This window comes from Polypterus senegalus, chromosome 6, assembly GCF_016835505.1.
Source record: "Polypterus senegalus isolate Bchr_013 chromosome 6, ASM1683550v1, whole genome shotgun sequence".
In the NCBI taxonomy this organism is placed as follows: domain Eukaryota; kingdom Metazoa; phylum Chordata; class Cladistia; order Polypteriformes; family Polypteridae; genus Polypterus; species Polypterus senegalus.
Genome location: NC_053159.1, coordinates 132416721 through 132488809, shown reverse-complemented (window position 1 = coordinate 132488809; position 72089 = coordinate 132416721). Strand labels below are relative to the sequence as shown.

General features: G+C 41.6%; 3 protein-coding genes across 4 annotated transcripts in view; all 3 read left to right on the top strand.

Annotated features, from left to right (window-relative positions):
- Positions 1–1175, top strand: part of wdr81 (WD repeat domain 81) — a 46578-nt gene extending 45403 nt beyond the window's left edge. The window contains exon 12 of the mRNA XM_039757220.1: positions 1–1175. This exon is cut by the window's left edge and continues 1374 nt beyond it. The gene's annotated coding sequence lies outside the window, so the exon portion shown is untranslated.
- A 12980-nt stretch (positions 1176–14155) lies between these two features.
- Positions 14156–44619, top strand: LOC120531631 (alpha-2-antiplasmin-like). The gene is made up of 8 exons (XM_039757219.1): positions 14156–14284; positions 16640–16711; positions 29074–29530; positions 29615–29758; positions 30072–30260; positions 30438–30580; positions 38219–38423; positions 43084–44619. Exons 2-8 carry the CDS (start codon positions 16655–16657, stop codon positions 43422–43424), a joined length of 1536 nt encoding a protein of 511 aa, XP_039613153.1. The 5' UTR covers positions 14156–14284; positions 16640–16654; the 3' UTR covers positions 43425–44619.
- Positions 44620–51469: 6850 nt separating this feature from the next.
- Positions 51470–72089, top strand: part of serpinf1 (serpin peptidase inhibitor, clade F (alpha-2 antiplasmin, pigment epithelium derived factor), member 1) — a 39756-nt gene continuing 19136 nt past the window's right edge. Inside the window, exons 1-3 of one of the 2 annotated variants that reach the window (XM_039757217.1) lie at positions 51470–51614; positions 70845–70914; positions 71524–71722. In XM_039757217.1, the coding sequence (XP_039613151.1) occupies positions 70852–70914; positions 71524–71722 (262 nt within the window). In that variant the 5' untranslated portion in view covers positions 51470–51614; positions 70845–70851. Of the gene's footprint in view, positions 51615–58790; positions 58914–70844; positions 70915–71523; positions 71723–72089 lie in introns of those variants that run through there. The other variant, XM_039757218.1, reaches the window with a different exon arrangement.

Sequence of the window (72089 nt, the reverse complement as noted above, 5' to 3'; positions counted from 1 at the left end):
TCTTGTTCAATCATCAGCTCATTGGAGAAGCTGTCACAAATCACTGTCTCTGTCCCTCTCCAGTAAAATCTGCATGTGTGTAAAATCCTTCGAAACACACGGTCTCTCTTAGTGACTTGGTTGAACAGTGTTATTAGTTTCAGTTTTTCTAATCACAAGCTCAGGGAGCTGCTGTTCATCACCTATGATTAAAGCTTTGCATATACTTCAAGATTCAGGGTGGCGTTGGTCTAATACATGTGACGAGAAGCAGGTGCCATTTGTTTTTTTTTGGTTTTTTTTTTTTAGAAAGGCCAATGCAAGACCACCATTCAGTGAAGGCCAGTACTGGTCATTCACAAAGACATTAATTTCTTAAGACCACATGGACAGAGTAAGTTCAGCTTGCATTTGGTAAACACCTGGCACTTATGAACTTGGAGACGTTTGCCTTAAAGTTTAAAATATTACCAGCTAAAACCTCATAGAAAGCAGTAACGGAGCCCAGACAGTTGTGAATCTTTGGTACAAAGTTTTTTTTGATTAAAGAACGAGGCACATGTCTCCTGTAAAAGCCTGCCATGCATCTCAAGTATTGCGCATAGTAGCCAGTTACTGCCTTACTATGATTGTTCTGATTTTTGCTACAATTAAATTTTTGTCTACTGGAAAGTACTTTTCATTAAAACAATTATTTGTATAATTGTCTCATTTTAAAAGATGATATTTGGGAGTCATGTGGAAGTGCATGCGTTGACCAATGTGGCTGGACATTCGGTAAAAGGTACTGTTGACATCATCTTAGTGTGGTAGCACAAGGGAACGAGACAACAGTACAAAGAAATCTGATCTGATGTGATGATAGTGTAATGTCACTCACAGCGTTCCTTTTGCGTTACACATTCATCACTGAAGACCGTTAGGCAGACATTGTCATTAGAGTTTTTACTCTTCACTAAGCTCCTCCATGGCTTAATCCTTATACAAAATGGTTTCCTTCTTTCCTGATTATTCTGTTTTAGGAAGAACTCTGTCCCTTTCACAGTAGCGTTTAGGATCACCTTATCAAATCCCCCCATTTTTTAAGCAGTAAAAGTGTACCCAGTTCATGGAAATGTACATTTGTATGTAACTTGTCGCTGGCTGCTGTTAATACTTTATCTTCGTGTCCTTTGTTACAAGTTACAATCATTCAGTTATTTATTTTATTTTCTGAGTATCTACTGTGTATACCATGATTTGTAGAATTTTTGTAGGCCTCTTGTGATGAAGCTGATTCAACCATACTAGTACCACAGTCCTTAGTGAGACCACAGATGGGAATCTGCTATAGCACCAAACTGTCCAAGTTAAAATTGTGTGTCCGTCAATAACACCTCTAGTGCCTGGATCAGACTACTTCAGATCTGCTTTTTGGAATCAAACAGATCTGGACCTGATTTGTATTTTTTCAATGCGCCTTATGGAAAGCAATCCTCCGTTCTCCTGTAAGCAAAGACATTTTATTTTACTTGCTATTCTTCTCTGGAAAATATATTGCTGTCATCAATAGAACCTGGACTTTACAGCTTTCAAAGATCTTCTGCATCTTCAAGCTTATTCATCACATCTTTCCATTGACTGTTGAATAAAAAAATCTCTCTTCAGTTACAAAGTAGCCAGTAAGGACAATGCTAATATATAAACAGTATATATTCTATTGATCTGTAACTTTGCTATTTATTTTAATAAAATCTTAAGTATGCAATGGTGGTGTCTTTTGATTATGCCTGATGAGTTACCTCAGACCGAGTCTGATGACCAACTGTATTTTGTCATTTTGTAAGTCTTTTTGTGTTTCTTCAGTATGAACTTTCAAATCTATTTTCATTTTGACAGATTGGCATCGACTGCTTGGTCAAGACTGACACCTGATGGCTCTCTAATTTGGAATAAGGTAAATGTCACAATTCTCTCTGTTAAAGTTTTTTTTTTAAAAATCTCAGTTCTCAGCGTTGTCTGGCTCTGCTTTGTTTAACCCAAATTTCTAGAGTTTATTTTTTTATTTTATTTTTATTTTTTCTGTGCTGTGTATCAAATTTGTTGTCACTCAGTTCATTGTTCTTGGTTTTATCAGCTTTGTTGTCTACATCAACAACAACAATTTATTTCTTGTGTGGCCTAAAATCACACAAGGAATGTCTCTATGGGTTTTGACAGCCCCCCAACTTTGACTTCTCAACAAGATGTGAATAAAACTCCCTAAAAAATAATGTTATAGTGAAAAAAATGGAAGAATTCTAGAGAAGAGCAATTCAGGGAGAGAGACTCCTTTCCAGGTAGGTTGAGCATGCAATGTGTGTCAAAAATGGGGTAAATACAACACATAAAACAGAACATAAGTGATCCTCACAGAGTTAATGTAGATGGCCAACCTTGTTTTGAGTTTGTTATCTCTTAATTTAGTGCTAGAACTGCAGTATGTCCCTGTTGTGGTCTATACTCCGTAATGAATGTGTTGCCTTAATTCTCTATGATATTGTTGAATTTTCTGCTGTTTGATGGGTCTGTGCAGCAAAAACGACATCAAACACCGAGGCATACACCAGCACGCTGCTCAAGTAATGCAGCAATCATTTGCTTTTGGAATTTTCCAGGCCACGGTAAAATGCATTTAACTGAATCTGTGGGTATGGGATATTTTGCACTGTTCTATACACTGTATTATGTTTCGCTTGTTTATTTGAATGTTATTTTTTGTACTTGAATTTATTCATTCACAGCAGTAGGAAGTAACAAGTTCATTGAGACTCTAGTTTCTTTTCCTTATCGAGTTCATCGGTCTACGGTTTCTTCAACATTTTATACTATTTTTAAACAAGAAAAGCGGTACACTAAATTGGTTCCAGTAAACACAGTAAAAAATATTGTGTTCTCTGCGTAGAGTTGGATTTCACTCCTTAGACAATATATTATTCAGTAAAATATTTCATGCTACCTTCAGCTGAGAGAAAGTCTGTAATTTGGAATATTCTGGATTTACATGAACAGGTGTAATCTAAAGTTCCTTTTATATAATAATAATACATTTTATTTATTTATAGGCGCATTTCTAAACACTCAAGGACACCGAACAATAGATAAAACACAGATTATAAACAAAAGTTAAATACAAAATTAAAATCAGACAGAGCAATTGTAATCAAAGAGAAAAAGCAGTCTTAAGCAAATGAGTTTTTAGTTTAGATTTGAAAAGTGAACATGATTCAATACTTCTAAGCTCAGATGGTAGTGAGTTCCAGGACTGGGGAGCAGAGCAACTGAATGCTCTGCTCCCCATAGTGGTAAGACGGATGAAGGGGACAGTCAAGTGGATGGAGGAAGAGGATCTAAGAGTACGGGAGGGAATGGCAACATGGAGGAGGTAAGACAGATATGGAGTAGCAAGGTTGTGGATAGCCTTAAAAGTTAACAGAAGAAATTTGAATTGGATACGGAACTTAACTGGAAGCCAATGAAGCTGCTGCAAAATGGGAGTGATATGGTGAATAAAGGGGGTTCTTATAATGATGCGGGCAGCTGAATTCTGGACCAGTTGAAGCTCATCAAGAGATTTGCGAGAAAGACCAAAGAAAAGGGAATCAAAGAAAAGGGAATTGCAATAATCCAGACGAGAAGTGACAAGGCTATGAACAAGGATAGCAGTGGTGTGGGGAATGAGGGAGGGGCGAATACGATTAATGTTACGCAAGTGGAAATATGCAGACCAGGGGATGTTATTGATGTGGGATTGAAAGGATAAAATACTGTCAAGGATGACACCCACACTCTTAACCTGTGGGGAAGGGGAGACAGAGGAATTATCAATAACAAATGAAAAATGATCAGTTTTGGATAATGTTGATTTTGTACCAATGAGGAGAACCTCAGTTTTGTCATTATTTAATTTAAGAAAATTTGCAACCAAGCCCCAGCCTCACTAGGTCAATGTTCTGGGCCTGAAGAAAACCAGGATTTAATTTCTGCTATGGAATCAGTAAGTGAGGAGGGTGGAAAGGAAGCAGTAGGTTTGCTAGTGAGATAGAGCTGGGTGTCATCAGCATAACAGTGGAAGCTAATGTTATATTTACGAAAGATATTACCAAGGGAAAGGAGGTAAATAATGTAAAGGAGGGGGAGGTAAATAATGTAAAGGAGGGGCCCCAGGACAGAGCCCTGGGACACACCTGAAGTAACAGCTGTGGGTTGGGATGTAAGGTAAGGACATTATACAAATACTGTTTATACTCACGTATAAGTCGGGTCTTGAAACCCGAAAAATCGATCATAAAATCAGACTCTGACTTATACGCCTGTTCAAAAATGCGACACTTAAATTTTTTTTTTTTTAATCTTCTTGCTTCCTGAAATCTCACATCAGTTTTTTAGACGCAGCGGATTTTGTTGCAGTAGTACAGTTACCAATTTCTTCCGCTACTTCGTTTATTTTAAAATCAGCTTCATATTTTCTTCTGAACAAACGCTTCATCGCAGATAAGGGACGCACTTATGATAAAGGTGTATGAGGGTGTGAGATATGAAAACACAAAACAGTGCAGACGTCGCTTCGGAATAGTTCAGGTATTACCGTGTGGTCACGTAGGCACATTGCATAGAAAAAAAAAGGGCAGTGTGCTCCGTGGTTACTCTGTCAGTTGGGTGTTAGCATATCATAATCTCTTGGATTAATAGCATGAGCTTTCCGCATTCGATTTATATGAATGACATTATAAAATACCAGAAATTATATGGTAAAATCTAGTCTCGACTTATCTGCAAAAGAACTTATCCGCGAGTATATACAGTAATACACTTTAAATTGAAATAGCACATTGTCATATCTTTACCAAAAAGATATGACCATTAATCATGCAGAAAATTTTAAAAAGTCCAAATACAGTAGTTTACAAACTTAATCTCACAACAGCACATCAGTGCTTTATGTAAATGAAGTTGAAGGGTTAAAACCGTGGCTCTGCTCCACACCCAATGTCATGCTCTGCTTGCCTTCTGTATGTTAGTATCCCCTTTTAAATGGGCCACCAAAGATCACCATTCACATACAGCTATAGATGATCACATTATAGCAAGTCTACTTGCTCCGACTCCAAAGTACCCGAAGATTCCCTGCAAGTTCTGGTCTTATAAACAATCACTTAGTTCTGGGCTTACAGAGATGGCTCTTAAGTATCCTGGTGAGATGTTGGGTAGCTTCCTGTAGGCTTATTGTCTCTGCTGTCGTGTAAGTGTAATTCTCCAAATGCAAGCATATATCCTGTGAAGGACTGGATGCCATCCATCATGGCCTCCTGCCTTGTGTTGCCATGGTTGGCATATGCTGCATTCCATTTGAACTAGGAAGTCGGAATTTCCATCTTCCAAGTAGGCGGTTTCAACTGAAACACCCCTGAAAGTCAGGAGAGCCTCACCAACCCCAACCTCAAAATCCAAGATAGCCGCACTGCTCATTAGGCTGTTTGGTAGAAATTCTGTTTATTTGTATCACATTAAATCAGTCGTACACATGGTACTGCCCAGCTTATGTCTGTGCACATGTTGCTAAGGTGTTTGAATGCCCAAAACAAAATGTAAGGTGGTGTTCAGTAGTTGACCGTTTTCTGAAAGAGCAAGTACAACAGGTTTTCCTGGAGGTGTCTGTGTTGGTTTTCTGAATTTTTTTTTACTGGAATGCAGTCAACTGTGATGTCATTCCCAACTCCAACATCAATAGACTTCAGCACCCTGTAGTCCGGACATGGAGGTTTATAAATGAAATAGTGTCTAGATAGACCGAGTTTATAGTGGTTGACTATATAAAGAATTGTTAAGGATTTATAATACCAGGGCTGACAAACCACTACGTGTCTCTCGTGTTTTTTTTTTTTTAAGCAAAAATGAGCTGGACACATGAATCACAATGTGGACTGTGCTATCTGCAAAAGAGTTGTTGTGAAAGACCACAGGCTGGTGTACTTCAAGCACGTTCACTGGTTGCTCAAGACTCCAGCAGCAGGCCAGCCTTATTTGAGTACAAAGTTTGGTCTTTTTTTTTTTTTTTTTTTTTAGTAAATACTGAAAAGTTTAGACTGAGTGGTTTGCAGTTTTCATTTAGCATACTGTGGTTTTTGAATATTTTCCCTCCTCAGTTGAAAATAAGAAAGAGCAAAGCAGCCAGTGTGGATTTTTAAAGGTGGTTTTAATTGTCATTACTTCTTACTGGTTTTATTTATGTGGTGCTCTCTCCAGGTTCTCTGATTTTTTTTTCCTAAACTGGCCCAGTAGCATTTCCTACTCTTGTCTTGTGCCTGATGTTGCTTGGATATCTCAGATCTCCCATGACCTCTTTAATTGAAAAAAACAGGTTCAGAAAATGATGCTCTGTGTTCTCCTGCAAGCTTTCTACATCTGTGCCTCCTGCCTTCTTGACCAGGGGCCATGGCTTCCTTTACTAGCTATGTCTTGGATGTGGGCAGAATTGCTGGGAATAGTTTTCCTTGGAATGGGATGCGTTCTTCTTTTATAAGGCTAGTAGTTAATGTGAAACAGACAGTGGATAATTAGCGCAAGAGAAAACCACGACTAGCAAAGTCTTCTAATGTGAAACATCCATATTTGTTCTGAGCCTTTCTCATAACACAACAGCGAAGTTATAAAACAGAGCAAAGTTGAGGGGATCATGGGAATGGGTCTGACAACTGGCACGTAGCCTATAGGATTCTGTTTTTATCTGCAGTTAACATGAAACCTTTAATTTGACTTCTTTTTTAGTAAAATGCCATTATGTAAATGCAACTTTTGTGTATTTTCTTTTAAAGGACAAACTGGAACAGCTTATGGTTTAGACTGCACAAGAACTTACTCAAATATTTGTGGCTTTGGAAAAGTTAAGTCTTCAAAGTGAAAAACTGGTTTTCTGCAAACCAAAAATGGTTTGATTTTGTACAAATGGAACATTTAAAATTGAATTTCTTACTTGTGTGTGTGTGTGTTGTTTTTTTTTTTTCCTTCTGGACCTCACATGGTAGACATGGCATGGCACAGTAGTTATTGGTTCTGGCTTAGTCTCATCCCTGTCGATTTGTGTAATTTTGTGTTCTCCCTGTGTATAGGTGAGGTTTTCTCCAGATACTACAATGTTCCTCTCTAATGCCAATGCCAAATACAATGTTAGCTTAACTAGTGACACTGCATGAGCTCTCTGTGGGTAAGTGTGCTCTGCAATGGACTGGCGCCTCATCCACATTTGGCTCCTGTCTTATGCTTCTTGATAAAGGATTATGCTCTGTTCAACAATGGGATTAGGTCTGCACTGTAATGGATGAAATTACTTGAGAGCATATAAACAATAAATGATAAAAACATAATTAGTAAATATAGTTTTCATTAATAAACACTAACATTTAATTACTTGTTCTTTATGGTTTACTTTGTGGATTTTGAGTATGCGGTGATTTTTTTTGTTGTGTGGTGGGGTGGACTATGCTCTATCAGTGCATTCTCCCAACCTCCTCCTCCTGAAACATTCCCCAATATTTTTTCCCATTGAACACCAACCATACTGGAACAAAACATATAAATTGAAGAGGGAGATGGAATGGATTAGGGCCTTAGAGATAATAGAGCCTAATGGCCTTAATGAAAAATTGTAATGTGTTGTAATTATTTTATTATCTTCTTATGCAATTGAATAAAAAGAAATCTAATTAAAATTTAAATTCCTGGATCAGTGGACCTGTGTGCGGCTAGTCATAGATATATCCCCTACCCTAAGCCTAACAGTATAAAAATGGGTTGTGGGAAGGAATCTTCTGTGATGCTTGCTTGTGCTTTCAAGAGCTTAGAAAGCCTGGGTTTGAATCCCGGGTCTTTTCAGTTCCTGTGTTGAATTTGTACATTCTATAAATGTGGCAGTGGATTTTCTCTGTTACTCCAAAGACATTTAAGCCTTATGTGTGCTGGGCGAGTGAATGTGCACTGTCACCCTGGTGTCCCATCCAGGATGTTGTTAGGATGAGATAAAGGTTCTTATGGCCACATATTGGACTAATTGCATTAAGAAAATCGGTGAACATTTGGGAAAATGGACCGATAGATGAACCTTACTAAGCTCCATTAATGTCCTGTAATTCTGCATACAAGAGAACTTTTAATAAGTACTTGTTAAAGGTTCTATGCCCTGATTATGGTAAATGGATGTGAAATGTGCATTTCAATTGTTCTTCTTGCCTTGTCCTGAAACATATTCAGATGAGATCATACTGTGCCGGTCGTGCTGCAGATTCCATTCTCAAGTCAAGAGGCGTTGTCATTCCAGCCATGAACTGAATTGCAGCATACAGTGGCACAAAATAATATTAACTGGGACCACGGTGCAACATACACTTCAACACAGGCCAAGTGGAAAACAAGTAACCAAGTATACTATGCTATAAATAGTTAAACAATAGGTAAATTAATAGAAAGTAATACATTTAAGTAGATAGTAATAAAAAAGTAACAGCTAATAAAAAATAACTAGTAGCAAATGTACTGCATATAAGTATACTACTAGTAGCAGATCTGTTGGGAGGGGGGCAGCTTCTTTTTCATACTTTCATGTAGACTTTTTCATATTTTATACTAATACTAATACTATACTAATAAACATCCCACAGGGATCATTCAGCAGAAGTTTCTCAAGAAACGCTAATTGGGGCTCCATTATACCACCAGAAATACGCCTGCACTGTTGGACTGCCAAGTGTCAAGTTTCTTTCTTTTAATTTTCTTGTTTTTTTAATCATTCTGGTGTGGGTTCAGACCTGTCTGTCTATCTATCTACAGTGCATCTATCTATCTGCAGTGCATCCAGGTAGTATTCACAGCGCATCACTTTTTCCACATTTTGTTATGTTACGGCCCTATTCCAAAATGGATTAAATTCATTTTTTTCCTCAGAATTCTACGCACAACATCCCATAATAACGTGAAAAAAGTTTACTTGAGTTTTTTGCAAATTTATTAAAAATAAATAATAAAAATTGAGAAAGCACATGTTCATAAGTATTCACAGCCTTTGAAAATGAAGCTCAAAATTGAGCTCAGGTGCATCCTGTTTCCCCTGATCATTTTCGAGATGTTTCTGCAGCTTAATTGGAGTCCACCTGTGGTAAATTCAGTTGATTGGACATGATTTGGAACGGCACACACCTGTCTATATAAGGTCCCACAGTTGACAGTTCATGTCAGAGCACAAACCAAGCATGAAGTCAAAGGAAATGTCTGTAGATCTCCGAGACAGGATTGTCTCGAGGCACAAAACTGGGGAAGTTTACAGAAAAATTTCTGCTGCTTTGAAGATCCCAATGAGCACAGTAGCCTCCATCATCTGTAAGAGGAAGAAGTTCGAAACCAGCAGGACTCTTCCTAGAGCTGGCCGGCCATCTAAACTGAGCGATCTGGGGAGAAGGGCCTTAGTCAGGGCGGTGACCAAGAACCCGATGGTCACTCTGTCAGAGCTCCAGAGGTCCTCTGTGGAGAGAGGAGAACCTTCCAGAAGGACAACCATCGCTGCAGAAATCCACCAATCAGGCCTGTATGGTAGAGTGGCCAGACGGAAGCCACTCCTTAGTTAAAGGCACATGGCAGCCCGCCTGGAGTTTGCCAAAAGGCACCTGAAGGACTCTCAGACCATGAGAAACAAAATTCTCTGGTCTGATGAGACAAAGATTGAACTTTTTGGTGTGAATGGCAGTCGTCACGTTTGGAGGAAACCAGGCACTGCTCATCACCAGGCCAATACCATCCCTACAGTGAAGCATGGTGGTGGCAGCATCATGCTGTGGGGATGTTTTTCAGCGGTAGGAACTGGGAGACTAGTCAGGATAAAGGGAAAGATGACTGCAGCAATGTAAAGAGACATCCTGGATGAAAACCTGCTCCAGAGCGCTCTTGACCTCAGACTGGGGCGACGGTTCATCTTTCAGCAGGACAACGACCCTAAGCACACAGCCAAGATATCAAAGGAGTAGCTTCAGGACAACTCTGTGAATGCCCTTGAGTGGCCCAGCCAGAGCCCAGACTTGAATCTGATTGAACATCTCTGGAGAGATCTTAAAATGGCTGTGCACCGACGCTTCCCATCCAACCTGATGGAGCTTGAGAGGTGCTGCAAAGAGAAATGGGCAAAACTGGCCAAGGACAGGTGTGCCAAGCTTGTGACATCATATTCAAAAAGACTTGAGGCTGTAATTGGTGCCAAAGGTGCATCGACAAAGTATTGAGCAAAGGCTGTGAATACTTATGTACATGTGATTTCTCAGTTTTTTTTATTTTTAATAAATTTGCAAAATCCTCAAGTAAACTTTTTTCACATTGTCATTATTGGGTGTTGTGTAGAATTCTGATGAAAAAAATGAATTTAATCCATTTTGGAATAAGGCTGTAACATAACAAAATGTAGGAAAAGTGATGCGCTGTGAATACTTTCCGGACTTGCACTCTGTATGTTTTTCTGACCATATTCTGCAATTCTCCAACAAAAGCACAAATGAGAGGAGATGCTGAAGCCCAGTTTGAACTAGAATGATGTAATGCAGAGGATGTACTGTAGACTCCACTCTTGATTTGTGTGTGCAGGAAGTGAATGGCATGCTGCAGTTATGCCAGGCTTCTTGACCCTTAAAATGCCAGTCACAATATTACCTGGAGTACATTGGCATAAGGTTTCTTCAGGTACTCAAAACACAGATATATACAGCACTGAGAGATTTCCATAGCCATGCTGCAGTTGTTGGAGAGTTAGAGACAAACCAAGATTTGGAGAAACTTTGTTGGTCTCCCTGCTTAGTTATGAATTGGATAGAAGATGAGTAGGAGGTGCTGCTTGTTGATATGCAATAAATCCTGTGAAGCTCTTTATGATCTTCTCTTTTGCTATCCTTCTTTCTATATCACCAACTCTCCGTTCATTCAGCCATCCATTTTTTATACACTTTGTAAAACCACATATCTGGAGCAGGGTCACGGTGATGTCTGTTTTCCCTTTTGCTGTCTCCTTTGATGTCTCTCTTTCTGTTAAACCGCCAGCTGTCACTGGTGACAGTAGTGCAAAATCCAGCACCTACATTCTGCAATGTCACATCATAGCATCTCACGATATAAGCTGTATTGAAGATCAGAGGTGCTAAAACAAATTGTCATCTGTTTTTGAAAGTGCACAAGCCATAACTCTGATTTCCTCCTTCTAGAAAATGTTGGGTTTCTTTTGTTCTCTCAGTATATTTAGATTTTTTTTCATCAGCTCAGTCTGTTGGGTAACTGTTTAAGTGCACTGATTTCATAGGCTGTTTATTTTAAAGCTTTGGTGTTTTAATAAAATCTTAGATCATACAGCTTAATCATTTCACATTAGGTTAATCTGGTCAAGAGTTAGATTGTTTTGTGTAGTTTGGTTACAAAAACACAAACATTTTAGACTTCTGTGTCCAGAGACAGTCTCTTGTATGCGCTTTGTCGGAATTTGTATGTAGCTGACTGAATTACTCTGTGTAAGGCTCACATTGGTGTATTTCTACAGGTCAGTTGTATAGAATTCTGAATTTTTGTGCTATATTTTTGCACTTTCTATTTTTTGGTAGTTTGTTTTCACTTTGGTTTGATTGATTTATATTGCCTTTTCTCTGATAAATTTATATAATATACTAGCTGAAGTACCCAGCATTGCCCGAAAGATATTTGTACAGTGGGTTGAGGAAATAAAAACAAAAGTTTATGTGTTTTTTAAGATTTGACCCTGTTGGTTTTGATAGCTGTCCCATCAGTTATCCACACTGCATCTCTATCAATGTCTCTGCCCTCATGAGTTGAGAATTTGTTCTTTTCAGGTCTGATTGGATTCCAAAATGGTTGCTGACATGGTGGCCAGTTGTAATGCATACATTATGAAGAAAAGCCAACAAAGCGGGAGTTAAACAGCAGCCCTCTGTTTTCCTTTGTGTTTTGCTGCGCTTTCACTCTCGAACAAGATTCAGCCAACAACCGCCCTGCAAAGGCTCATGATACTGCTCTTTAGATTACAGTGGATGGAAGCAGCATGTGGTGTTGCTCAGGTAAGTATTGTTATGGAACGTGATCTGCTCATTTTGTGTTCTAGTCTGGCATCAGTCTGTTCAGATATTTCACTTGTTGATGGCCAGCAGGTGGCACTGGTGTGCAGACTGTAGCACATAGGGGTAAAAAAAGCATTGGGGCCCCCAGGATCCAAAGTAGTCTGTTTTGTCCATATGTTTGTAGAGAGCAACTATGCAAAATTTGGTTCAGATCAATCAAAGGGTGCAGGATTGTATAGGGGACATGCAGATAGACATTCTATTTTTAAATACACTCACTGGCCACTTTGCTAGTACCGCGTTGGACCCTCTTTTGAATTCAGAACTGCTCGTTCGACACACTCAGCAGGATGCTGGGAACATTCCTGAGGGACTTTGTGCCATACTGACATGATAGCATCACGTAGTTGCTGCAGATATGTCAGCTGCACATCTATGATGTGAATATCCCGCTCTACCACATCCCAAAGGTGCTCTATTGGATTGAGATGTGGTGACTGTGGAGACCATTTGAGTGCAGTGAACTCATCGTCATGTTCAAGAGCTTTGTGTCATGGTGTGATGTCCTGCTGGAAGCAGCCATCAGAAGATGAGTATAATGTGGTCATAAAAGGATAGACATGGGCAGCAACAATACTCAATTAGGCTGGGGCATTTAAATGATGCTCAGTTGGTACTAAGGGGCCCAAAGTGTGCCAATAAAATTTCCCCCACACCACCACCAGCCTGAATCTTTGATATAAAGCAGGTTTTTAAATAGGAGTTTTTACAAACATTTCTGCTGCCCCTCCACCTTTCCTTTTGCTTTGCTCTCCAAATGCAGTGATTTAGATGTTCCTAATCGTAATTTTGCTTGATTTGCAGTGTCCTTATTTAAGGCTTTCTTGTTTCCACTGTCTAACACAATGTAGTTTACTTGAACGCTCCTGGATTTTACACTCACCGGGTTTTCTTTGGGCTAGCTGTCCTGATGGGAGGATTTATTAGAATGTCCTGCCATCCCATACACTGCAGGATTTGTATGACTTGGTGTAAAGAAAAAAATAAGCAAAATGAAGTTGTAAAAAAAAAAAAAGCTTTGTAGAATTTACGTGAGTATCCGGGACAAAGGCAGCACCCATTTAGTCCAAATAAAACATCTATGAAAGTGCCTGCTTATTGCTGGCTGGAAGAGAGCATGCACACACCAGTGTAGACAAAGAGACCATAATAGGGGATGGCAGACCATGCCCCCAGCAGTGGTGCTAAAATAGTAAAATCACAAGTGGCATCACAGAGAGAGTGAGTGAGAGGCCACACTAATAGCTGACCTGCCACCCCAGCCAGTGAAAAAGGGACCACACTCTAGGTGATCCCTGTAAGTACAGGCAAGTGACCAGTACTTTTTCACTGAGCCACTAAAGGGTAGCACATGGGATGTGACTGAGATGAATTGGACCTTATTGACCCTTTAAAGTATTCAGCTTGGAGACTCGTCTCTTTTAAAGGTGTACAATGAATGCAAGGGCACAATGTCCTACTGGAGAGAGTGTTAGCTTTTTCAGACAGAGCTATAAGTCTGAGAATCTAGGAGTTACCCTCTAGGAGTTAGAACTTGTTATTTTGGGGATGTGGTAGGGGGGCATTTTATTTTTAGGCTCCTTATATATTCTTTCCATGTGTTTCATAAATGCATAGTTCTTGATATCTCTTGGGTGCACCTTGGCATTATTCAGGACATACAGAGAGACCACGGCAGGCTACACTAAACAGGATGAATAGGACAATATATTAAATTTGCATTCCACTTACTTTGTCTATTTAGTATGCCTACAGGTTTTCTTGTGCTGCTTTAAACATTGCTTTTTGGCTGCCTGTCATCGTCTGTTTATTTCAGTGAGTATTGTTTGTGTTTTTTTTATCCATTTTTTTTAATGCTTCAGGTAATTCTAAAGGTCTAGAAAATACTATACTTTTATTGAACTTATCAGCCCCTTCAGTGTTGTGAATTTTAATCTCCAGCTAATATTTAACGTTATCGTCAATGTTTACTAAAACAATGACAAATAAACAGCAATCAATGGAAGTTGTGCATTAACAGCCTGTGAGTTGAGTAGGCAGCTCAGTACTGTAGGTTGGAAGTTCACAAATAACATCCAGCAGCTTCTGGCTCACGGCGAGTTGCAGGTACACAGAGTGGAGGCTTCGCTGTGCTAAAGGTATTCCTACATTTTTATTTTTCTAAAGTACTGAATATTTCTTGTGTGTGTAATATGCGCAGGTTGCATTGCAAGCACAGCTTGCTGGGTGAACAGATGTTGAAGACGTGTACGTTGGGGTTCATCAAAATGCTGTATGCTGAAACTGTGAAACGGGGTCACGTTGGCAGCCCTGTCTTTGGTTAGTTCCTTGTCATTGTCATTAGAAAGGTTTGAGGCTTTTTCTTTCCTAGACAACAGAAGGATCTGAACACCTCATTTCTTAGTTTACTCGGCAACCCATTCACTTCCTTCATCCACAAGGTGGTGGTGATATTGCTTTCTGTATTCCTGATTTAATTTCATTGAACTCCTGAGTGGACCCCAGTAAATGGATTTTCCCGGGTCCACTTAAAGCCTCGGAGTTCTGAATGGAGTAATATCAGTGGTGAGAAGTTCTGGAAGAATTTAGTTTTTAGCTAACCAAGTGACATTAATGGATTAAATGGTCTTCCCATGTGAGATATTTCCAAGGTCCATTTTGGATGTGCAGATCTGCAAAATGTTCCAATTTCTAATGTCCACAGAATTTTGCTCTGAATCTATCTGAAGTATTTTTCCTGGCTACTTCAGCTGAGCTCTGATGTCTAAATGTCCCAAAAGCACAAGGAGTCTGTATTATGAGTCCCACTGAATAACTGAAACATGAAACTTCACATTCTTTCTTTTGAGTCCGGTTGAAATGATCTTCCTGGGTAGCTTACCTGTGATTTGTTTTATGTGTTTTCATTTGGTACAGAAGCCACATGTTTCCACTAATTTAGCAAACTACGTGAAGTCTTTCAGACTGAGTGACAAATATGTCAGTTATGGGAACTGAGGTCCAGGATAGTTCTGTAGATGGGAATCTCATTCTCAAACTATTCACAATAGCAGGTGTGGTATCTGATTTGAATTTACTGAAACGGCCTCATCCATTTTGTTTTTTGAATTGAACCCCATGAAGTCCCAGTGTCCTCCGATAATCATTGTGATCCTTTAAACTACCAAAGTTTTAAAGCTTCACTTTGACTTGGCTTCAGTGGGCCTTCTTGATGTTCGACAATGGATCACCGATGAACTGCTGGATCCGTGCTGACAAGATACAATCCCATGAATTACTTAAATAAGGGTAACCATTCTTTTAATCTGTCTGAGACAGTCGCACCAATTTCTGTACTAGTGGTCCATGACCATTCCAAGATCTACATCAATTCTGGCCAGCTAAAGACCCACAAATTCTCACTACACATGTTGTGCTTTGGGTCTAGTAAAAGTGGTCTTTCAAAAGAACTCAAGGGCGAGACTTCTTCATACATTTTTTCAGGGCATCCATTTCAAAAAGTTTACTTTTGCCATTTTTAGGTGACTCTCGTCCAGTGGCGTACCTGATCTGTGAGGACTTTCTGAGGTCTGGATCGCCATTGCTCAGTGATGCTATTATCTCTATGTATTGGGACCTTCGTAGTCAGTGCCCTGATTCAAAAGTTGTGTTTTTTTTTGTATTGGTCCCTTTAATGGACAAAGTCCAAATTGCGGAGCAATACCCACTGAAAAAGTTTGTATAATATATTGTAAATGGAGTAGAAGGTCTTTTATGTAGCTGATATTTTTGTTTGTCTAATGACCAGATGAGCTTTGTGTCATTCAGTACTTATTTTTGATTATAATATTTAATTGTCAAATCGTAAAAGTGGAACAGTGTTTGGTGCTGCTACATGTAAGCTTCACGAGACGGCAGTCAAGTTTAGGCCTGGTCATTTTCAGTGCATCTGTGTGGGTTTACCTTCAAAGTTCCGAAGATGTGTAGGTTTGGTTGTTTGCTTCTGAATGAGAGTATGTTGCTGTGCAAAGATGTCAGGCCCTACGCTGTTTCCTGTCTTGCACTAGTGCTCTCGGCATAAGCTCAGAACACCATGACCCTGAATTGGCATAGGCTGGTACAGAAAATGGGTGAATGAGCAGACTTTTAATATTGCAACTCTTGATATACAGGAAGCGAAAGTGGGCAGATAACATTGGAGCCATGGACAATGACATCTGGGCTCTTGATTAATGTGGCTATCCACTTCAGATATTGCTAGGTTTATTCTTTCTGTTCTGTTCTTATTTTGTTTGTCGGGATTTCCTCCATGCAATTATTGGCAACTTCAGATGTGTCATCTTCGGTTTAATCACCCCTATCGAGCTTGGTGTGTCTAGCAGTCAAACCAAATCAAAATTGTAGCCCTCTCTTTAAGCAGTATGATGGAAACAGATCAAAGTTTAATTATAATAGGAGAGGGTGTTGAATTGTTATCGTTTCATGTCTCTAGTAATCATCTTATTTATTTGCAGGCATAAAGTAACGCCATGAGGGCACACCTTCTAACCCTGTTGCTGTTGTGTTTTTCCCGTCAAAGCATATCAGTAAGTCTCCTCTACTTAATCTCTTTTTCTCTGATTCTCTCTTTCCATTCCTCAGGATGGAAATTAATTCAGATTATACGCTATGTTTGGAAAAAGCTCAGCTATTCTCTACTGTATTTTTTTTCTTGATGCACAGAGGCCAGGTGTTCTCATTATTTCCCATTTTGTGTTCCATTCTTTACTAGGGAGTAAAGTACCCATCAAAAAATGAAGCCTGTAACCTCATGATATCATTGCAGTGCTTTCTAATGTCTACATTTTAAACTGAAGGCAACATTTTGTTTAGCTATTCCAAATCCTATAATAGTGAGTGAATTGAAAAGATGGTACATCAAACTGCAGTGTTAAAAGTGGACAGGAATGGTCATAAACGCAAATTCTGAAACTTTTAATTTGTGTTCCCTCAGTTTTTATACCATCTGCTTTCTGACCCCCGATGGCACACTTGTGCTGGTCATGCAGCTTGCAGTTTTAAGATTAGCAGCTCCTTTATTTCTTATGTATCAAATCTATAGGGGATAAACTGGGGAAAAAAGTTTGGACGTGAGCGTCAGTAGGCTTAGTGCCCTAGGAACAAAGTCGCCCAAATTATTCAATAACATTTCAGTAATTATTTACCGGTCTGATGCTGATCTTTCTGATCATAAAATAGGTTGTTACAATAGCAATTGATGAGAAGAATTCGTAGTTAATTGCAGAATGACGGTATTTGAGTGTTCCTCTAGAGTGCCTCTTTCCAATGTACAATTTGTCTCAAAAACTAATCAGCACATCATCATCTTATAACAGGCTTAAGTTTCGAGTTTGGTATTTTTTGTTTGTTGGTCGGTTTGAGCCCAGCAAGATTTTTGAGTCTTTAATATTATTAATAATTATTATTTTCATTTATATAGCACTTTTCTCGCTACTCAAAGCACTTTAAATTGTGAGTGGAGAGCCACCTCATCACCACTGGATGATGGTGATGCGACGGCAGACATTTTTACGCCGGTACACTCACCACACATTAGCTGTTATGTGGTGAAGGGGTGAGAGATAGAGATTGGAAATGGGGCGATTAGGGGGCCAGAATGATTAGACTGTGGTGGATAATTTAGCCAGGACAGCGGGATACACCTTACTCTTTATGAAGGTTGCCTGGGGATCTTTTATGACCAGCGACAGTGTTCTTGTCACTGTACTGGGGCATTGAGATCCACATTCAGACCACAGAATGTGCCAATGACAGAAAAGGATTATTAATACTATTATTAAAGAAATCAGTATAAGAACATTAATTTCAAAAGTATGCACACCAGGCCAATTTCAGCACCAGTTGTTGCTCTTTGGGTATTGTCACCGGTTCATTAAGCCTGTCCAGTGTCATTATACTGCCATTCAAAATATCCTCACCTTGTACTGTTAGCTGCTAATCAATCTCTGTTTTGATTAAGATGTGGCTGTTATCACTTTCCTAGGGGAAAAGAGCCTTCTACGTCCACTGTTATTTGCAGCAAAGAAAGGTTTCCTGTGGAATTAGCAAATTAATGAATTGATTTTGATGGATTATCATCCTTGCCAACTGAGTTGGATATGTGTTTTAAAAATGAGTCTTTGTGTTTTTGGAGTGGCTGCTCTTTTAACAGTCTCTCGTTTTGGTATTCACACCAAGATTCAGTTTTTTTTTTTAATATGCTACACCATAAACAAAACTCGCACTGTTTCACTCCATCTGAACAAGTGTGGTGCTGAGGTATCACCCATTGCATGGCTGCACTCGGGTCCTAATCTGGATCCTGAGTTGATTTGTGGTGGTGCGGCAATGCGCTGGATCAGTGCGTGGTCCTAACCTCATGTCCTACACTTTGTTGTCTCACCTCACAGATCTTAACTGGCATAAGTGCCATAGAGTCTGGGGTGGGCAGCCTGACGTGGGACTGAAACATTCCTCAGCTGTTTTACATGATTAGAGGGAACTTTGTAAGATGACGTTCCCTGCCATCAAGATTCTGCCAATTAGAATGGGACATTTAGCTGTTATTGTTCAAGTGCCACTCAAGACAATTGCTTAGTTTGCCTGTATGAACAGACCAGTATACTTTGTGAGTACTTTTGACATAACCTGCTTAATTGGCTGTTTTTTTTATGTAAGTTTCAATTTCAAAAAAACAATTAGGTTTTGTTCTTGTGGGCATAAATTACGGCTTCTAATCACTTCTTTCCCACTTGAATCAGTGATAAGCTGATAGTCGATGTCAGTAAATGCTTATCTATTCATGCTAGGAATCTCGTCAGATCTGTGTAGAAACACCTACATGAGTATCTGTCTTTGTAACTAACTGGTTAGCTATGCTGGCTACTGATCTGAATTGGAATATCTGTTATTTCATGATGCTTGTTAGAATTGTTTAAATTGATCAACCACAGCATGAAGTTATGGGACAGAGTAGTGGAAGCTCGGTTATGAAGGGAGGTGATGATTAGTGAGCAGCAGTATGGTTTCATGCCAAGAAAGACCACCACAGGTACGATGCTTGCTCCGAGAATGTTGATGGAGAAGTATAGAGATGGCCAGAAGGAATTGCACTGCATCTTCGTGGACCTGGAGAAAGCGTATGACAGGGGGCCTCGAGAGGAGTTGTGGTATTATAGGACGAATTCGGGAGTGGCAGAGAAGTATGTAAGAGGAAAGTGAGACAGTAGTGAGGTCTGCAGTAGGAGTGGTGGATACGTTTAAGGTTGAGGTGGGATTACATCGGGGATCGGTTCTGAGCCCTTTTCTTATTTGCAGTGGTAAAGGACAGGTTGATAGACGAGATTAGACAGGAGTCCCAGCGGATTATGATGTTTGTGGATAACGTGATCTTTAACAAGAGCAGGGAGCAGGTTGAGGAGACCCTGGAGAGGTGGAGATATGATCTCGAAAGTAGAGGAGAGGAATAAAGGTCCATAGGAACAAGACAGAATACGTATGTGAAAGAGAGAGAGGTCAGTGGAATGGTGAGAATACAGGGAGTAGAGTTGGTGAAGGTGGATGAGTTTAAATACTTGGGCTCAACAGTATTGATTGCACTGGCAATCGGAAGTTTGCCAGTTCGAATCCTGTAAATGCCAATATGGACTGCTCTGTTGGGCCCTTGAGCAAGGCCCTTAACCTGCAATTGCTGAGCGCTTTGAGTAGTGAGAAAAGTGCTATATAAATGCAAAGAATTATCATTTTTACAGAGTAACAGGAATTGTGGAAGAGAGGTGAAAAAGACAGTGCAGGCAGGGTGGAATGGGCGGAGAAGCGTGTCATCAGTGATTTGTGGCAGAAGGGTTTCAGCAAGAGTGAAAGGGATGATCTTCACGATGGTAGTGAGACCAGCTATGTTATATGAGTTGGAGACTGTGTCACTAAAGAAAAGACAGGAGACAGAGCTAGAAGTGGCAGAGTTAAAGATGCTAAGATTTGCATTGGGTGTGACGAGGATGGACAGGATTAGAAATGAGCACATTACAGGGTCAGCTTAGTTTAGACAGTTTGGAGACAAATTCAGAGAGGCGAGATTGTATTGGTTTGGACATGTGCAGAGGAGAGATGCTGGGTGTATTGGGAAAAGGATGTTAAAGATAGAGCTGCCAGGCAAGAGGAAAAGAGGAAGGCCTAAGAGAAAGTATATGGATGTGGTGTGAGAGGACATGCAGGTGATGGGTGTAACAGAACAAGATGCAGAGGACAGAAAGATATGGAAGAAGTTGATCCACTGTGACAACCCCTAACTAGAACAGCCAAGAGAAGAAGAAGAATGATGCTTATTAGAAATGGCTACTGCTGGTTAGAGACATCTACAGAATGATATATTTCTTTATAAGTTTAGCTATGTTGTGCAAATACCTATTCAGATTTTTCTGCCTATCTTTCTCATCTATTGATTGATTAGGGACCATTATTCAGTAATTTGTCTTGTTAGGAATTCCTTCAGGTTTCTGACTGAACTCAAAAAGCTTAATTGGAATATTTACCAAAACCATAATAAACTACACCAGTAGTTGGTTACAAATGAATAGATATGAATAAATAAAAAGGACCCCCTGCACAATGGTGAGGCTCTAAAGGTGTTTTCCTTCATTGTACCACGTAGCATCTTCTTTTGTAAAATATTTTCCAAATAATTGTTTTTATTTTCCCCTCAAAGAAAGAACTTGGTAAGATTGCTCCCTTCCTCTATTTTATTCCTGTCGGATTTTAATGATGTTTTCTGGTGTGGCACAGGATTGTATTACAATTGAGATTCTGGGGTCTTTCAACAATGAAGTTAGCGTATAGCAAAGCAAAGGCAGAAGGCAGTGCAAGTGGTTGTGGGATTTGGGGAGCCGTGTTTAGAGTGCCTAATCAAACCACAGATATAAGATCACCTCCTTCCTGTCTGTCCTTAGAGTGGCAGAAAGAGGACACAAGAACAGGTGGCAAAGTCACTGCATTGCAAGAAACCCGTATACGAAATCCCCAGTGTAATGCTCAGTTAAATGTCGGCCTGCTTCCTTCAAACATGTAAGGCATTGGAACGCATTTAGGAAAGAGGCTCTTTAAAAGGCAGGGCCTTATCTCTGTTTGTTTTGCAGAGTATATGCTCTGCCTGTGACTTTACACCAGTTTTCTCTTTCATGAGATATATTTTTTTATTTTTGTGAAGAACCTCATTTGCTTTTTATTATTCACAGATTTACCACACTATTTTTATTGTTATGGCACTCTTTTTATTTTTTGCATTATGCCAAGGTAACTTTTCTATTTTATTCTCTACCCCATATATAATGCAGTGTAGTTTGTTGGCACAACTTGACATGGGGTCTTCAAAGCTGCTTTCCCACTAACACCAGGAACAAGACAAAATGAGACTAACCCTGCCTTTTGTTTTATTTCCACTATATTTCTTTCCTGACAGTTCCAGAATCCACATATGGAAGTTCACAGCTGCTTAGTTCCTGCTGGAATCGATGCGGATATTAAAAGACATTTAACTATACCGTGGTGATTTTTTAAACCGGGACTTGTTTCAGTCTATTTTGTCATACATGTAACTCAAAACATTTTAAAATACATTGCTTTGATCATTTGCATTTTCTTTGTTTTGTGCAAGACGTATTTGCTTTTTCATGGAAAATAGTCATGAGTACATTGAAGATGAAGCAGTTTTGGCTAATGGCCCTGGATGATTAAGTCCATAATAATAATAATACTTCTTTACATTTATATAGCACTTTTCTCACTACTCAAAGCACTATAACAATGTGTATGAAAATATTAAAGATGCTGGAAGGAACTGGTAGCAAAGAACAAAAAATGAAACAATGAAAAACCAAAAAAGAAAAATTTCCATTAGTTTTTTTCTGTATGTGTCTAAGTATGCAGAAACCGATTATTTTCATTAAATGCAATCAGCATATGGGTGACGCTTTCCTTCGAGTTCTTACACATGGATCCAGGCCAATCGGAACTCCTGCCAGTACAGTATGTGCCATTTGTAGAAAGCAGCACAAGGAAATCCACTTTAATGCAGGGACAACGCACAAACTCCACAAAGATACTTCACCCTCCAGCCTGATGTCCACTCCGTCTACGCCTGCAGCTTTTTTTTTAGGCAGAAGAACTCCTACAACTTCACATGTGCCAGCTCAAGGGAATGTATTGAGCAGCTGTTGAAGTGTTGTGTAAAGCAGACACAGAATGCCATTGGTCAGTTAAAGTCACCTGTTTTTGAGAGCCACATAGAGCCCATCTTAGCTGTTTGTTATTTCCCACTGTGGACTGCCCCTGTAGGAGATTCTGCAGTCATCCCTTGAGACATTTCCCACTGTGGAAAGAACAAAGTTAAATAAATTCATATGCCAGACTGCTCTGTGTAGGTAGAAAAGTTGAAAATGTTATTTAGCTTCCTGGAGCTAATCTTCTGTGTTTTGTGGCCTGGTCCAGGAGGCTGCCTTCTGTATGGATCTAAAGAGAAAGACCGCATCATTCATGGGCTACATGAGGGTGCACTGGTTTGGGTACATTGACCCTGGTTGAGCTTCCAGTTCCTGCTTGGTATTTGCATGTTTTCTGTGACGATTCCAAAAACATTGAAGACAGGTTACTGATTGACTCCAGATTAGGCCTTTGGGAGGGAGTGCAAATCATAGCCTAACCGCTGTGTAATCCATTTTAGGGTAATGGCTGACTGGGCCTTATCCTGGCAGTATTGTGTGGAAGGTCTGATCCAACCCTAGATGGGGGGCACCAGTCCATCAAACGTCCCACTCACTCACAAAACACAGCCAGTTGAGCGTTGCCAGCTAACTTAAACAATACGTTCATTTTTGTTTCAATTCAAGGTTAATTTCTTCACACATATGGTATCTATTAATTTGCCACATAAATGTGCATTTAAATGTGAACTGTTTTGTGTTTTCTTGCAGCTTGCAAAGGGGCTTACTGTATGGGGACGGTCAATGAGTCCATAGGTGAATGAAAAAGACTTCAAACTTAATATGTCCACTTTACAGCAGCAAAGATTTTGATTTAAGAAAATATGCCTTCCGCATTTATGAAGCAGCCTTGTGATAATGAAAGAAAAGTAAAAAATAATTGTTTTATTTCCAATTCTTGGAACTATTTTTCTTGAGGTTCAGAATACATTTTCTTTTGGCTTGTCAGCTCACGGTTGCCGTCATGAGTGGAATTATAACCACCCGCACAATTTACAGTGGTGTGAAAACTATTTGCCCCTTCCTGATTTCTTATTCTTTTGCATGTTTGTCACACAAAATGTTTCTGATCATCAAACACATTTAACCATTAGTCAAATATAACACAAGTAAACACAAAATGCAGTTTTAAATGATGGTTTTATTATTTAGGAGAAAAAATCCAAACCTACATGGCCCTGTGTGAAAAAGTAATTGCCCCTGAACCTAATAACTGGTTGGGCCACCCTTAGCAGCAATAACTGCAATCAAGCGCTTGCATATAACTTGCAATGAGTCTTTACAGCGCTCTGGAGGAATTTTGGCCCACTCATCTTTGCAGAATTGTTGTAATTCAGCTTTATTTGAGGGTTTTCTAGCATGAACCGCCTTTTTAAGGTCATGCCATAGCATCTCAATTGGATTCAGGTCAGGACTTTGACTAGGCCACTCCAAAGTCTTCATTTTGTTTTTCTTCAGCCATTCAGAGGTGGATTTGCTGGTGTGTTTTGGGTCATTGTCCTGTTGCAGCACCCAAGATCACTTCAGCTTGAGTTGACGAACAGATGGCCGGACATTCTCCTTCAGGATTTTTTGGTAGACAGTAGAATTCATGGTTCCATCTGTCACAGCAAGCCTTCCAGGTCCTGAAGCAGCAAAACAACCCCAGACCATCACACTACCACCACCATATTTTACTGTTGGTATGATGTTCTTTTCTGAAATGCTGTGTTCCTTTTACGCCAGATGTAACGGGACATTTGCCTTCCAAAAAGTTCCACTTTTGTCTCATCAGTCCACAAGGTATTTTCCCAAAAGTCTTGGCAATCATTGAGATGTTTCTTAGCAAAATTGAGACGAGCCCTAATGTTCTTTTGCTTAACAGTGGTTTGCGCCTTGAAATCTGCCATGCAGGCCGTTTTTGCCCAGTCTCTTCTTATGGTGGAGTCGTGAACACTGACCTTAATTGAGGCAAGTGAGGCCTGCAGTTCTTTAGACTTTGTCCTGGGGTCTTTTGTGACCTCTCGGATGAGTCGTCTCTGCGCTCTTGGGGTAAGTTTGGTCGGCCGGCCACACCTGAGAAGGTTCACCACTGTTCCATGTTTTTGCCATTTGTGGATAATGGCTCTCACTGTGGTTTGCTGGAGTCCCAAAGCTTTAGAAAAAGCTTTATAACCTTTACCAGACTGATAGATCTCAATGACTTCTGTTCTCATTTGTTCCTGAATTTCTTTGGATCTTGGCATGATGTCTAGCTTTTGAGGTGCTTTTGGTCTACTTCTCTGTGTCAGGCAGCTCCTATTTAAGTGATTTCTTGATTGAAACAGGTGTGGCAGTAATCAGGCCTGGGGTGGCTACGAAATTGAACTCAGGTGTGATACACCACAGTTAGGTGATTTTTAACAAGGGGCAATTACTTTTCACACAGGGCCATGTAGGTTTGGATTTTTTCTCCCTAAATAATAAAACCATCATTTTAAAACTGCATTTTGTGTTTACTTGTGTTATATTTGACTAATGGTTAAATGTGTTTGATGATCAGAAACATTTTGTGTGACAAACATGCAAAAGAATAAGAAATCAGGAAGGGGGCAAATAGTTTTCACACCACTGTATATTCATCTTATAATCCTGCGTTGCTTCTGCAATTCTGTTTACAGTAACTGCAGCGGTTCTATTGTGCCATGGTTTGTAACAACAGACAGATGCGCGCTCAGATAATATAATAGGAAACTGCCACTGCTAAAGTGGCCTATGTGTCTGTGTTTGCCCTGTGATGGAGTGACACCTTGTCCTGTTGGTGTTCCTGCCTTGCGGCCAGTTCTTGTTACCATAATCTGCAGCTGCCCTCTGACAATGCCCTGGATAAGCAACTTTGGAAGATGAATGGGTTATTATTATCATTATTATTGTGCCTACAGCAGAGAAAAATGTGTGTATGTCAGATGCTAGTTGGGGTGGGCATCAGTGGGGGAGTTTTGGTCATTTCATCATTTTCCCAGAAGAGCTGATCTACTTTAATTTTGGATTTTGTTTTAAGCTTTTTACTTCATGGCTGAAAATTATTTGTACATTTGGTTCATTGGAGCTCATTAGGTAAGTGTGTATGTCAGTTATTGCTGATCTTTAAGTGTAGTCGATTTCAATTAGGCCCATAACTGCTTCTGATCTTGAGATGTAGACTCTTGGGATACCTTGATTTTTGTAAATGACCTGGTACGCATACAGCAATTTTTTTTGTTTTGGTATAGTTTATGATGCTCATTTTGTGGCCAGTTGTCCCACGACCCTGCCCTGATGAAGCAGATTAGGAAGATGAATGGATGTCTATCTGTTCAGTTGTCACTTGATTACATAGTACATGCCTTCTGTATATTCTCTCTTACTGAAGCACACATGCATTATCAGTCTAGCAGTGCTTGGCAGTCTTTGTGGCAGAAAGAAATAAGCATCTTTTTAGTGAAAGAATACAATCAGTCATAAGTGGACCTATTTCAGGTATTACCATCTAGTTGTCTACAGAACACAGGCATCAATTCACATCTGCATTTCAATATTCAATAATGGATACTTGGTGATGACTTTCCAAGGAGAATCCACTCCCCTTTGGCCAAGTTCTGTCTATGTGTTCCTCGAGCTGTGGCAAGGAATCTCTCAGTGGGACTGAAACAGAGCCACGGAGGAAGATGAACAGAGTAGTTGATGATGTGACTAGCACAGCTAGCCTCCTTTTAAAATGGATGAATCACATAACAATATTATGTGTTTTGCTTTTTTACCTTCTTAAAACAACATAGATATGCTGTTTTGCAATATGTGTGTAATCTCAAGATGTGAATTAATATTCGATCACTTTTTGGCTTGAGAAATTGACATAGTTAATTTTAAGGCTCTATTATTCACTTATAGACCTTTGTACCCTTTATTCTCATTGTAAGCTGCAAGAACAGAGACAAGGTTTTAAAATTTATTTTAAAAATGGCTTTATTTAGAATACATTTTGTATGTGGCAAATTAATATATGCCATGTTCGTGAAGAAAACTTCAACTTGAAAAATAGCAGACATCATTTAACGCTACACATTTGCTAGTTGTAATAATGAAACCCCGGCAGACGCAATGGGTAACCTGCAAATTGTACCAGGTGTGCATTTCAAACTCAGGATGGTCGATCAATAAGGCAGCATTGCTACCACTGTGCCACCCTACCTCCCAATTGTCATGCATTCTCTGTTTCATATTGCAGTGTCACATGGTGCTTCACAAGGCAAACAATTTCAAAAGAGTGTTGAATATTCAAACTGAGCATGACAATAAATTTAAAAAGAGGAAGTATAAGCAGTTGGCTCTTCCTTGTTCCTTCTTTGCCCCGAGTCCTGCCCACATATGTTCCAGCTCACAGCAACCCCCCTGTATTTGGAGGCACAGGTTTAATAAGTGATTTTGTTATTTTTTTCCATTCTTTTTTTTTTTTTGTTTGTGTTTTAGTTAAACTTTCAACCCTCGGGTCCATTTGATATCAAGTCTAAAACCTCTAATATACACTCAGTGGCCAGTCTATTAGATATAACTATTTAGTACAGGGTAAGACCCCCCCATGTATGTCCTCCAGAAGTATGGTTTCAGCATGGACCCTGTAAACATTTTGTTTGATGCTGACTCGGTGGCGGCATATGGTTCCTTTAGCTACCCATTTATGCTACAAATCGCCTGCTCTGCCTCCTCCCAAATGTACCTTATTTAATCTGGGACTGTGCAGGACATTGAAGCACACCAAAGTTACTGTTACATTTGTTTAAACTGCTTGAGATGATCGTTGTTTTGTGACAATGGCGCATTATCCTGCTAGAAGTATTCATTTAAAAAATTGGAGACGGTGGCCATTAGGGAATGCACTGTCGGTGCCAATGCTTTGTTAGTCCATGGCATTGAAGTGCCACTGAGGTGGTCTTGAGAGATGTAACATGTTCAAAACAAACATCCCCCACACCATTACACTACCACCAACATTCTCTACTGTTAATTAAAGGCAGGATGGATCAATGGCAACATTTTTTCCCCATCTTCACCCATTCAGTCCTGGTGGTCATATGCCCACTGTAGTCCTATCTTCCTGCTTTTATGAGACGGCAATAGAACCCTGATGTGGTGTGGTATTGCTGTAGCCATCTACTTCAAGGGTCTACCACTTTTGTTCACACACTACTTTCTTCACACCATGAAGCTCACATATGAGTGTTTATTGTCTTTCTGTTACCTTAACTGGGTCTGCTGAAACCACCACCTCTGATGCCAACAATCATTCCACAGTCATGGTCACTTTGACCATACTTAGACAAACTCATCTGAGCCACTTGATCATGTCTGCATGCTGTACATACTCCATTGCAGGCACATAATTGGCAGTTTAGACGACCAGCGTACCTATGATGATGATGATGTTTATTTTTATTGTTACTTCTTAGGCTGATGCCTTTATCCAAGGCGGCTTACAACATTTGACTTATGTTTGATTACATTTTCTTTTGTTTTCCAAATTGGAACACCGGCAGGTCAAGTGGCTAGCTCTTGGTCACACAGTGTCAGCAGCAGGATTTGAACCGACAACCTCAGGGGTTTGAAGTCCTAAGCCAGTACACCACAAGTGCACTGTAGTGAAATAAAGTGGAAACTAAATGTATGTCTCCATTTATTTATGATGCACCACACTGCTGTCTTTCCTGTTTAACATTTTCATTTCTTCTTCCACATGCCAAAGACGTACAGAACAGGTTAACTGGGGACTCTAAATACAGTATGCCCTTTATAGGACAGTGAGAGTGTACATGAAATGAGCCCTGTGGTGAACTAGCATCTCATATAAGACTGATTCCTCAATTCCTCCCAATGTTGCAGTAACATGACTCCCGGCCTGGGCCTGAAAGAATGGATTCTTTAATGGACAGACAAATTGATCTTTTTGATTGCAGTATTTTGACAGAGTTTACAACTGTTATTACATATGGACCTGTGCAAGCTGGCCTTGAACCTTTGGGGGTCACTGAATTAACTACTTATATTTCTTCCTTTTTTTATATTAATCTTCTGAGACATAAATGGCATCACAGTGGCCACACCATGCCAGAGTTGTAGATTTAAGTCTTTATCCTGGTGCTGTATGTATCAAGCTGGCGTGTTCTGCTGTGCTTTTGTGATGAACAAACCTGACCATGTCTAAGTGAATGTGGGTATACACACCCCACAATATACTGCCACTGTTTCCTGCCTTGCACTCAATGCTGCCAAGTTTTCCCCCAGTTTTCCAGTCCTAAAATCTGATTAAGCTGGTTCTCAAAGGGTTGGGTGGATGAACCATGGAGGAAGACAATGATGGTTGTTAGATTTGAGAAAAGAGTGGTAGCTCGTGGTCTGTTTCACAAAGAACAACATTAGAGATAGCTGCCCCTCCATATACACTTTAAGTAATTTATTGATGGGTTCTTATTGGTCATGTTGCTTGCATACTTGATATCTACATGCCACTGACAGATGTGTGTCCACACTTAAGGCAGTGTCCCCTTTCTCACAGAGTTTTACCCATGACAACTCTCAGAATATCTTACAGAAATGTTTGCTGTCTGTCTTTTTGCCTTATCTACCTCATCGAGTTTCCCTTTTTTTTTTTTTCTTCTGTACAGTCACTGACCACAGTGCCAAACATCATTGAGGTTGACAATGAAGAAGAACCACCACCTCCTCCTCCTGCTCCTCCTGGGCACAGCCCCACAGCAGATCCATGGGAGTATTTCTATACCTCTTCACCCACCACAACTGTTTCTACAACAACCATGGCTGAGCCACCACCTGAAACAGACATGAGTGTCGGTTCAGATGCCTCCAAAAATATGACTGGTCCCCACTCTGATGAGGTGGTAGAGAACCCAGGCAGTGGGCCCTGTGACTGCTCAGGAGGTTCATCGGAAGAGAATGAAGATGGATCTCGATGTGATAAAAAACCCAACAGCACTTACCTTGGTGAAGCCATCATGAAACTTGGCCTGGAGATGCTTCAACAGTTGAAGCCCACTGACAAGCACCCAAACGTGATCCTGTCTCCACTGAGCATGGCATTAGGGCTGTCTCAGCTAGCATTGGGTACGTGTTTAAGCCCGACCTCAGCAGCCACATCCTTCTGACCATGCTTGACCTCACATTGACATGAACATTTTGTGTTCACAGGAGCTGAAAATGAAACAGAAGCGATGCTCATACGCTCGCTGCATGTTCAGCACTTGCCATGTTACCAGGATTTGTTCAGAAGGGTTCAGGCCCATCTTACCCAAACCACATTGCGTCTGGCTTCTCGAATCTACCTGCAGAAAGGTGAGTTGACCTGTTTGTGGCATACCCACTTGGGTGACTTGAGGGATAAACACCTTTGAACTACTCAGGTGAACTCAGATGTTTACAATTTTGGCAACTCTGTTATCTGTCATATTTCATTGTATTGTGCAGTGACAATTAAGGTATTTTTGCATCTTACCAAAAAGCAGTATGTTGGTTGGGGGAACACTCACCCTCCACACATGCTGGAATCAGCCCTTTATGACTGAGTTTGTCCCATGCGGTCACACATCCGCCTTCTTCCAGAGATCTAAAATGGGCTTTGCTGACTGTTGTACTCATTTGTTTGTAGAATTCCAAGTGAAGCAAAAATTTTTAGAGGACTCCAAGAAAGTTTACAATTCTGAACCGTCATTGCTGGAAAGTTTGGAGGAAGTCAACAAGTGGGTAGAAGCTGCCACCAAGGGGAAGATCAAGGACTTCCTCTCCACTCTTCCTGGTGAAATTGCAATGATGCTGATTAATGTAGTTCACTTCCAAGGTGAGTGGTCTGACACCCTAAAATCCAAAAGAGCTCAACCTTGGGGACAAAGATGTGTTGGGATGACAAATGGTGTCATTTCCTGGGATTCTGAGGGAATTTCAGTTATACTTGGATCAACTGTCATTCGTGCAGACCCTGAACAGCCGTAGCACTCACTGTGTTTACTTGTCTCAGGTCTTTGGAAGAATCGATTTGACCCCAGATTCACTACCAAAGAACCTTTTTATGTGGATGGCCAGCACAGCTCTTTTGTGGACATGATGCAAGACCCCAAATACCCTCTGCAGTACTTTGAAGATGGACACCTTGATGCCCAGGTGGGAACCTTTCCATGAGTCCTTAAGTTATTGTATTGTGGCAGAGTTTGCAGGGAGAAAGATTTTGTGGTCTCAAGTTCAGACAACAAATGCACCTTATGTCCCTGTGGCCCTAGATTTTGAAAACAAGAATGAAGGATTTGTTTAAAGCCTCTGCAGATTTGAGAGTGCCATCTTAACTTTGTATTTATTGACGAAGGTTTATGTGGTGTGGCTCAAGTCAAACTTGCTTGCAGTTTTCTAATTACTGTTCTATTTTCTCCATTTATAAATGATCTGTGGTCATTGTGCATCATAATAAATTGCAAACAAAGCTAGTAACTGCAGCTACAGTTATAGATGCATGGAAAATTTTGAAAAGAAGTTAATAAAACTTGTGTGGGGCACAGATTATCCATCCATCCATCCATCCATCCTCTTCCGCTTATCCGAGGTCGGGTCGCGGGGGCAGCAGCTTAAGCAGAGAGGCCCAGACTTCCCTCTCCCCGGCCACTTCTTCCAGCTCTTCCGGAGAATCCCATGCTCCCAGGCCAGCCGGAGACATAGTCCCTCCAGCGTGTCCTGGGTCTTCCCCGGGCCTCCTCCCGTTGGACGTGCCCGGAACACCTCACCAGGGAGGCGTCCAGGAGGCATCCTGATCAGATGCCCGAGCCACCTCATCTGACTCCTCTCGATGCGAAGGAGCAGCGGCTCTACTCTGAGCCCCTCCCGGATGACTGAGCTTCTCACCCTATCTTTAAGGGAAAGCCCAGACACCCTGCGGAGGAAACTCATTTCAGCCGCTTGTATTCGCGATCTCGCTCTTTCGTCACTACCCATAGCTCATGACCATAGGTGAGGGTAGGAGCGTAGATCGACTGGTAAATTGAGAGCTTTGCCTTACGGCTCAGCTCCTTTTTCACCACGACAGACCGATGCAGAGCCCGCATCACTGCGGACGCCGCACCGATCCGCCTGTCGATCTCACGCTCCATTCTTCCCTCACTCGTGAACAAGACCCCGAGATACTTGAACTCCTCCACTTGGGGCAGGATCTCTCCCCCAACCGTGAGAGGGCACTCCACCCTTTTCCGGCTGAGGACCATGCTCTCGGATTTGGAGGTGCTGATTCTCATCCCAGCCGCTTCACACTCAGCTGCGAACCGATCCAGAGAGAGCTGAAGATCACGGCCTGATGAAGCAAACAGGACAACATCATCTGCAAAAGCAGTGACCCAATCCTGAGTCCACCAAACCGACCCCTTCAACACCCTGGTTGCCTAGAAATTCTGTCCATAAAAGTTATGAACAGAATCGGTGACAAAGGGCAGCCCTGGCGGAGTCCAACTCTCACTGGAAACGGGCTCGACTTACTGCCGCAATGCGGACCAAGCTCTGACACCGTTGTACAGAGACCAACAGCTCTTATCAGGGGTCCGTACCCCATACTCCCGAGCACCCCCACAGGATTCCCGAGGGACACGGTCGAATGCCTTTTCCAAGTCCACAAAACACATGTAGACCGGTCGGGCAAACTCCCATGCACCCTCCAGGACTCTGCTAAGGGTGAAGAGCTGGTCCACTGTTCGCGACCAGGACTAAAACCACACTGTTCCTCCTGAATCCGAGGTTCACTATCCGACGGACCCTCCTCTCCAGAACCCCGAATAGACTTTTCCAGGGAGGCTGAGGAGTGTGATCCCTCTATAGTTGGAACACACCCTCCGTCCCCTTTTAAAGAGGGGACCACCACCCCGGTCTGCCAATCCAGAGGCACTGTCCCGATGTCCATGCGATGTTGCAGAGACGTGTCAACCAAGACAGTCCTACAACATCCAGAGCCTTAAGGAACTCCGGGCGATCTCATCCACCCCGGGCCCTGCCACCAAGGAGTTTTTGACCACCTCGGTGACTTCAGTCCCAGAGATGGGAGAGCCCACCTCAGAGTCCCCAGGCTCTGCTTCCTCATTGGAAGGCATGTTAGTGGGATTGAGGAGGTCTTCAAGTACTCCTCCCACCGACCCTAACGCCCCGAAGTCGAGGTCAGCAGCGCACCATCCCCACCATATACGGTGTTGACACTGCACTGCTTCCCTCCTGAGACGCCGGACGGTGGACCAGAATCTCCTCGGCCGTCCAAAGTCGCTCTCCATGGCCTCCAAACTCCTCCCATGCCCGAAGTTTTGCCTCAGCAACAACGAAGCCGCTCCGCTTGGCCTGCCGGTACCTATCAGCTGCCTCCAGAGACCCACAGGACAAAAAGTCCTATAGGACTCCTTCTTCAGCTTGACGGCATCCTCACCGCCGGTGTCCACCAACGGGTTCGGGATTGCCGCCACGACAGGCACCACCACCTTGCGGCCACAGCTCCGTCAGCCGCCTCAACAATAGAGGCACGGAACATGGCCCATTCGACTCAATGTCCCCACCTCCCTCGGGACGGGTTGAAGTTCTGCCGGAGGTGGGAGTTGAAGCTACTTCTGACAGGGGACTCTGCCAGCCGCTCCCAGCAGACCCTCACAACACGCTTGGGCCTACCAGGTCTGACCGCATCTTCCCCACCATCGAAGCCAACTCACCACCAGGTGGTGATCAGTTGACAGCTCGCCCCTCTCTTCACCCGAAAGTGTCCAAGACATATGGCCGCAAGTCCACACACGACCACAAAGTCGATCATCGACCTGAGGCCTAGGGTGTCCTGGTGCCAAGTGCACATATGAACACCCTTATGCTTGAACATGGTGTTCGTTATGGACAATCCATGACGAGCACAGAAGTCCAATAACAAAACACCGCCGGGTTCAGATCGGGGCCATTCCTCCCAATCACGCCCTTCCAGGTCTCACTGTCATTGCCCACGTGAGCATTGAAGTCTCCCAGCAAAACGAGGGAATCCCCAGAAGGTATGCCCTCTAGCAACCCTCCAGAGACTCCAAAAGGGTGGATACTCCAAACTGCTGTTCGCGCATATGCACAAACAACAGTCAGGACCCTTCCCCACCCGGCGGAGGGAGGCCACCCTCTCGCCCACCGGGTAAACCCCAATGCACAGGCTCCAAGTCGGGGCAATAAGTATACCCACACCTGCTCGGCGCCTCTCACCGGGGCAACTCCAGAGTGGTAGAGAGTCCAGCCCCTCTCAAGGAGATTGGTTCCAGAGTCCAAGCTGTGCGTCGAGGTGAGTCCGACTATATCTAGCCGAACCTCTCGACCTCGCGCACTAGCTCAGGCTCCTTCCCCTTCAGAGAGGTGACATTCCACGTCCCAAGAGCCAGTTTCTGTAGCCGAGGATCAGACCGCCAAGGTCCCGCCCGCCACCACCCAACTCACACTGCACCCAACCTCCTTGGCCCCTCCCATAGGTGGTGAGCCCATGGGGAGGAGGACCCACGTTACCTCTTCGGCTGTGCCCGCCGAGCCCCATGGGTGCAGGCCCGCCACCAGGCGCGCCATCGAGCCCCACCTCCAGGCCTGGCTCCAGAGGGGGCCCGTGACCAGCGTCCGGCAAGGGAAAACGTTGTCCAAAGTTTTTGCTCTTCATCGGAGGTTTGTTGAACCGCTCTTTGTCTCATCCCTCACCTAGGACCAGTTTGCCTTGGGTGGCTCTACCAGGGGCATAAAGCCCCGGACAACATAGCTCCTAGGATCATTGGGACACGCAAACCCCTCCACCACGATAAGGTGACGGTTCAAGGAGGAGGGGCACAGATTAGACATGGCTTATTTCTGTACATTGTAATACACAATTAGCATTTACAAAAATAAAGTGGGATGTGTAAAAGGTGCCTGAATGTTTACTACTACTGTAGTGACAGTTGCCAGTGTTCATTGTTGAGTCTTAAGCTAACTTAATATGAAAACACATTTTAAAGCTACGTAGTTGAAGAGATTTGCACTTTACCCTCATGTCTGGGCAAATATTTCCTTGGGTACTCCAGCCTGCTGGCCCCCACATCCCCCCCAAAACTTGTGTATTATCAGGTTGAACTTTAACTTTAAATCTGCGCTGTGTGATTCAAAGCTGCAGGTGTAAGTCTGAGGGAGCACTCTGATCGACTGGCACTCCACCAGTGTTTACTCCCAAACTGTACCGAGGGTGGTCAAGATAGCCTCTGAGTTACTGCTACAGTTGTGGATTGGATTATTCTGATGTGACTGTTAATATCTGGAATAAGTTCTGTATATTTGCATATTATGAATTACATTAGATTGAGTAAATGGACTATTAACTCTTTACAAATTAAATAAATTGCAAAAAGTATGGATAATGTTGTTTTGCATACATTTAAGAGTAAAGAATGCAGTAAGTTTAGGCTGTTTGATAATAGATCAGTTAATGCTTATAATAAAGTAAATAGTGTCAAAGTCCTGACCCCTTCCACTTATGAACAGGACAGTGGAGCCCTCCACAGTGTGACTTGGGTTCACTTCCTGATGGCCACATTCACAAACATTTCCTGAGAAACGCAGTGCACAAGTACTTCTTTATCTCTTATGGTGGGGTTGTGTTTAGGCAAACCGCATTTGCAAAAGACACCCATGCACCACTTATTTTCAAATGGAAAATTTTCTGCGACATGTATCAGTCCAAAAGTGGCTTTATGCAATGTTACCAATCACTAACTATTATGATATTATATTTGACATAATCTATGCTTTGACATTCAGCTGTCAAATGACATTTAACTGTCATGCACTCGGTTAAGCACGCACTTCATGTTACTGTTTGCACCACATGTGAACATAAATCTAAAATGCACAACTTTCCATTTTGAAAAATGCTAGCTGCATTTTTCCATTAACTCTGCAATGCCAATCATCAATTGACATTCACTGCTTTTTGAAATTAAAAAGACAAAAAAAAAAGACAGAATTTAAAAGCAAAAAAACAAAGCCACGATGGACATGCTGCTTTTTTGATTATAATAGAAAGACAGCCATGGAAGAGGCCGCTTTTCAGTGAGTAAAAATAATGACTTTTTATTCTTTTTGGTACACATTTATTCAAAATTACTGTATAAGTCAGTACTAATTTTATGCTTTGATGCCAACATTTTTACCACTTTTTTCTTTGAATGAATACATTTTAAATCGCCTTTATAACATTTTTGAATACTGCTATTTGTGATGTCCTGAACTACAGCCCTAGTGCAGATACTTTACTCCATCTATACACCCCACCATTTACTAATAAAACACAATATTCAACCAATACATGGTGCCTACATTTTCAAAATTCATATTCACTGTTATGATTATATGAGTGCACTTCACCCCTTTCAATCCTGGGAGGCCTGTGTGTTCCATTGGTTCTGTTATAATTCTATTTAACATCAATATTCAGTATACAAGTCTGGATTACTAAATTGTTCTTACTTGCAGCATAACATTCTCAGTCCAGTTCTGGATAGTGGGGAAGGCTCCTATCCTGGCAGCACAGGGTATAAGACTGGAAACTGCCCTGGACACGGTGCCAGGCTATCACTGGGTCCACTGTTGCACACCCACAGTCCCACTACAGTCTGCTTAATGTTCTAAATCAGGGGTGTCAAACTCCAGTCCTGGAGGGCTGCAGGTTTTCATTCTAACCACCTTCTTAATTAGTGACCAGTTGTTGCTGCTAATTACTTCTTTCAATTAACTTGACTCAAGCCCTTTGGTTTTTTTCTTTTTCCTTCATTAGCAATCAAATAATAATGAGACACAAAACAAGCTGCCACATCACACAGTATCTGAAAACAAAGAAAGGTGAAGGTCTCAGTAAGGTTGGTCTCTCAACTCACCAAAACACTTTGACGATGTTGTTATGAAAAACAGAAAATCAACAGTTTTGGAAATGTCAGCTGTGGCAGAATGAGAGCAACAACAAGCCGTGGAATTAAATAACGAGTTTAATTAACAGCAAGAATTGGCTTCTCATTAAGAAGCCAGTTAGAGTTTAAAGCCCCAGTTTAGCCAGTCATCTGATGGCTTCTTTCACGTCTCATTTCTGTTTGGCTGCATTTTAATGAGGAAATGAATCAATTCAGAGGACTGAATCCTTCTAACAGGGCTATTAAAATGCGAATTAGCAGTGAAAATAGGTCACTGATTAGGAAAAGAGTTAGAATAAAAACCTGTAGCTGCTGCAGCCCTCTAGGCCTGGAGTTCGACACCTGTGTTCATTTCAGAGTTGTATAGCCCAATTCCAATGCATCGGGTCCAAGACAGGAACCAAACCTGGCCAGGGAGTCAGTCCATTGTAGGACCCAGTAAGGCACACTTACCTGGGGCCAGGATTTGAATCGCTGTTATCCTGTCTGGGACGAGACCCACACAGTTGAGTCAAAAACATGCATCCTCCACACAGACAGTGACTGGGCGTGTGGCACGTGGACCCAAGTCACTGGACCTATGAGGCATTAGCACAAAGTACTGTGCCACCCTGGTTTGTACTTTTTATGCTTTATATCCAGTGAAATTCACTGAAGAACTTGCATTTATATCGTTTTTCGATTACTTGACTTCATTTTAGAGTGTGTTCAAAACAAATGCGTAAACAGTAATTAGCGTGACATTTATTGTATGTCATGAATGAGAGACATTCTGCCTTTTATTGGCACCACTTTGATTTTCAGACTCTTTTATTGTAATTATGTTTACTGACTTTTTTTCTCTATGTAACAAAATCTCAGTGCTGTAAATGAATCAATTGCACTTAAATAAGCAAGGGTAAAGTTAATGGTTAGGCTCACGCTGCCAACGTACTGTTTGCTCCCTCTTCTCAATACTCTCAGTACACTGTTGGCACCATCTCAGTTGATGGCATAAGATGGCTTCTTAAGGAGCAGAATAATCACTGAAACAAAGGCACATTGCAGCCATGCTTGAAGTAAACAAAATATGCTTTGCAAATGGAGTTCAGCAAATGATCAACAATTCATACTGTCAAAGTGACTTGACTTCCAAGCACAGATGGAATCCTCTTCACTTGATTCTTCATTAACCATTGCAAGCATTTTCCTATAATTTACCTTCCAAAAGCTTTCATAACCATTTATTTCTAAAATGCATATACCATTTTCTAAGCCTGTTTAATCCTTTGCAGGGTCACCTTAGGGGGATTTTTCCTCGCTAGTGCTCTGTGGGATAAAATGCATATAAGATGGGTGAATTAAAATATCTGCAATTTTGTTCTGAAAGGTGCTTTTCTAATCATAGAAATGGCAGAACTATGCTAATGGTAGTTGTCATTCATCCAATCATAAGCGTTAATTACTAAATACTTAAAATCTAATAAAAAAACTAACCAACTATTTCTTGTATATGCAGATCTAAAGACATTGAGATTAACAGTTTTCTTAAATGATTTAATTAAGGGTATCTCCTTTATTCAATGATACATTTCTGTAATACAGAGAAACAGTTTCCTGTTCTGTGCTCTCAATGCAATGCCATCACGTTTGCTCCTTCAATGCACAGTGTACCTACTTTACTAAATTCCTTTGAGAGGTAGCTGCCGACTGCTGCGCACTGCTAATGTGATATGTAGGCGTAACTGAGCTTGTCTCATGTCCTGTGAGAGCCTTTCTGAGAAGTCGCATATGGGTGGGCTCAGGTCTCCTATCAACTCTGAATTGCAGACTGCTGATTTACTGACATTCTCTGCTTTGTCTCCAGATAGCAAGCTTCCCCTTCAAAGAGGGCATGAGTCTAATGGTGGTCTTGCCCCATAACGGACAAGTAAATGTTTCTGCCCTGGCGCAGAAACTGTCTCCCAAATATTTCTACAGTAAACTACCCAAAGTACGAAATCTTAAAGTGAAGATCCCTAAGCTGAATCTGGAGTACAGCCAGGAAATGACCGAGGTGCTCACTGCCATGGGTAAGAAAACCAGTTTGTATCTTTGTATTTTCTGCAAATTAGGGACCTGATGAACTCGACTGACACCCATAGGACAGTCCAATGGGTCCAGCTGTCTGGTTTCTTGTAAGAGCCAAGTTGGCCCACCCAGGCCCCCTGCAGGCTCCAACCACGAATTTATCTGATGGGTCTCTCTTTGAAACTGTTGGGTTCCTTCAAGTGCTTTTCAGTATACAAAATATTCACCCTTTTGGAAGTTTTCATATTTTGTTATTATACAATGTTAAAACTGTGGATTGAATTTGGCTATTTTGACATTGTTCAACAAAAAATGTACTGGTTAATTTCAAAGATAAAATGGATCTCTCGCTACGCGCCAGCCACTTTGCAGTTCAGTTACTCGTGTATGGGGATGCAGATGTACAATTTAAACAGATTGTTATTTTAATGGGAATAGTTACATATGCATAATAGAACTAACTTTTATATTACAGCGAGTAATTAACCATATTAAAAAATAGTAAAACATAATAATTTGAAAGTAAATTATGTTTCATGTTGCGTTAGTTATTTTTTTGTGTTATGCGATTTTGTTCTATTTGGATTTGAAATTAATGTGCAAATACTTTTTAAACATACACTTTTACTGTAAAGCTTCAGTAAAAACAATTTTTTTTAATTAAATTTTCGTCAATGCCGCATTGAATTTTGATTCTGTGTTTGGACTTACATCGTGACGACACAACGTAGAACTGCCCGTGATTAAATTTTGTTTCTTTCTCTCTATTAAATAAAACGAATATCTCGAATTCTAATATTTTCCATGGAAGATGTACTACATTACCTTTCTTGGATACATCCTTCTTTCTACAGTAATTTGTGTGGTGAAAGACTGGACAGTGTTAACGGTTGTAGATTTTCTTCTGGATATCGTAAGTTGATGTTTTCATTTTCCGCACGATCACCATAGTCTACTGATACGCATTTAACCAATTTGCAATGTAACCAATCAACATTTTTGCCATTACTTTGTTTAACTTCATCGTTTCTTGGTGCTAGGATTGCCTGTGTACTCATTTCTTCTGTTGATAACCCTTCATTTTGAAATTCTTCAATAAGATTTGGACATAATACGTCGTCTTTTATTGGGAACTTAAAGTGAGGAAAACGTTAAAATGTATAAGAGCTGAGAGAGCAGGAACTGTGTCGGTCAAAAGCATTCACACGAATGAGTGGTGAAAGGTCCATGTGCATGGTTGAATATGGTTGAGCGGAGGATGTGACTTGAAAAAATCTCATTGCCAAAGTCTCATCTCACGGGACTTGAAATTATCTCTTCAAAAAGTCTCGTCTCATCGCAGGATTGTTTTTTATATAATAGAGAGATATAAAGCACTGTTCACTCCCTTCAATGTGAGACACTTAAATCATCACTGGTGTAACCGGTTGGTTTTTTTAAGCCAAGTCATTGTTTAAATGGATATTACATGTCTGTAGTGGAGGGGTTTCAATTGGCTGCAGTACAGGTAGAAGTGCTCCTGTATGTGGATTCACCAACTTCGGTGAGTCAGTACCATGGCCTAACCGGCACAATCAACACTCCAAGCAGTTCCATGAAAGGTGGCCAGATAAGTATCCATCCCCTTCTAGTCAGTATTTAGAGAATATACAACTGGCAGCCATGACAACCTTGAGTCAATTGAGCACAGGTCTCTATCAGCTTTGCACATCCGGACCCTGCAATTTCCTATCATTCTTTTTTCAAATTTGCTTAAGCTCTGTCGGGTTGCCCGAGGATCATGTGAGAACATTCATTTTGAAATCAATCCACAAATCCTCAATTAGGTTGATATCTGGACTTTGACTTGGTCAGGATATTAATATTGTGGTTTTTCAGAAATTCATGTGTATCTTTGGCTTTATTTTTGACGTTTTGCTGGAAAACCTCCAAGGTGTAGGTTTTTTTCAGGCTGCATCTGGTTCTCCATCCAGATTTCCCTGTATTTTGCTGTATTTGTTTTACTCTCCAGCCTTAGAGACTTTCCAGGGCCTGCTGCAGGGGATCATCCCCACAACATAATGCTGCTACCACCATTCTTCACAGCCTGAATGGTGTGTTTTTGATCATGTGTGGTGTTTGGCTTACACTAAGCATGATGTTTGGTCTGATAGCCAAAAAACTCAATTTTGGTCTCATCAGACCATAGAACCTTCTTCTAGCTGACTTCAGTGTCCTATTTGCCTTCTGGCTTATTCATATGTTGTGTGTAAGTTACTTTCCCTTTTCCACTCTTCCATAAAGCCGAATCAAGTGAATCACCCAGGCAGCAATTGCTGAATGCAGTCTCTCCAATCTCAGTCTCCATAGCTTATAACTCCTTCAGAGTTCCTTCACTGGTCTTCTTTTTCTATGAACACTCAGATTTGTGGACAGCGTACTCTGTGAAGATTATCAGCTGTGCCACACTCTCTCTGTGTCTTAATGATTGATTTAACTGGACTCTAAGGGATATTCAGTGACTTGGATATTTTGTTGTATCCATTTCTACTTGTGCTTTTCAATCACCTTTCATGGAAGTGCTTATAGTGCTCATTGTGTAGGCTAAGCCATGATGCTGACTTGCCACAAGCAGGACCCTCGACATACAGATACATTTCTCCTACAGTCAACTGAAATCTCAGACATGCGATCGCTATTGAAATAACCTCTGTGACTTCTAAATCTAGTTGGCTGCACCAGTGCTGATTTAGGTGTGTCTCGTAGAAAGGGGTGAATACTTAGGTGATCAATTAAAAATTTTGTTTTATTTTTGTTATTAATTTAAACCACCTTGCAGAGATCTCTTTTCACTTGGACATTAGTGACAAGTCAAGTAAAATGACACCTTTTATTGGCTAACTAAAAAAGTTTACAATATGCAAGCTTTCAAGGCAACTCAGGCCCCTTCTTCAGGCAAGATGTAATCCTTTGACAAGATGTAAACTTTGACATTAAAGAGTCTTTTTCTGTTATTCAATGTGAAAAAAGGCTAATTCAATCCACTGTGATTCAATGTTGCATAACAATAAAATGTGAAAACTTCCAAGGAGGCTAATACTTTTGATTGGCAATGTGTGGGCAGGTTTATACTTCATGCAACGTGACACATGCTGCAATGGATGTTAGTGCTACGCGAGCGTTTTAATGTTCATACTTGTGCGTGTACGTAAATCTGGAAGATTCCATCAGGTGGCATTGTGAGATATCATCACGGTGAGAAAACGTTCGGCTTTGCTGTGTTGTGAATTGCATGAAACATCCATTAAATTCCGAGGACACCTTGCCACAATATTTCTGAAAAGGATGGATGTTTAATGATTAAATCCATCAATTCAGGGATGCGCCCATTCCAGCAAGCATCGGGCGCGAGAAAAAAACTGAATTCCTGGATGGGGCATCAGCTCATCGCAAGATGAATATAAGAGCACGCATACACTAGCGTCATGTCTTTGGAAGAAAACCGCAGCACACTGTGGAAACCCACCAGGAAAACATGCAAACTCCAGGCAGGGAATACCAGCGACGTGACTCCCTACTGCGAGGCAGCAGCGCTACGGCTCTGCCACCGTGCCGGTTATCAATATTCATTATTTAAATGAAGTTAATGACTTATCTGTGAAATGTAGCATACATACTGTAATGAATTTCATCATGAAATGATATCAAGTATAAATCTAAGGATTCTGTGCAGAGAGCTGGAATGTCGTAAATGTAATGTGTTCTGTGTGTGGCAATTGCTCCTTTCAGGTCAGGAGGAAGCCCCAGAAGCACATAGCATTTAAAGACTGGATCGGTTTTAAGATGACGTTTACGACGGTCTACTTTAATGATAAACTCCGAGGTTAAAGTTTACACTTTAATCACAAAATAAACCTTTTCACTATGTCCTTAATTTCTTTTTCTATGGCTCAAATATGCTGCTATACATTCTGATGTCGTTGTGCAGGTGCAAAATTAAAAAAAACAAGACTGCACAGAAGATGGTATGTGAGATTTTTAAAATGTATCGTGTCGTTACATTTTGGAATATGCAACGCTTGAATATATAAGCACCAAGAATGTATTTGTATGTCAGCATTTTGCTTCACCACATCGAACCATTCAAGTACGCACATCAATCCCGGAGGATCTTCAAACTGGCTTTCTCTCACATGTAGATAGCAAACAGAGTCTGATGTCACATTCCGACTTTTATCATACTGCGTCCCCGACTTTTTGCTGGTACTGCAACTCGCGCACGTCTCGCGTTAATTTCTGAGGACCTGCTCAGGGGAGGTGCGTCATATGAATGCTGGGAACATGTGGCAGCCATGATGCGTGCTTGTCTGCGTTCTGAGCGTGAAGTATAAACGAGCCCTTAGCTGTCATTTACAAGCTTCTCTGATAAGCACGTGTGACACTCATGAGCCTTGTATAATCAATGCAGCTGACACACTAAGAGTCTCCGTTACCCACAGGCCACCTTTCTGAACCTCACTGGTGAAGGTGCGGCCCTGGATTGTTGGATTTGTCCATCTTCTGGCCACTTTCTTTTGTTTGTTTGTTTATTTATTTGAGTTTTGCTCAGGCTGGCACATTCAGTATCAACATTGGGTCCTGTCAGCTAACAGTCTGATTGTATGTCTCTTCTGCTCTTTACAGGCCTCGAGGATCTGTTCAAAAAGCCACAGCTATGCAAGATTGCATCGGGCCACTTGTTTGTGTCCAGCGTGCAGCACAAGACAACTCTGGAGATGAACGAGGAGGGTGCTGAAGCCAGCGCTGCCACTTCCATTGCCATTTCCCGCTCTCTTGACCACTTTAGTGTCAACAAGCCTTTCTTGTTTGCCCTGCTTGATGATGCCTCCTATGTGCCCATCTTCATGGGTGTAGTGACAAACCCCAACCCCAATGCCAAACTCAACAAAAGGGGAGACTATGAAACAGAAAAGTTTGCACCTACGTTTAACAAGTTCATGCCTTCCAAAATGGTGCCTAAATAGGATGTGGCACACCAAAGGACCTTGGGATATGTGTGCCTTACAGGACTGCATCTCTACTGTTTACAGGCACTATAGCAACCAGTTGGGAGGCAAACACATAACAAAAGAAAAGAAAAAAGGTCAATCTAATATGGACAGTTTGTATGGAGAAATATTTGGGACACTTCAATGCTGCCAGCAGGAGAAGTGTAGTGGTCACCTCTCTGTGTCCACATCTGCCTTTGACCAATTTAATCCAATGGGAAAGGGAAGGGGTTAATAATCAAATATTGCTTATTTTTGAAGAAAGGGGAAGTGGTCATTTGTCACATGGAATGGTGTGAAATGGGGGTTGGGTGACCAACTGTCTTACTAGTCTGTTTGATTTGAGTCTGGGTGGTCAGGGTCTTCATCTGTCACTTGAAGATTTGTGAAAATCAGTGTGGGGGATTGTTGTGACCACTAACCTGTCTTTCTAATCCGAGACATTACAGCTTTTTGACCTGTCACTATTGTCTCTGGCTTGAGTTTAGTCCATCAGAGAGACAAATGCCCAGCAGCCACTTGAAGCATTGTGAAATGGAATTTGGATGGTTTTGGTGACCACTGACAACATGTCTCCATATCTTAAGTAAGTTTAGATGGGCAAGACAAATGGTCAGTGTCCTCATAAGCATTACAAAATAGGGATGGAGTGTGATGGTGACATCTAACCACTAGTCTCTCTAATCTGAAACATTCCATTTCATGCCCATTGTCCAGTAGTAGTCTCTCTACATTCAGTCACAGTGTCAGGCCAAGTGGTGGTGGTGGTGGTGGGTGGTTTGAGAAGGAGGCTGTGGCGTGAGACCATTTGCCATTTTCGAACTTCAGCAGTCTAGGAGGGGTCAAATGTCAAACCAGATCTGCTTCCACCTCTTTTGTGCACCCCTGTCATTCACAAGGAGAGATGGATGGCTTATGTCTGCAGGGTTGTGCAAAGTGCAAAACCCAGAATGCCACTTGGTCCAGAGCAAGATGTGGACAACAGCTTGACAACCTCCACTTGTATCTCTGGCTGCCTGTTTCATTTGGGTGAACCCACAGTCATCAACGTGCACTTGCCTACTTATTCCTCACACAAGCATGTGAAAGAACAGAGTGTTTCATATTGTGAATAATTTGAAGCTCCGAAAAGATGCAGCTCCACAGATGTGCATGAAATAAAGTCTTTCTTTAGTTTTATTAAGAAGAACGACGCGCTGTTTTTGTTGTTAAGAGTGTCAAGCGGGTTAGCCAGTGTCTGAAGTATTACCGATTTCACTTCTTCCCGCATTGAGATAATCTTGTGTGTGTATATGTTTGTGGGTGGTGTTCTCTTCTCGTTTTTAACACTTCTGTCTGTTCTATGCAATGTGGCACAGGAGAGGTGCATGGGCGTGTCCACAATTAAAGCGGGCGGGTCTATGTAAATCAACTGACGGTAAGTCTCCGCACCAGCGCTCTGGGATCCAGGCTATCGTTAAACACTGAGTCACAAGAGAAAGCAGTAAGCCAGTAATTTCAGAAAAAACTGTCCGCTATAATTATTTTTATTACAGGTTTTTCTGTGGCAGTGATAAACAAAACAGCCATTTCAGATAGTCGTGCAGGCCATTATTAAAGTTCAGAGGTGGCTTTGTTAGAAATGAGGGGTCATGCTGCGGTGCTTGTTCCAATGTACTCAGCCGCTCACGGTAATGATGCCAACCCTGACGCAACTGTCTCCACTGTCAAAGTTCTGTCTTTATTTAAAGTCCACCTCAGTCTCGACTGCCAGTCTGCAATGTCTCTTTCTCAGCTCTGTCGCACTGTCACCCATTCCACTAAGCTTCGCCGATGCCCACTGTAATGCACTTTACTCCGTCACTCTTTCCTCTTGACCCTCATCCGTGATGTCCACTTTTGCTGTAGTCGCGACCTTTTGTCCTGGTTGTACCATTTCCATTATAGTTCAATCTAGTCTGTTCATCGCCGCAGCCTTAACTCTGAAAAGTGCAAGGCCATGTCCCCCAAAATGATTAACTTACCTTCTTTCTACTGCATCTCAGCTTTTGTTCAATACAGTATTTATTCCCCAACTATGGCTGCTACACTGCCGTCTTGCCTGTCGCGCTACACTTCCCTGTTTGTCACTCTACCGCCGTCACGACTTTTGGTTTATGCTGTCCATTTCAATTATGGTTCCGCTCTTATTGCTAATTATCCGGTCCTTATTCCCACCATTTTGTACTTTTAACGGTCGCTATTGATGCAACAAGCCACACTTTTAATTCTTTGCACAGCGCTCCCCTGATCCCCGATTTACTGTCATTCACGTTGCTTTTATCTCTGATACTCTACAGTTTCACCCATCTGAGCCCTGATCCCCGTGCCTTCATCCAGAGCAACGTCGCTCTCGCCTATGAAGTTGTGATGTCCTGATCCCTCACTGTCCTATGTTCCATGCTTTCATCCTTTGTCCCCCTCAAATCAGCAATGTATTACAGTCTCACCTGTTGCATATTGCAAGCCTTCTTGACACGTCACTGCAGTCCTACCGTCCATGCTGCAAAGTCTCGATTCCGATTTTCCTTCAGTCTTTATGGTCATTCCCTATTGCACTTCTTTCTACAGTGACACCTGCCACACTGTTCTGCATTATCTGCCGTTCTTTGCTGCTCTGATCTTTACAGTAATGTATTCTCAATTAGCATGTTGTGTTGCACTGATCGATATTTGCCTTCATTCTCAACTGTAATTGTTTGCTGTCATTTCCTCCACAGAACTGCACTTCCATCTGTAAATCTGTGCAGCCCAATCCCTGCTGTTGCGCTTATCTGTCATTCTTTGTAAGCTTGGGTCAGTACTGTAGTCCTGCGTGTCATATTGCACTACCACATTTCTGCCGATGATTGGCGTCAAGATTCCAGTTTTCCTTCAGTCTTTACTGTCATTGCTTGCTGCTATTCTCTCTACATTGACACCTGCCATGCTGTACTGCATTATTGGCCGTCTTTCTTCTGATCCTCATAGTAATGCATTATCAATTAACATGCTGTTCTGCCCTGATACATTTTTTCCCTATATTTTTGATTTCTGTCCTTTGTGGCTTTTTTTTTGACATTATGCTGCACTCATAACCCCATGTGCTTTTTACGCAAATGTCATTCTTTGCTACTCTGATCTTCACTATAATATGTTCTCAATTATGCTGTTTTGCTCTGATTGATATTTATATTCGTTCATTCTTGACTGTCATTTTTTGCTGCCCTTTGTATCGCACTCCCTTCTGTAAACCTGTGAAGCCCTGACTGTCCTTTACCTATTTGTCATCCTTTGCTATCTTTTTTCTCTGTACTGTAGTCTCCCGTATCATGCTGTACTACCACATTACTGCAGTCTCACCTGTCGTTCCTTGCTGTCCTCCTCTCTACAGTGACACCTGCCATGCTGTACTGCATTATTGCCCGTCATTCTTTGCCACTCTGATTCTCACAGTAATGCATTCTCATTAAACATGCTGTCCTGCCCTGATACACACTTCCATTCATTCTTGACTGTTATTCTTTGCTGCCCCAAAACTCGGCAGAGCTTGCACTCATGTGTCCATCATCTCCACTGTCATTCTGTGCCTCCTTTTTATGTGTCTCACATGTCACACTGTGCTACCAGATTGCCGCTGTCACATCCAGATTCCCATTTTCCTTTAGTCTTTACTGTCAGATCATGCTGCCTTTCTCTCTCAATAACTCCTACCGCACTGCATTGCATTCTAGGCTAATATTACCTGCTACCCTGACCCTCAATATACAGGAGTATTTTCATTTCTTATGCTGCCCTAGTCTTTCTTTCACTTCATGCCCGTCATTAACTTTCTCTACTCTACATTGCACTCTAATCATTCATGCCAGTCTTCTTAGATGCCATCCATGTTGTAGTTTACTAGGGCGGTCTGTCCATTCTTCATTCTCTCCTATGTATATTCGGCCATTTTTACAAATGTGCGTACCGAGCATTAAGGTGAACAGCACATGTTTGATCAGAGCTACATTTATGATGGCGACTTCTTCCAAGCTGTGTGCTCCATGGCAGAAAGCCCTGTGGCTTTTACTTGATTCTGTTTTTACTTATTTTGTGTGAGCACATTTAATAGTCATTGTTGGACAAGGTTTAAAGGTCAGCTTGTACTAATGTTGCTTTGATCCTCGCCAGACACACATGCCTTGGCATTCGTATGGAAATGGTTCATTTAAAAGGTATTTTCTAAAACACCCAACTGCTTATTTCAGGGCAGTTAACCGATACTGTTGTGTGTTTGTTTTCAATTTAAAATTGCAAACAGAAACTCTAAGCTCTAAGAAAATAATCACTGGACTGCTGGAGAAAAGGGATTTTCAAGATGTCTGTATATTCCCTAATGAGGATTGTTCTGCGCACCACACAGAGATCCACTGAAGACCCCTGCTAAGTGAATGAGCAGGCATGAAGCCTGGCAGACTTTGTATAATTGCAGGTGAGGTCGCATATCTTGTAATGGAGTTTCAATAGGTGAGTAGCATGCCCCATCCATTCAGTCACACAAAGCCCTTAACTGGTGCTTAGGATTAGAAATTCCAGTCCTTGACCTGAACCACTGGAAATAAAAATTGAAAACAGCTTTTCTGAGTTAGGACTTTAATCAATGTGGGCTCCTGCTTCTGCAATAGAACAGCTTAGGTATTCGCTAAAAAAAAAAAACAGACTTGACGGGCTGATTGGTCTCCTCTTGTTTGTCAGTTTTATGTTCTGGAACACAAGTGCACACCGAGGCCCACGTGCCAGATTGTCTCATTCAGTTGTCCTGGAGGAAGTCCCTGAAAAAAAATCTTTTATATTGCTACCATGAGGGATACAATTCAGATATCATATTCTTCTCTAGTTTGGAGGATTGCTACAGGATGTGCCACTTATGACTCCAGTGGTCCAAATAAATGCAGCAATAAACACAAGCGCACGTCTGACTGCACTAGTGAGACTGCATCTAGAGTATTGGCTGCAGGTCTGGTCACCAAGGTACAAGAAAGTCATAGCAGCACTTGAAGCTGTGCAGAGGAGAGCAACCAAGTGCACCCCAGGACTTATGGGCACGTCCTACTGTGACAGACTCGGGCGGGTTAAACCAGATTGGGGTCGAGCGGAGGAGACTGCATGGTAACTTAGTCCAGGCATTAATAAAGTAGATCCAACATAACGGTGAATCGCATACTCAAGGACATCAGTGGAAATTAAGAGGAGGTGAATGTAGTACTGGGTGGCGCAGTGGGTAGCGCTGCTGCCTCGCAGTTAGGAGACCAGGGTTCACTTCCTGGGTCCTCCCTGCATGAGGTTTGCATGTTCTCCCCGTGTCTGCGTGAGCATCGGCTTGGTGTGTGCCTTGTGGTGGGTTGGCACCCTGCCTGGGGTTTGCTTCCTGCCTTGCACCCTGTGTTGGCTGGGATTGGCTCCAGCAGACCCCTGTAGTTAGGGTATAGTGGGTTGGATAATGGATGGATGGATGGATGAATTTAGTACTGAAATGTTTTCAAAGAGTTGTGGGAATCTCAAACAATCTACTGAGGCACGTAGTGAAACACAAACCTTGACGACCTTTCAGAAGTATCTGGATGAGGTACTGGGACAGCCGAGCTAATGGCTAAACAAATGAGCCTGATGGACTGAATGGTCTCTTGCTTGTCAGATTAAGTTTGGGTTTTCTTCATCTGTTGGTATCCTGCTAGGTGGCCTGCTACACATTAAAGATGAATATTCTGATCACATACTGGAAACCGGGTGGCGCAGTGGTAGCACTGCTGCCTGGCAGTTAGGAGACCCGGGTTCGCTTTCCGGGTCCTCCCTGCATGGAGTTTGCATGTTCTCCCCGCGTCTGCGTGGGTTTGCTCCGGTACAAACATGCAGGTTAGGTGGATTGGCGATTCTAAATTGGCCCTGGTGTGTTTGTGTGTGTCCTGCGGTGGGTTGGCTTCCTGCCTTGTGCCCTGTATTGGCTGGGATTGGCTCCAGCAGACCCCCGTGACCCTGTCTTTGGATTCAACGGGTTGGAAAATGGATGGATGGATACTGGAAACCTTTTCAAAGCTCAAAGAACTCTTCACAGAATGAACCAGTTCTTTATCAAGCAATGGCACTACGAGGAATCACACAACCCAGTTAAGTGCCTTTACAGAAGGTGTAACTACAAAAAAACAAAAAAAAAACAAAACCAGGTCAACCATTCCAGTCTCCCAGTCCCACTTCCGTGCACATCCCATTATCTAACTCTGTTCCCACACACACTCCTCTGTTTGGCTCCTTTCTCCCTCCACTCTCTTTTCCTGACTCTCTAACAGTCCTGTGATTTCACTCCACTGGCTTCTCCTCTCATTTGGCAATTTTTTTTTTTAAGAATGTCAGATTTTGGTCCAGAAACCCTAACTGTCAACTCTCTCTCAACTCTTGCCAAGTGTTTTCTTATGGGTTTCTCTCCTGAGCCGTCTTGTTATTTACATTTAACAGAGTTTACCTGGTACCATCCTCCATATGTTTTAGCACGGCCCTCCTGTTTTTGCTTTCTGGTTTTCTATTTCTCTCCACCTTTCTGCCTGTAAGCACCATTTATAGAACTACCCATATGAAGGTTCTGGAAAGATCTTTTATTTATGTAGATCCATAACATACTTCACGCATAACCATGAAATTGGTTTACTGATTTTTAAAAGGCATACAACCACACAGGCTACATTCAGGTGTACTTGATCTATTGTATCCTGCTAGGTAACCAGTATTAATATTTCTTATTTTTCTAACCAATTTCACATATAAAGGACCACTCAAAGAATGAAATGTTTCTTTGTTAAGCAAGGAAACCATACAGCCCAGTAAAGTGTCATTTTGGAACCAAACCTTTTAAGAGAGTAGCAGCTAAATTACTTCTTGCGTCTTGATGGAAATCTCCCAAGCTTCTTTCTTTTGCCAATGGCCTTTTTTTATTTAATTCTTTTGCAGCTCTCTACCTCCAGCACTGACAGTTCATCCTTTGGCTCCACTCAGAATTTGTCCACTTCAGTGTCAACAATGAAAATTGTATTATGTGGAGACGCATTGACATCACAGCTACAGCTCCCTTGGGTTCATTTGCCAGTGTTCTTGATGCTTTTGTTGCCTAAATCATTGCCTCTTTTTTTCAATACATTTCATTTTTTCTGCCTTGGGGAACCCATTGGAATGGGTTTAGTAGACACCGTATAGGGAATGTAGTGTTTTTTTCCCCCATATTCAGTTGACCCATTATGTGTGTTAAATCCCTTCATTTAATAAAAATGTGATTTTAAAAAAGCAGGCCGACATGAGGAGAACAGACAAACCCCCCCCTATACAGTGATTAAGGGCCTTGCTCAACCGTCCGAATTTGTTTTGTGTCAGCAGTGCTAAAGGCTGCGTCACCGTGCCGTCTTCACCCGAGCTTTATTAAATACTGTTAATAGGGTGCAAATGCTCTTTTGTCTAAAGAGGTGCTGCACTCTCTAAAATTCCATCAGCTCTTGTAAAATATATAACCCCGATGCGTTGCTTATTAAAAGCATATCCATATTGCGTTTTTATGTTTACGACAAAGCAAATATTGGAGGTAGATGTTATTTAGTATATTTTACAATGTCGAAAATGTGTTCAATTGCCTGTTGTGACAACCATTTTTTTTTTAGAAAAGTAGATTGGAGTTCGGTGTTTATCGATGCATGTAACATACTCGTACATATTATTCCATGTATTAACGATAATCTCGATGTGGCTTTACGACTGAGAACCCGGGGAGCAACCATAACAAACTTCACTCTTAAGTATAGCCGGTGTTTAACGAATACGTGACAAAAATAACATTCTTTTTTTTTTGTTTCACTTTTTCCAAACTGCAAGGCACTATATCATCTCGGATTTACAGTTTAGAATCCTGGATTAAGTGCGCGGCCACGAATCCGTCTCTGCCTGCTTGCCCCTTCCTCTCCCCCTCCTTCGTCCTACCACTCCTTCGGCTGGGAGTCTCCTCATAAGGACACGAAACGTCAGCGCCAGCAAGAAGTTCGGGGAAAGAGCGAGGCAGCCTGGAAACTACGCGGTGCGGTCTGTGAGCGGCAGAGGTGCTTTGTTGGCGTAGAAAACAGTCCATCGAGTGCCAGGAGAAGAAGGGACCAAAGCAAGGTAACGGGAGCGTGAAAATAAATAATCGAGCAAAACTGAAAGCGAACGGGTAGCCCTTCGAGTAGACTCGTAATAACAGTGGGTTCGAAATGGGGTATCATGTCTCTAGGAGTTATGGGACCTTTTTAGTTTCGAACTAGTCTCGTTAAAAGCGTTGGCTATGCCATGAGTTTGTTGTCCAGAGTCACCCAACAGTAAAACGTTTCTGTACTCGCATTCATGAACATCAAAAAGTGGATACGTCTCTGTTGTCTGTCTGGCTATGTGGGGTTGGATGCGCTGGTAAATATGACTGTGATGAGAGCGCTTCCACGCAATTTACTGATCGGGTGCGCTCATTCTTCCTTAACAATGCCCCAGACTCGCTGGATGCGCACAGGTTCCCTTAGGATCCATATGCGCCCGAGGCGTTCATTCGTCTTCTCTACTGCCACTCGCGCACTTTTTACTTTCTCTTCGAACACACCACAAATGACCCCAGCCGAAAACGAGTTGTCTCTCACGTGAACTTCAAACACATTCTGTCTTCATTGAATTACTTTATGACAGAGTTTGGACCCTTGCTAGACTGTTTCTAGCAATCTTATCATTTCTCAATGATTTAGTTTTCTTGCGATGCCACCTCATAACACTTGAACCCCGCTGAGACGCCTTTCGGAACTGAGTCCGGTCTTCTGGTGATCGTGTGAATCCGGGCGGAGTGGCGACGGTGGGTAGGCTCAATGGCAATAATTAGAACGGAGCCTGAAACCGTAAAGGACTTGTGCTACAGCTGTCAGGTCCACCTTAAGGATAATCCGAAAGCGGCAACCCCCTTTCAACAGTTCGCGATTTTTGTTTGGTCGTCGTACTGGGGGATGGTGAGTGTGTTGGGGGTTGGGGTGGGGTTATTGGCTGTGTGGTTGTGGCATTATGGGGTGCTGACGTGACAGACCCAAAGACTAGAGCTCTTACTCTGTTGTCGGGACTCCAGAAGTGGATTTCTCCTGTTATCGAATTCCAGACACGCAAAGATCCGTCGATACATCGAAAACGTTATCAAGCAGTCGTCCTGAATCAGGACTAACGGTCTGTTCTGAGCTGAACTGCCTTTCAAGTTTTAAACAAAAGTGTGCGCTGTGAGAAAGACAGGCGTCCAGGTCAGGTCTAAACCAGGATAAAATCTGCAGCCACAAGAGGGTTCAGAGCTCTAATGTATTTTTGTTTTATTAAGCGCCCATTAATTACTTGTTAAATCTAGTAAGATCGCCATTCGTGGGTTTTTATACGCTAGGCTAACAAGAAAAAAAATCCAAAGCTCCTTTCTAGACCAGAACTGTCTGCCAAGATGTATACATTAGGAGCGTCTTTTAGGTTCATATGCCTTAATACACAAGTGGACAGCCTTGGGCTTGGAGCAGGTACTTGTATTAATCACAGCTATTTGAAGACACCTTATAATTTGGAGATAGATAGACAGACGGATAGATAGATAGATAGATAGATAGATAGATAGATAGATAGATAGATAGATAGATAGATAGATAGATACTTTATTTGTCCTCAAGGGGAAATTAAGACTTTGCAGATGCCAAAGAAAAAAAGAAATAATATAACAAACAATGACACACAAGAACTTATAGTAGCTAGTAAGAGATCTGTTGCTAACTAATAACCAATATAACCAATACAGCATGTGTATAAGAAAATCTATGGATTACTTTTGTTTGATCTTTATATAAAAATCTATTAGCTTAAGTTATTCCTCTACAATCCCCCTAAATAAATTCAAGGGTTTTGGGGCCAGAGTGTATAGCAGCAGTCCTATATAGGCAGGAAAGTGGACCCAAAATCTAAATCATATCAGTGCTTGAAGTGGGCAGTAGTCACCAGTATGCATACTGGTACTTCTTCCAGTATCAACATAAATTACCAGTAGCTTTTCTTTGCTTACCAGTGAATTCCAGCACTACTTCATAAATTTGCACATGGGACCACGCTCTCTAGTAGACTATAACATAATGACCTTATTTTCATTACATTGTCACCTTTTCCTAGCATACCAGTCAATACTGGCACCTCTTTAGGAATCTTCACGGGGAAGCATTTCCAAATTATTGATCATATGTCAGGCGGCATGGTGGTGCAGTGGGTAGTGCTGCTGCCTTGCAGTTAGGAGATCCGGATTCACTTCCTGGGTCCTCCCTGCATGGAGTTTGTATTTTCTCCCCGTGGGTTTCCTCCTGGTGCTCCGGTTTCCTCCTAAAGACATGCAGGTTAGGTGCATTGGTGATCCTAAATTGTCCTTAGTGTGTGCTTGGTGTGTGCGCCCTGCCCGGGGTTTGTTTGCTGCCTTGCTCCCTGTGTTGGCTGTGTTGGCTCCAGCAGACCCCCGTGACCCTGTAGTTAGGATATAGCGGGTTGGATAATGGATGGATGATCATATGTCACAATATCACCATAAACAGATTACCACCAATAATTTGTTTCCACTTCAAGCACTGCCACGTATCAATAAAAAAACAGAAAAGTTTTAAAGTATCCTTCTTTTACACATGGTAGCAGCTTTCATTCAAACAAGTTTTATAATTTTAGTTCTTGCAGTTAATTAAACACTTTAATTGATTATACTGCTTTCCCCAGCTCTATGTGTTACAGCCTCTGAGATAACTGTTTTTACTCAGTGTACTTCATTGGTTCAATTTTAGTTCTGTAATTTGTTACGGTGGTACAGTGGTGTTCACGTCTCCAGCCCTCCCTGCTAGAAGTTTGCTTGTTCCCTTCATGTCCATGTGGGTTACCTCTAGATGTTCCAGGATCCTCCCACAATCCAAAGATGTGCAGGTTAGGTGGATTGGTTATGTTACATTGACCCTGATGTGAGTATGTGTGTGTTTGCCCTGTGAAAGACATGTGATAGACAATGGGCGCATGCACAGTGCTGGCTGGGATAGACTCTGGCCGTCCCATGACACTCACAAACCTTTGCAGGATAAGTAACTTTGGAAAATGCATGGTTGGGTGAATACTTTGTTAAGATGAAGAGTTCTTAGTTGCTCTGTTTTTAGCCAATTCGAAGTGCACTGCAAGTGCAACAGATAAGTAACTTATGAAGGAATACTTCAGACATGCATGCATAAATAAATAAACAAATAAATAAATGTGTTGTTAAATGTGATAGTTAACAAAAAAACAATATGTCAAATGTTTTTCTGCCTATTTCTTCATATTTTTATTTAATGATTTCTTAAATTTGTTTATTTCATTTACACCTCACATAACATGAAATAGGGGCGGCACGGTAGCGCAGTAGGTAGCGCTGCTGCCTCGCAGTTAGGACACTCGGGTTTGCGTCCCAGGTGCTTCCTGTGGGGGTTCCGTGTCTATTTCCGGTTTCCTCCCACAGTCCAAAGCCAAGTTGGTTTGCGATATTGGTGTGTGTTCGTTCGTCCAGGGTCTGTCTGCGCCCAATGCTAGCTGGGATAGGCTCCGGATAACCCCCGGTTAGAAAATGACTGATCCCTGGTTAGAAAATGACTGATCCCTCCCTCGGTACTGACTAACCTCACAGCACCATCTCTTAAGTATCTTCATCATAAAGAAACAAAAACGAACAAAGAAGGAGAGGACTGAGGGTGCATAAATACGTTTCCGAACACTTATCTAAATTAACAATATCATCTTTGATTATCTGACTGACTTACTTATCCCAGACGATTTACAAGTTCGGAATATTTACTGCTCTGATATCGTTAACGACCTGACTGGGGCTGCCTATGAAGGTTCTTTGCTCGCGGATGGAGACGTTACACTATTTACTTCTCAGCGGTGCTTTAACTGCTCGGGTTAGTTGTATTTAGAGCTGACAGGTTCATAAAACTAACTTTAGAGCTTGCTTCTTTTTTGCATTGGGATGTTCTTCTGAGATCAAGAAAGTGGATTTGTTTTAGATGGCATCATCTACGAGTTCTTCTAATCCAGGAAGATCCTTTTTGTGTTGGTGCAGGAGATGATGCTGTGTGTCTTGTAGTGGTCAGGTGGGTTTTGGGAAGAGCCGGCAGATTAAACGAATAAGCACTGCAACTTTTATGAATGATTTATGAGTCTACGCGTCGGCGCCTGGTTATTTATTACAATGTTCATAAATCTGTGACTTAATGATTTGCAACTATCACGCGCGTTAAGCCTTGGCACTCGAAAATCCGCCCAATTCAACATAGCGTGGTGTGAGCCACTGTCGGCTGGAGTTTGCGCACAGGACGGCACTCCTGTACACATCCACATTTGGAATCGTCGGTTAACCCACTTATGAACGGACAGGACAGTGTGGCCGGAAGGATTCGAACCCAGGACGTTGGGTCCGTACAGTTCTAACCCCTGCGTAAGCTTTTACTGCAATACATTTGTAGCTCGAGAGTGTTGCCTAATTAAAAACCTTTTAAGGATTAACACCCGGACACCCATAGCTCTATTATCTTTCTTTGATGTGTCACGCTTCTGTGGAAACAACTGTGGATTGCATTTGTTCGATTTTTATTAAGAGGTTGCAAATTACATTTATTCTCACCATGGTTGTCAGTTTACTTATCCTCTTGCTGTGCAAGACGCAGTAATCGAAACGTTTGATGTTAATGTGCATGCACTTTAATTTCCCTTGTTAAATCCCCACAGTGACGGATGAGCAGCAATGTCAACTGTTTAAAAGGAGTGATAAGAAATCGATCGGACAGAGTAAGCGTGGGGCGGAGGGCCGACTTTAAGCTGAGCTACGAGTTGAGACGCAGCGTTTTACTTCGGCACGCTATGCTGGGGACACCTAATTACTTCGAGGTCAAGGCCGATCGGGCACCTTTCATTGTTTCCGAACCGTGGACCTCGGCCTCAGCTGGTGATTCTATTGAAAAATGCAGTGCTTGTGAAGCCGCTAGCCTTCAAGTGGGATGGATGCTTGCCTGTAGTCTCCTCCTTCCCGTCCACATGTGCATTTGAAGAGCTGCTCTCGTGTCACTTCACCCACCCCGTGCTTTATGTGCGGTTTTGACTCTTCTGATTTTGATTAACTCTCGCAAGCTGCTGCTTTCCAGACATTCCGCGTTTAAATACTCAAGAAAACTCGTTGCTTTCCGTCATTGCCAAAAACTATAGTACTTAAAATAAATAAAGTCAGTCTTGGTATTTGGAATTGGGAAGCAACAGGCTGAGGTGAAGGGGGACGTGTGTGGGGTGATGGCGCAGTTGAGCTTAAGTTAACTCTTTAGCGGTCATTTACAGTAATCTGTGGAGACTGGTCTTCTGTGTGCTGCCTTTATATCCGATACTGCCCGAGACTCTAAATTTAATGAAGTCGGTCGGATTCGACTAGGGGCTCGTGACCCATGTCTTCCTGCATATAGACTTTGCATGTTCTCCTCGTTTACCAGTGGGTTTCCTCCGGGTGCTCCGGTTTCCTCTCACGCGGTCCAAAGACATGCAGGGTAAATGGAGTGGCGCTGTTAAATTCGCTCGTGTGTGTCTTCTCCCCGCGATGGACTAGCGCCCTGTCTGGGTCTTATTTCTTCCTTACTCACTTTGATTGCTTGGACATGCTCCAGCTGCTCAGCGACCCCGACCCTGAAATAAGCGTGTTAGGAAGGCGGGCGGGGCATTGTGTCACGTGTTCTCTGTTACGTTAAGTTCAAACTATGGCTACTGTTGTCACCGCGTAAATTTCTAAGATTTCAGCGCACTACACAATTTGTAGTCTAGCTGTCCTTAAAGCGCCATCCACATGAAGGTTCCAGATTTATATAGATCTGTAACAGTCTCCATAAATAACATCAATAGATTATAACAGATTTGTGAAATACTAATGGGTTCCTGTTTCTAAAATGACTCTTGCTGAATACAATAACAGATTAAATTAAGATATTCATTATCAGTTAGCATCTGGTATTGGTAGCCCACTATTTATTAAAGATTTATTTCGCCACATATTAGAAACTTTTTCAAAGTCCAAACACCCGATTTTATATGCAAAGAATTCTCCGAATTAAAAGGGTTCTTTGTCAAACAATGGTTCTACGAGGAACCACTCAGCCCAGTAAAGTGCCATTACAGAGCCGTTCATTTTAATAGTGCATATGGGGGGGTTCTCCACATACTTGTGCATTTCCAAAAGGGACTTTCGTTTACCGCGTCTGAATTTCCCACGTGTGACCGAAAATAGATGAACGTCCAGTTTAGGGCCAGTTTTTGGTCTTCCCCCATTTGTAGCCACGAGAGTTTTAGAAAAACAGAGCTTCCATAAAACAGATTGACCGAGGGACTGTGCCGCCGCTCTTCAGTGGAGGCTGTACTCATCATGTTCTTGTGCAATTCCTTTATGAGATTTCTCGCAGTTTGGTGACAAGATGTCCACTTGGTTGTTGAGGCTAAATGAGTTTGAGTGTAAGGGAAAGTGCTTTTAAGATCGATTGGCAGGACTGAGTTCTATCTTCATATACTTGCCTCCAGGATAAGTTCCAGCAACATGAACGCTGTTTAGTATTTAAAAATGTGGCGCAGTGGTAGCGCTGCTGCCTCACAGTTAGAAGACCCTGCGTGGAGTTTGCATGTTCTCACTGTGTCTGCGTGGGTTTCCTCCGGGTACTCCGGTTTCCTCCCACTGTCCAAATACACGCAGGTTAGGTGCATTGGCGATCCGAAATTGTCCCTAGTGTGTGCTTGGTGTGTGTGTGTGCGCGCGCCCTGCGGTGGGCTGGCGCACTGCCCGGGGTTTTTTTTCCTGCCTTGCGCCCTGTGTTGGCTAAGATTGGCCCTACCAGACCCCCGTGACCCTGTAGTTAGGATTTGGCGGGTTGGATAATGGATATATAGATAGTTCAATCCCCAATGCGAATACTGGCTTGCTGCAGTTACAAAGTACTGTAGTCCGAAATGGCGAATTTAAAAGTGTCAGTGCGAATGCTTTAAGCAGGCTGGGTTTCTATCTAGTATAAACGGCAGCTTTAACAAAGCCTATAAAAAAAGCGAGTGGAGTTTGTTTGATGACACTGTAAGCAGGAGTTCAAATCAGGAAATTCCAATAAAGTTAATTGATAGATTGTTTAAGGGAGGAGAAATTTGGTGGGTGGAGTTGGGAGATAGAGAGAAAAAAAGAAGTGTTATTTGTGTAGCTCAGTGCTGCATCTCCACTGTTGTATTATTAAAGAAATAAATATAACTGGCAATTGGTCCACAAAACTGGGGTGACCATCTCTGTGCCTTTCCACACATCGAAGACTTAGTCGGCTACGCTACCGAGGTCGCCCACAAGCCAAGAAGAACCGACGCCGAATTCTGGTAAGGAGAGTAGCGGACTCTTAACACCCGCTCTTACAACACTAACGCTTGACATGCTGCTTCACGACACGAGGGCTCCAATTCATATGACAGTTTGGGTTCAATCGTGGGATTTAATGTCTCGCTACAGTCCAAAATGTCTGTTGACTGAGCCCTGCTACGGGCGGGCACTGCATCCACACTTGAATCACCACCTGGGCATCACGCTTCTAACCTGAAGGTATGGATGGCTGGGTGGAGTGATTTCATTCAGCACCCTTTCCTCGTTTGTTACTCAGTGACTTCCTCGATGCCTAAATGTACGAAACATCGCGCAGATGTACTGAATTATGGCTGATATTTTCTCTGGTAAGAGTTAAATAATCATCGTGAAGATGAACTCCATGTGCAAAGCCTTGCGGATGCGGGGCTCTGTGGTAAGCTGATCCAGGGAGAGCGTCTATCTGCTGGCAAGTCTCGACAGGAAATCCAGCTAAGCGATCGGGTTTTTTGTGTGTGGGGGCTTCTTTTTTTGGCTAAAAGAACCTGACTGTCAGCAGAAGTGCGAGCCTCGTTTTTAGAGGATACCGGGCGGGGGTTTGGCAGGGTTGAGCTGGTCCCCGGAGCAACAGCAAAAGGAGAAGGAGCGCGTCAGCAGATTTCTGAGGCAGGTGAGCGTGGAAAGAAACCCTTTAAGTTCAAACACATTTGCCGAAAAAGTATCAGCCCCTTGGCTCTTTCGAGACGCTTCTCGAAATCCCAGACAGAAGAGATTAACTCTTTGAGGTTAAATGAATGTCAGATGAATACGCTCCGCTCCAGTTTCCGAACCGTTAAGGGCCTCAGTTCTGCTTCGCGATGGCTGCTCGCCTCGTCACAGTACAGTAGTAGGCGCTTTCAATGACACAATCCCAACACAACACCTTTGACAAAGTTATGTGCTGAAATAAATGTAATAATGATTGGTAGTATTCCCAGGCAGCAGGGGGCGCCACCGTGGGTTTAAGAGTTATCTTGGTTACAGAAAACGTTCATAGTAAAAAGACTACTGTGCAGTTAACATAACATATGGCCTCAGTGTCTATCATTGAATATCTGCCGTCATCAGCCTCAAAATACTTAGCATAACAGACAACAAAATAATATAACGGTCTCTGGCCCACTAAATTCCATTCCCCGAGACTCGTAACTGGAAGCTTAATATTCTTAAGATTGTGAGAGAAAAAAAAAAGCCATGCGAATACATACGGTTTCTGGGTTGGGTTTGCTGCCGATGTTGGGTGTTTATAAACGTGCGAATTCCACGTGGACAACGACGAAGTGAGGGGTTTGTGCCCAGGACGCCGCATCTATAAGGCAGCAGCCCTAACCACTGCACTATTCATCTCAGAAAACGAAGGTAAAGGGCTGCAAATGAACACTTACCGCGTTAAAGCTATAACACTTTGGCGACAATATTTTTGGATATACAGTACATGCTGTCGATTTCATTGTTTTTGCTTTGCACATTTTTAGTCGTGTTCCTTCTCAGTCAAGCACACGATCCCTGTGTCCATCTGAATTCATTAAGCGGCACGACCCATTGAAAGAATTGGATTCGAAAGCACCACGCGGCTAGTTGATTTCCCAGCTCTGACTCTACCTGAATAGGTCACTTTATGTACCTGTCTGTGCTCCAGCTGTAAAAGAATTAAAAAACAGGGTCTGCTAGATAAAGATGTCTAATTAGCGCGTGGTTCGTATTGGTATCAGACTCTGTTACCGTGTCCAGTAAGGGCATTGATGGAAAACTGACTGTCACCTTGGGCATCTGTTTAAGTCTACAACATTGCGGTTCTCGAGTGCAGTATGCTATTGTGAGGTCTGACTGTGACAAACTGCAGGAATTCTGCAGAATTAGATCTGACGTAATATGCCGTGGTTAGCTGGCGCCGTTTCGATTAGTTCTCATCATACTGGTTGTGGAGTTTGAGTGAATAAGGCAGAAACTGGTGCAAAGGTAGTTAATTAGAAACTGATGGGGTCGTCTAGTAAATCAAAAGGGTCAGACAATACTCCAAGGGAAGAGAAAACAATACCAAAAACAAAGCTACTGTACCGTTTGTGTCAGCTGTGCTCTGTTTAGAAGTGAAAATGACAGGGTGCCAAATGGGTTAGATGTGGGGTACTAATCAGTTCTCCATTTATTAAACTGCATACAATCTCTAAAGTTACTGGAAATCATGAACACAAAGCTTATCATCAAGTTACACTCAAAACAGCCAAGGATTTTGTCCAGTCTATTGAGAAATCAGCCAGGTCTCAGTCATGTTGGACAGAAAAAGAGCAGCAAACATCACAGAAAATAGACATCTACTAAAGTCAGTGGCAGAGGCCATGCCCTACCGTGGTCACCGGTGTAGTGGTCTTAGATGCGGCAGCAGATCTGTGAACCCAAGAAACTTCCTGTCTTTAATGAGATTACCAACCAATCATGATAAAATATTGAAACAACACTTAGAGCAACCAAAGTTGAAAAATGACACTTAACTGTATGGACGCTAGATGCGCTGTTGCCCCGCTAATCCCACCAGACAGACATCCAAGACACACTTGTAAGAAGCACCAAGAAGACTTTAAATTATTTTCTCCAAATATAGTGCACAAAGCACCGCACACTCCACAATTCTCAAATCAATAATAATAATAAACAATAATCAATAATCACAATCCTCCTCTCTACCCAGCAGCTCCGTCACTCTACCACCCAACTCCGGCTCCCTTTGCTGGGTTTCCCAAAGTCCTTTTAATAGTCCATGACCCAGAAGTGTTCCTTCTCCGGGTCAAACGCCACATCAGCCTTCCTCAAGTAGCCCGGAAGTACTGCAGGCTTCCATCCTTGTGACTCTGAAGTACTTCCGGGTTGTCGTAATAGTCCCCAGGTTCTTGGTGAACTCTCCGTGGTGGCACCCAACAGGGCTGAGGAAACGGACTCCACATCCCAGAATGTTTTAAGGGAATCCAGGGAATCATTACCATCCAGGGGAGCTGCCACCTAGCGACCCGGGGGATGCAGTGCCCTGAAAAGGCTGCCTTCCTCCATTCTTCTCTTTCAGGGACGTCCCGGCCGTCCATCACAACTGTTAATGTTTTTTTTTTGCTGCTGATCCTGCTTCATGTCAATGTTCTGTTTTACAGTGATTTCTCAGGGTTTATGTATTTAATTCAACTATATATGAAACCATTTGACTGCATTGTGTTTTGCAATTACCAATATTATGACAGTTTGAAGAATCAGAATGAGGGACAAAGCTTTGCACTGAATATAATACAAAATAAATGTCCATGTTGCAAAATGGCTCTATCTTGTATCTCTATTCATCTTTTTTTTCATGAAAAACCCTAAGGCCGGGGAAATATATAACATAAAGAGAAAACGAAGAAAACAGTAAGCTTAAAAAAAAAAGTTCTAGTTTTTGGGGAAAAAAAAAGACCCACTCCATCTGGGAAGATGGCTACCCCCCTGTGTTTAGAATCCATACCTGGACAGGGTATCAGTCCATTTTAGTGTTACAAAGTCATGGCTGGATTTTGTTATGGTAGGCTGCTCAGGATCTCCTTGAGAAGGGCTCCTGCTGGTTCTGGTGGATGTGATGCACATGTTTTTCCAGAGGTTTCTGAAAGTGTTTGTCTTCACTCTGACAGTCACATTTAGTTGAGCTGGATGCTGCTTGGAGTTTTGAAGTTATAACATTGTAAAGAACACTTTGACAGTCTGCTGAAATGTTCCAGTATAAATCCTATTGGGCCTCTAGCAGCTTGTTTTGCACTTTTCTATCGTTATTGTGTCCTTGTAATATGAGGACTAAAAACCTGACTAGATATTCCAGATGGGACATCGCATCTGCCTCATTGTACACAGTGCCGGTGCTATATAAATTAAGAACTCTACAAATTCTACAGTATAAGGAATTACTGATGAACAATTGGGTGGAGAGACTTCTTGGGAAACTCTGCACTGTAGAACATGGTGCTGGGACACTGAAGAATTTAACTGGGGCGTCTAACAGAGTGGCAGTTTCATGGATGGGTTGAGCGCTCAGTGGACCCAGACAGATTTCAGGGTTAGAGGTGCTGTTAGAATGGAGATTCCATCCCTTCATTCTCTCTTGCTTGAGGATGGAGGTGTCTCTTCAATGTATGGTCACAGAGGGACCATAAAGTAAACAGATAGCATAGATCATTCTTCTCTGCATGTGGTCATTACTCTCGGGGTATTATTAGGTCACCGTGCAGATGTCTTAGTCCAGTGAGGGCAGCGGTAGGTCAGGCAGGCTGTTTACATATTGAGGTCAGATTTGCGGGGAGGAGAGGTTTGGAGTCCAGCTCTTCGGTTACACCCCAGCACTTATCTCTTTCCATTACACTGAAACATCCTTACCACAAGAACTTTGGCCTTCTTCTCATCCCAGCTGTGTGCTTCTCTAGGCTAAAACTTGCACACACTGCCCTCTGGTGGCTCAGCCTGACTTACTCCCATTTAATGGCACTGGTTCATGAAAATAAGATGGCCTAGTGCCCAAATCAGTCCTGTTGGGTACAGCTTGGTCATTGTGTGTTTTACCTGAATGAATATATTTTTAGACAATGAATTAGGAACACTGTTCATCAATAAAATTATTAAAAAAAAACAAGTGTTGCAACCTACCTTCTAACCAAAATCCTGCACAGACTGTGTGTGACCAGGCATGGGATTTCAACACAGGACAATGGAACTGACAATTACTGTAATACCGAATATCAACAACTGTAGAAAAAGCCAGATTAAAAGAATAAACTAATGACCCCAGAAAAAGGTGAAGCACTCAAAAAAAAAACAAAATGCAAGATGCAAGATAGTTACACTTCCTTGGCAAAAAGAACCTATCAAAGCCATTATCAATTAGACAGCAATTCACAGAGCAAGAAAGTCTTCAAATGTTTCATTGAGGAATTTTGAATGGGGTGGGCAGCTACACCCAAGGAGTCTGGATTGAGGTTTAATGTACACCAAGGTGGCATCACCAGACACCATTCACAGGTAGACCTAAGTAGGCAAAGTGAATGCATGGGTTAAAGTCCAAATGTTCACATTGAAACCACATTTTGAATAAACCTGCAGCGTTGTTAAACATAGAAGACCTGTTTTTCATTCATGCTCTGAATGTGCTTATTACATTACTGGGCATAACCTGGCTGCATCATGTTCAAAGAACCAATTAGAGATGGGATACTCGTGCAAATGATCCAGTTTAAAGTTAACATTTCACCCAATACGTAAGTATTTGGGGTGTGAGAATATGGTGGTGGACTCTCCCAAACTTTCTAAACTGGGATTTGATGTCAGACCACATAAGGATTGAGGCAGTATATTACTTACTGCATCTAGAAAAAGGGAAACAGGAAAAAAAAAAGACAAATCTTACACCATCAAAAAGATATGAAGTCATTTGAGAGTATTTCTGATTTATACAAATAAAAACAAACACGCAATATTTGTTATGCTGTGATTGACTTTTCTTCTTCTACTTTTGAACCTAGGAAATTAAAACTTGCCAGCTATCTTGTGCCATATATATATTCTGAATGTCTTAGAACGATATTCTTCAATGAAACAATGTGTTCATATGTGGGCATCAAACATTGGCATTGTAGTCTATAGGGTGGTCCAGATCGAGTTATGCAACTTTCATTAGGCTATAACTTATTAAGTTTATTACATAGAAAATCACCCAAAAAATCCCGGATCATCAAGAAGTGTGCGAACTGACGACATGAAGAATCATCTTCACGCTGAACTGGAATCGCCCCCGCGTAAATCAAAGTCATCCAGACGATCTGGATCTGCATAATTAGACCTGGACCACCCTGTACTGTTTAATGGCTGTCCATTGCATTTGTCATGCTATTTATTATTAAACACCACCACTGTCCAGTGACCGATCTGCTATGCTCCCCACTTTATCCTCAGTGTATTGTGTTGCAAGAACTTGAAAGAAGGTTATTAGAGTTAATGAAAACTAAAATCAAAACTGAAACTCTTAATAAAAAAACATTTTCGTAAACTGAAATAAAATAGTTAACAAAACCGAAAAGAAAAACTAAAACTAAACAAAACTATTAAAGTAGCTGGAAAGACTAACTGAAATAAGATAATAATTTACTAAAAAATATTTTAACCAAACTTACACAAGGGCTAACATGGGCTGCAGGGGTCCTGAAATAAATTAATAAGAATTTCATATTTTGTTTTTGAACAAATATTCTTGACGTCTTTATCCCTTGTAACTTTTAAAAGTAATCCACTACAAGCCACCCTCATATATTCATCCAATAAAAGGCGGCTGGTGACAGACGGTGGGTGTTCACAAAGCATTTGCGGTGAGAGAGCAAGCTAAATATGAGTGCGTAAAGCGTTTGACAAATAAAGCAATTTACTGTGTGGTAACAGTGACAGTTCTTCAGGAGCTGATAGTGACAGCATGATGGATTCTGATTCAAGTGCTAGTGAAGCATACCAAGGTGATGGTTTTGCTTTGAATATGCTCAGCAACTTTCAAAGCTGCCGTTCACTGGATCTCTGGGGATCAACAGAGAAGTATGAGATACAAATTAATCCCTTACAGAATTTCAGTCTGTTCATAAATGACAGCATGTTAGCTGTAATTCTGACTATGCCGAAGATACAGTGTGTAAAGAGCAGCTAATACAGCAGCACACACTAAGCCAAATTCCAGGCTACATATGAGTCCGATGTCAGTTATGATGAGCTGCCGCATTTCTTTGTGCTTCTTGTATATCGATATATAGTTCAAACACCTGAATTCGGAATGTGCTGTTCAACAAAACATTTACCATATACACAGAAAAATCATGAATGAGTAACGTTCAAGTTTATTTCTCAGGTGTCTGAGTTTGTTGACAATAATTTATCTGCCACTTCACACAGGAGTAATCCTTTTATGAAAATAAAATGGCACTGATCGAGAGACTGACTAAGTCAGCATACATCAGCATATTGTTGCTGACCAATCACTTTTACTCTAAAAAGGTAATTTAACAATAAAGCGATACAAACCTTGTAAAATTTCTGAGTTGGCAATGTCTTTACTGAACTACAGGTAGGTAGGTGAAAAGAGTCTGCCAACTGGTGAATATGTTTGTGTATTTTTTTCTTTATTTATTAATGTGTCTTTTAGTTTTGCATTCACGGCTCATAATACATGATATTGTGAAAATAATTTGGATGCAGAATTATGTTTTAAAATACTTGTTCCCCCTTTTTGTAGTCTCTCGTTCTCTCAGAATAGTTGAAATATCATACTGTCATTGTTCGTAACATCAGCCATGTCATACATATTGCATTATTGTCGCAGTAGGCTGGCACCCTGCCCTGGGTTTGCTTCCTGCCTTGCGCCCTGTGTTGGCTGGGATTGGCTCCAGCAGACCCCCGTGACCCTGTAGTTAGGATATAGCAGGTTGGATAATGGATGGATGGATATTTTACAGTTTTCTGAGATTTTGAATTTTTAACCAATTTAGTAATAGTTTTTAAACATTTGGCTCAGCTGTCAGTACCTAAACCAGATAAATGCGAGATCCCGGGGCTGCAAACCAATGCAACACTAGTTTAAAAATACATGAACAAATAATATTCTTCTTTATTTATTTGTCTGAGTGTAAATTTATCTTTGCCAAAAAGCAATAGCAAAAACAAACCAACACAATCCTAGTCCAAAACCATGATTCCAAAAAAATTCAGTGTCTGTAAGTCTCCAAAAGAAACACACTAAACCAGGTCTAAAAATCTAAGGAAACAAGAATTTTAGAATTTGTACTACTAAAGAGGGGCCAAAAACACAGAAGCCAAAAGCTTGCCAATGCCACAGTAACATACTGTAGTAGCAACGGAGTATTGGAATGATCCTCAGATCTTAGATTGAGAGATACAACTGTCCTTTCAGGAAACTATGGCTCTGATGACTGCTATACCTGAAAGTTGTAATTTGAAACAAGGCTCCAGCCCTGAATATTTAAAACACATTTAATGGTAATGCACCAGAGAAAACAGAAAATACAATAATACAGTAATGCATCAAGACAAACTTAAAAATACCATGAACCGGGTAAGACACTGATGCAGTCCTGACAAAAAATTATGGTAGGGAAAAGTTCCAAAGCAACCCCAATTCCAAAAGAGTTGGGATGTTCAGTAAAATGTGAATAAAAACAGAATACAATGTTTGCACATATCAAACTCCCTATTTTATTTATAACAGAACATAGAAAACAGAAACAATATTTAAACTGAGAAAATGTACCATTTTAAGAAAAGAATAAGGTCATTTTTTTAATTTGATGGCAGCAACAAGTCTCAAAAAAGTTGGGACAGGGCCATGTTTACCACTGTGTAGCATCTCCTCTTCTTTTAACAACAGTCTGTAGACGTCTGGGAACTGAGGAGATCAGTTGCAGGTCTTTTGGGAGAGACATGTTGTCCCATTCTTGTCTGGTATAGGAGTCTAAGCTGGTTAACAGTCCTGGGTCTTCTTTGTCATATTTTTCATTTCATAATGTGCCGAAGGTTTTCAGTTGGTGAAAGGTCTGGACTGTAGGCAGGTCTTTTTAGCACCCAGACTCTTCTACTATGAAGCCATGCTGTTATAACAGACACAGCATTCGGTTTAGTATTGTCTTGCTGGAATATGCAAGGCATTCCCTGAAAAAGATGTCATCTGGATAGGAGCATATGTTGCTCTAAAACCCGAATGTACCTTTCAACATTGATGGTGCCTTTCCAGATGTGCAAGCTGCCAATTCCACAGGCACTAACGTACCCCTATACCATCAGAGGAGCAGGCTTTTGAACTAAGCACTGATAGCATGCCGGATGGTCCCTCTTGTCTTTAATCCAGAGGATGCGGTGTCCATGATTTCCAAAAAGAAATTCAAATTTCAATTTGTTTGATCACTGAACAGTTTTCCACTTTGCCTCAGTCCATTTTAAATGAGCTTTGGCCTAGAGAATATCGCTGCGTTTCCGCATCATTTTCACATATGGCTTCTTCTTTGCAGGTTAGAGTTTTAACCTGCATTTGTGGAAAGGCACAGTGAACTGTGTTCACAGACAGTGATTTCTGGAAGTGTTCCTGAGCCCATGCAGTGATTTCCATGACAGAATCATGCCCCTTTTTAATGCAGTGCCACCTGAGGGCCAGGATATCACGTGCATCCATTACTGATTTCCAGCCTTGTCCCTTGCACACAGATTTCTTCCTCTCTAAGATGCTCTTTTTATACTCAATTATGTTACTGACTTGTTGCCAAAATACCTAATTAGTTGCAAAATGTTCCTCCAGATGTTCCTTTTTAGCACCATTTACTTTTCCAGCCTTTTGTTACCACCATCCCAACTTTTTTGAGATACAGTGGAACCTCGGGTCACAACCGTAATTTGTTCCAAAACTCTGATCATAACTCGATTGGGTCGTGACTTGAAGTAATTTCCCCCATAGGATTGTATGTAAATTCAATTAATCCATTCTAGACCATACAAACTGTATATAAATATATATTTTTAAACATTTTTAAGCACAAAAATAGTTCATTATACCATAGAATGCACAGTGTAATAGTAAACTAAATGTAAAAACATTGAATAACAATGAGAAAACCTTGAACAGAGAAAAGTAACATTGCAAAAATTCACACTATAGCCTTATGAACCGCTCGTAAACACTTTTTTTTAATGAGTTTTAAGCACAGGGAAAAACATGAACATTTGAAAAATCCATAATTTAATAAACAACCAAGAAAAGTAACAGAAGTGAAGTGGAGGTTAAAATCCAATAGAAAAAATTCTTCATTAAACACAACAAGGTTAAAACAATGCTCGAATCAGTCTCTTTAAAAACAAGCCCGGTGCATTCTCTGCCTTCTCGACCTTACATGGCCAGCCCTCTCTCTCTCTCTCTCTCTCTCTCTCTCTCTCTCTCGCTCATGCCCCTCTCTCTCTCTCTCTCGCTCACGTGCCCCCTCTCTCTCTCTCTCTCTCTCTCTCTCTCTCTCTCTCTCGCTGCACAGGGAATGCACAGGGAGAGACTGAACACGTGCAGAAATCATAGGTGCATACAAACCAGAAGGAAAACTAGCTTGTTCGTCACCCGAGTGTGTGGTCGTGAACAGATGCAAAAGTTTGGTAAACTTTTTGGTCGTAACCCGATTTGTATGTGGTCCAAGATGTTCGTGAGCCGAGGTTCCACTGTTGTTGCCGTCAAATTCAAAATGAACTAATATTTTTCATGAAATAGTAAAATGCCTCACTTTCAACATTTGATATGTTTTCTGTGTTCTATTGTGAATAAAATATGGGTTTATGATATTTGCAAATCATTGCATTCTGTTTTTATTTACATTTTAAACAGCTTTTTTGTAACTGAGGTTTATCAAATAACATTCACTTAAAGAAAATTCATAAAATATGGAAGTAACCTAAAAAGACAGAGAGGACCACCCAATGACCTATTACTTAGTAAGTGCTCCTCAAAATGCATTGTGTGTCTATGTGGTTCTTCACTCCTCTGTCTGTCCTCTTTATGGGTACTGCCCTATTAGATTAGATTAGATAAACCTCCTAGTTTGTCAAAGTAAACTTCATTGACTTACTTTAAGGTTAGATTGAAGGTATGGCCTGGGCAGAATTCAGCAATATTTTTCCTGGTGCAGGGTACATCAAAAGAGACCTGCAAATAAAACTTTTTGGGGTGAGAATTAACTTCTTCTTAAATGTATACCCTATATTACTGAATTTTGTGTGTCCCACTCTGCAATTTTTTTAATAAGAAATTTGAAAACAAATACATTTACTATATAAAACTAACAGAAGCTCTTTAAAACCTGACAGACTTAAAAGAATAGCAACCGTAACTTGGCAGAGCCTGAACCTGCAGATGACTGTTATGTTTACACTGGCACCCAAAACAACAAAGGGGTGATGCCTTAAATTGCCCACAAAGCAAATCTCAGCCCAATGAAAGCCTGGCTCCAGGAAAACAGGAGGCCTCAGGTCTGATTAGGCCTCAGAAGGGAGGTCAGGCTTTAAATCTCAAAACAATAGCAGAATAATCCCAAAAACCTTCAAATATGTCTCTCCAGAGGGAGAACCGTGTAAGCTCTAGTCTGGAGAAAAGACACGCCCAAAAAATCTTATAAAAATAAGAATTTGCCAAAGACATTGCAAGTAAACAAAATCCCAAAGCACATCTTTAATCCAGTTTCAATTTAACTGCCCAGACTTCAGTTCCCCACTTACCTTTATATTATGATGGATGGGTGGCCCTGCCCCTTGGGTATCCATCCAAAAATAAATAAGAAAACATGAAAACATGAAAAGAACATGAGAGGACCACAAAATACAAAGAGATGTTATATAGCAACTAAATCAAATAAAATTAACATATATTACATTATCATAATTAAGCTTAAATCTTGTGAGGAACCCTAAAACTGCTTTAACATTCTTATCGTACAATTTATGAAACTAACATTGTATTTGGCTCCCTTTTGTGCCCAATGAGTTGTGATGAAATACAAACACTCTCTATACTTAAAAAGAAACCTATTTCTTTGTATATTTTGTAACAAGGGTTCAAACCAGCTTTGGGATTGGACACTGGATGTTGGCACACACGTCTAGAATTGTTTAACGTACAGTATTTTAAGTAAAGAGGAGAGAATGCATTTAGTACAACTCAGTCAGTGTCAGTTCTTTCAGTCTCTCAGGACTAAGAAGTCCCAGTGAATGGTGATTCTTACTTTAAATCTCTCTTGTTTTTAACCCAGCTGGGGTGGCACCTTCTTGAACAATCTCCAATGTGAGTCATACCCAGGTGCCAGCTCTACGCCATGAATCCTTCTCTCTTCCTTTCTCCACAGGAGGAAAATGAAGGTGCTGGCTCTTGTGCTGTTCCTGGGGGCCGTTCTCTCTCCAGCCTTCGCTCAGATGGTAAGCTTGTTACCTCAGTCACCTCGCTCTTTCTCACCAAATCTTTTACTTTATATATTTTCCCACATTTTTATCATTAATAAAAGCTTTTCCATCAATCTCTTCATCTCCACCATTCTCTAGTGTACTCCATCTACTTTATGGTGGATCTACTTTATGGTGGGTGCCACTTTGATTTTGACTACCTTTGTTCTTAATTGTGTTTTGTTGATTTCTGTTGTAATTATTAATGATTAACATCTCTCAATGGGTGGCGCTGTGCCTAGTATGGCTAAACTACAGCTCCACAGTGTTAGGTTTAAATCCCAGCCAAGTGACTATCTGTGTGGAATCGGCACATTCTCTATATATCCACTTTTCCTTCACAATTCATCCCAAGTTATTAACAGATACATAAATGTCTGAGGACAATTGTGAGAAATAGGAAAAAGACCAGGAGGTGACACACAAGCTTAATTGTAGTCAGGACAGGTAAGATGTCAGGACCAACAAAACACAAATGACAAGGCATGATATCTTAGATCAGATGATGGTTATGGTCTTGCTTTTATCTGACCCCTGGTCACTATTTATTCTGTGTTTATATTTCTCATTTTATTTGCCACTCAGGAAGAATTCCATGTGGAAGAAGAAGGAAGCCCTGCAGAAGAGGAAGAGGAACTGTTCAAAACTCCCACTGCTAAGATGGCTGCTGCAGCTACCAACTTTGGTTTCAACCTTTACCGTCAGCTTGCCTACAAAGACCTCAGCAGCAACGTCTTCCTATCCCCCCCTAGTGTGGCTGCTGCTCTGTCTCAACTCTCCTTAGGTAAGAAGTAGTGTGAAGTTCTGCAGGCATTTCTCTTCACTATTATGTCTGTGGCAGTGTTATGTGCAGTACGTTCTTCTTTCTTATCTCATATTTATTGTTTTTGAAATAAACTTTTTCATGTACCCTTCATCATCTTGCAATTTTATATATCATTTTGTTTTAATATTATTTAGTATTTTAGTGCATTTTTGATTATTTTCCTTGTATTTAATGGGTGGAACCCCAAGAGGTAGGACTACGAATTTTCCCCTTGGGATTAATAAAGTGTCTATCTATCTATAGTCCCTTTTATCTATCTATCTATCTATTATATAATCCATTTCATCTATCTATCCATCCATTTTCTAACCCGCTGAATCCAAAT

Bases quoted from the DNA above. Each gene is read 5' to 3' on its own strand.
- LOC120531631 (XM_039757219.1), top strand. From the start codon at position 16,655: ATGAGGGCACACCTTCTAACCCTGTTGCTGTTGTGTTTTTCCCGTCAA. The intron at 16,712-29,073 runs GTAAGTCTCCTC...TCTTCTGTACAG, and splicing joins TTTCCCGTCAAAGCATATCA to TCACTGACCACAGTGCCAAA. The intron at 29,531-29,614 runs GTACGTGTTTAA...TTGTGTTCACAG, and splicing joins GCTGTCTCAGCTAGCATTGG to GAGCTGAAAATGAAACAGAA.